The sequence below is a fragment of the Pezoporus occidentalis genome, unplaced genomic scaffold (assembly GCF_034315485.1).
Source record: "Pezoporus occidentalis ecotype Australia unplaced genomic scaffold, CSIRO_AGI_Poc_V1 ctg257, whole genome shotgun sequence".
Taxonomy (NCBI): Eukaryota; Metazoa; Chordata; class Aves; order Psittaciformes; family Psittacidae; genus Pezoporus; species Pezoporus occidentalis.
The window spans coordinates 406817-466995 of record NW_026914469.1 but is presented as its reverse complement, the minus strand read 5'-3'; the positions used below and the strand labels follow the sequence as shown (position 1 = coordinate 466995).

Below are 60179 nucleotides of genomic sequence, written 5' to 3'. Positions count from 1 at the left end.
TATTCCCTCTAACCACATGCCTTGTATTTTGTATTAATAAATTTGTATTTGTATTTGTATTAATAAATCATGAAACATGGTATTTTTTCACCTTAATTCATTACAAGGGTATCACGAACTTGGTTGTTGGTCCCAAGGGGAAGGAGGACATCCTAAATGACCCCTTTCAGGTCACAACACCACTGAAGCATTGGTAATTGGCAAATAGCAGTGACTGCTGTTTCATATTCTGCATTGCAAATGGCAAGTTTTTAAAATGTTGCTCCAAAGTTTTTAGTTGTAGTTATGGGAATTGCTATGATGTTATCCAAGTTGGGCCCTAGCAAAAAATTTTCCATCCACATATTTTAGATAACACACATTCTGATACACTGCTCAGCATGTAGAGATGGAAATAGGAAGGGTTTTATTTTTAGTCATTTTTCACAATCTACTTGCACAGGAGCACATCTAGCATAGGTGCTGTGAAATCAAAGCAGATAAACTGCTCATCTGCTGAATTGCTCCCTAATCCTCATTTTCTGCCATTTGCAAAGATTATTATCTAACTGTACATTTTTAGAGCAGGAAGATGAAGGCCAGAAGGTGGCATAATAGGGATCACTTCGTCTCCTTTTCTTCACTTTCTTTTGGCATCAATTTTAAAATATTTTCTGTGACATAACCTGCCATGCTCAGAACATAATGTCCGCATTGCTATACTGCATTGTCACTAGCAGCTTATGTGAACAGGGCTTTGTTCCTTGACCTCTTTTCCTCATTCCATCTGCAGCAGTGGCACCTTCTGATGGCTTCCCTCTTGCTCCATCTCTTTGCTGCCAAAATGGCTTCTCATTACCTGCCTCACTATTTCTCCTTCCCTGGGCCACTTTGTTCAGTCACCTTTTGGTATGTGCTGTTATATGTAAAGCAGTTACTTTGTGGTTAATATACACAAAAGATAGCCAGAATTAATGACCTACTAAATTAGTATGTTAACCACCTATAGAGCCTTTGATTGTAGATGGAAAGGGGTCAGCTTTCACTGCTCCCTGTGGCACATGCTTGATGTTGCAGTCTGCCACTTCATTTTTTCCCGTGAGATGTTATTATCTTTCCACATTTATATCTATCCTCTTGATCCTTGAGCTGCTGCCTGGCCCTATCTCAGCAGTCTTCACCTTTACCTCCACCTCCAATTTTACCAGTTTTACATTTCACGGCTCAACTCTATGGACTTCCTCATAGCTCCTTCTCTCACTTTAACAATTTCCTCAAAAATCTGAGCAAAGGTTATGCAGAACTAAGCTGACAGCAGAAAGAGACGGAAGAAGGGGAGATTGTGTTGCTCCTTTTCATGTTCCCCTTTGAAGCATCCACATGGTCTTTATATTTGCAGTTTCAACACCAGAATGTCCAGGTAATAAAACTGGGAATGAGTGCTGTGTAACTTTAATATTTATTTCAGTAATTTTGCATTAGTGATGCTGTGAGCACATCAGCTGCAAGCTGTCCACAAACAAGTTTCTCCATGATTTCCCAGATTTTTTTTTAAGTCTAAGTAAAGGGATGGGTAACGCAGCTTTCTGGAGAATAGAGTATCAGTTGATAAAGACAGATATAGATATCTTTCAGCATCAACTTTTAGATGTTAGCAATGGCACTAACCTATTTGGAGTGTAATCTGCTAAAAATGCAGGCGTGAGTGAGATGTTGCTGGGAGAAATATGACCAATGGAGAAAAAAGCTGAGTATAACTCCATACTTTTCTCCATTACTTTATAATGTCTAATGACAAAAGATTGTCTTAGGCTTTCTTTTTCAAGAAGCAAAGACCAGGAGTTTCATGGACTCAAGAGCTACTGAGACATGGTTTCCTACAGGGTTTATCCCTGTGCTTTATTCACCTCCTAAATGCAAGATCACACCATTGCTTTTCCCTGAATTAGGAAAACTTTTAGGGATTAAAAAACACTGTAGTGAGTATTACAGTGTATGTTACAGGTGTGCTTTCTCTCTAACAGGACACCTCTTTTCACAACCCTATTATTTTCCAAAAAGCCTAAGTACCTACCCTGGAAAATAAGTATATTTTACTTTTATTAATGATGATGTGAATAATGAATGTGAACAAGCATGTGTGTGATGCAGTAACATGTAAGGTACTGATACAACTGCAGAAATAAATTCCAACTAGATCACAATGTTTAGGACTCTGAGACATTCTGGTATCCATAGGCTGTTCCACATTTCTGTTGTAAAGGTAAAACCAATAGAGAATGACATTGACTAACTGTCCTCCAGCCTGCCAGCTGTGTTATTACAAGTTTGCAGATGCCAAGTTGTTAATGCCCTGATTTGTTAAAGCTTCCATGTTCTCAGCCATATGTTTCAGATGCCTGTCTGGGTGTCAGCAGTCCAGCAGCCTGAATAGCAGACTCCATATGTACCACTGAAGAGGACGGTTTGACTCCAAGGCTCCCTCATCCACTTTGTGCTTACTGGGAGGCTGGTGAATTGACTTACCTTAGATCTAAATTCTGTGAGTAGATAGCCATCTGGGGATAGGATTGCTTTTTGCCTTGCTTACAGAACCTACAGGCAAGCAGTTAACCCCTGTATGCTTGAATGAAATGTGTTTAGCATGTAAGATTTACAAGTGCCTAGATAGCTGAGAATGCTCTCCTGTCCTGGACTGCCCAACTGGCAAATACCACAGTCCTGCAGCTCACAAAGACTCATTCCATAGATTTCTAGACTGTGCACCATAGAATATCTTTTCACTCAAGAAATATCAAAACAGGCCTGTGCTGTGAGCACTCAGTGTTTCTTTACCTTTGCCTTTATGTTTTCTGTAGGGTGGGGCTGTTGGGTCTATTTCTATGTTTGTTCTGGAGGCTGGTCAGTGCAAGAGCAGTTTTGTTGTTGCTTGGGGTTTAATTGTACTGTTCAATTAATATTTGCCCACCTACTAAGGTAATGCCATGATAATGAATAAAGCAAATGTAAAAGCTCATCATGCCCTGAAAGCCTATCTCTCAAAAGCACAACTGAACAATAATCCAAAATTTCTTTAGTATACCACATCGGTGTCCAGTTTGGGTGCCACTGCTCTAGAAGGATGTCAAAATACTGAAGCGAGTGTGGCAGGGGCCCCTGTGATTGTGGCTGGAGTGGGTGGTGTATAGGAGGCTGAGAGGTTTTGTCTTGAGAGTGCTAAATGAGGATTTTATTAATATCTTCACCTACCTAATGGAAGGGTATGAAGAGGACAGACAGAGCCAGGCTTTTCTTGGATATAGTCAGTTAAAAGACAAAAGACTTGCAGATACAAGGTGCAACAAGGGGTTAGTTAGGAAGAAAAATACCTTCACCATGAGCACAGTTGAACACTACAATAAGGTTACCTAGGGAGGCTGTGGAGTCTCCATCCTTGGAAATATTCAAAACTCAATGAAGCAGGGCTTGGACTATATGATCTATAGAGGCCCCTTTCTACCAAAATTATTCTGTGATTTATCTGACTGCTGTTGTAATCTTTTATATCTTTGTCCTGGGTTCAGCGGTAGCAGTCATTTTTCTCCATCTTAGTAGTTGGTGCAGTGCTGTGGTTTTCACTTTCAGCCTGGGAACAGTGCTGATAACACTGATGTTTTCAGTTGCTGCTCAGTAATGTTTACTCTGACCAAGGACTTTCTGAGTCTCATGTTCTGCCAGGGAAGAGGGGAAGCCGGGAGGAAGCAAAGACAGGACACCTGACCCTAAGCAGCTAAAGGCGTATTCCATACCACAGCATGTCATACCCACTATATAAACTGGGGCAGTTATCTGGAAGGGCTAGATCACTGCTCAGTCGGGCTAGGTATCGGTCAGCTGGTGGTGAGCGGTTGTGTTCTCTTCCCTTGTTATTTCCCTTATCATTATTATTGGTGGTAGCAGCAGTGGTTTGTGTTATACCTTAGTTACTGGACTGTTCTTATCTCAACCCGTGGGAGTTACATTCTTTCTATTCTCCTCCACATCCCTCCAGGAGTGGGGGGAGGAAGCAGGGGGGAGTTGAGCGAGTGGCTGCGTGGTTGTGGGTTGCTGGCTGGGCTTAAACCACAACAATCTTTATATCTTTATAGAACTAAAATTTTATTTTCAGCTTATTATAAATGTGAATAAAAGGATATGCACTCCCCCCAGAAATATTTTCTTTAAATTCAGTAGGTTTTTTCTCACACTGAGCAATTTCTTTGCCAATAGTGCAACAAAGAAGCATTCTTTTTGACTATGAACATTCTAAAGCAGCTTTTGTCTGCCACTAATTCACCAGATCACATATCTAACTTCATAGGTAATAAAATAAAAACTTGTTTCTGTTGAAAACCTTACAATCCAGGAAAATCGTGATTATTCTTATGTATCCTTTCTTCTTTGTAATAGGATCTAGGTCAGATCTTAGGCATAAGGCCAACAGATGAAAGCAGTGGAAAGATAAAGACAATTTTGAAATAATCTATTATTTTTAACTGCTGTCTTGTAAAAAAAGAATGAGACAAAAAAAACCACAAACAAAACAAAACCCCAAAACAACCGAGACATTTCCCTATCCAGATATGTTTAGATTTGCAATAAATCCAGATTCAGCTGCAAGCATGCCACAGATTGATTATTCATGCAAGAATTCTGTCTTGTGTGTGGTTTAGATGTTTATTTTTCTAAATGAAAATTACATCAGCTAAATGTGTCTTTCAAACCAGTAAGGCAGACTCTGCGGGATTTTTGTTTCAGTAAAAGCTGTAAAATAACTAAGGGCAAATTACTCCATTAGGTTTCCACAGATGTGTCTTTTACATCCAAACCCTGGGGCTGTATATGTAATCTCAGCATGCACCTTTCCAGCTTATTTAAGGGGCTAAAGATTGCAAAAAGGTCACGAGAGGCAACCTGCCTTAAAAACAGGAGGATGGCGAGACTGTACGGGATCAGCTGACTGGCACAGGTGAAGTTTTCAGCTTGATAAACGGTGTGCTCTTACTACATAGCCATGTAGTTGCTAGTGTTGGCAGAAAGACTGAGGTAGACATTTATGCCCCAAGAACGTGGGAAGGGCAGGATTCTCTCTTTCATCATCAGCAAGACCAGACAAAGTTGATGACAAACCTGCAGCTCGGTTACAGCTTTGTCTTAGGTTACTCTCTGAGCCATGCAGTTTCCCTGCTCCCCATACTTGCCTTCCCCACAGATTTTGCAACAGAATTAGATTTGATTTGTAACCACCATTGCAGCAACAGCTGCCTTACTAGTACTAGCTTTGGACTTCATAAGCATCCTAAGCACTGTGATTGCCAGCTGGAAGTCCCTCTGGACACTGTGCGATGAACCTTGATACCCTCTCCAGTTCCTTTTTCTGTAGAAAACCTCCTTATCTGACATGTGCCTTAGCATAGTTTCCAGGAGGATCTGCTCCCTGATTTCACCGGGCACTGCAGTGAGACTGACCAGCCTGTAGTTCCCTGGGTCTTTCTTTTCTCCCTTTTTAAAAATGGGTGTTATGTTTCCCCTTTTTCAGTCACAGGGAACTTCACCAGCCTGCCATGACTTCTCAAATATGATGGATAATGGCTTGGCAACTATATCTGCCAGTTCCCTCAGGACCCACATCTCATCAGGTCCATCAGTGAATTCATGCTTACAGCATGGGCCGTTCATTAACTTGTGTGAAGATGTTACCAAATCCTCCTCTGGTCCCATAGCTTTGCTCTGGGAGTATGAGAGGGGGAAGACAGGTGGGAAGATGACGCCTATCTGTGATGCCAGTGTATCTGTAGGTGGTGTCATGAAGTAATAATTACTAGCAGCCACTGGCAGTGATGGCAACACCTGAATGACCTCAACCCATTTACAAAGAGAAAGATATCAAATAGTAAAGAAAAATATCCACAGGTCTTAGCATAAAGCTTCTCAGCGTATTTGCTGACATGTGATCTAGTCATGGGTGACAGCCAACACAATTTCTTCATGATTAAATCCTTTCAAGGAAAAGCCTCTATGTTAAGGATCCTGGTATTAAACTACATCCACGCTGAATTATTTCCCTGGTACATTGGCAAGAGTATTTCTTGCATTTCTTTTCATTTTGCAAAATGACTCTTCTAGAGAAGAAACAACTTCGTTCCTCATTTCATCAATACACCTATCAAAATGTCAGTGCTGTGACCTGATTGTCCAATATGTAATAAAGGTCAGTGTATGATCAGTTAATACCCATTTAGCTATTTGCAGAATTGCCTGTGCCTTGCTCTATCAGTGACTTAGTAGAGGTGAGACACTTCTGCTTCCTGATAACAGCAGGGTCTGAAGGTTCACGCATCCTCACTAACATCGACTATAGAAGAAAAATATTTTGTCTTCAAATATTCTATATACATATGCATATTACCTAATATGCTACAGATTTAAACTCTTGCTGGTGAAGTAAATCAGCATCTACAGTTACAGGCTCTTCCTATTCTACTTTTCTTGGATTCCTGCTATTTCCACACATAAGCACCCACACTTCTTTGGTCCCACATCTCACTTCCATTTTGTTTTGGTGAGCCCTTGTCACTGCCTAGTCTGCTGTTCCTTCCTTGAGCTCTCCCTTTGATTACCTACCACCCTGTGCCCTCGGTTGTCCGTAAACATTCCTAGCTTTCTGAGGTTTTCTTCATGCTTTTTAGGATCTATTTCTGTCTTTTCTGTGATTCAGTCTCTGGCAACATTTTACTTGGCTCACCTCAAGTACTGATGATTCCCAAAGGATTAAACAGCAGAGCTGTTAATGCAGGTCTTTTTCAGCAATTTCTGATCAATGTAATTTGTTTCAACTGGTGCATAGAAATCACGTGCTTTTCAGCCAACAGTGCTAAGAGTTTTTCCCTAGAAGGTCTGGCAATTGTCCATAGGGTGTGATGTGTGATGATGGCATAAAATATTCTGGGATACCTGCATAATTACTTGGGAAACACTGTCATCAAATCCCGTGGTATGGGTTTATTCAGAAGAGCGATTCCTACTCCATAATAACACTCATTGCTTCCCTTCCAGAGAGTATGCACAGTTTTGTATCCAGGCAACAAAAAAAATCATTGCAGTTTTTCAGTGTATCACTTGTTAATTTCCTATCCTAGTGATAGGATACGTGAAAATGGTTCGAAGCTATACCAGGGAGGTTGACACTGGGCATTAGGAAGCATTTCTTTACTGAGAAGGTGGTCAAACACTGGAACAGGCTCCCTAGAGAGGTGGTCAATGCCCCAGGCCTGTCAGTGTTTGAGAGCCATTTGTACAATCCCTTAACAACACGCTTTAACTTGGTCAGCCCTGAACTGGTCAAGGAGTTGGACTAGATGATCACTGTAGATCCCTTTCAACCAAAAAAGCCTGTCCTATTCCATACTAGTACTGGATTAGCAAAGTTACTTCTGCAAAGCCTTCTTTTACCTTCAGCCCTGGAAATTGCAAACGTAATTTTGGTTGAGCTGGCTTTTATAACATTAACAACTGTTAATGTTACAAACAGGGCTATAACAAGGTGTCAGATTTTACAGTTGGCACAATTTGAGGTAGGAATAAATAAAGCATATTAGGTGCTTCATTACAAATTTCACCTTATGATCAAACACCTCTGATAATAGCAGTTACCTCATGTGGAGAAGTAGTCCGGTGCACAACAGCACAGGTCAGGACTAGCCAATGTAACCTGCTTTAAATTGTGCGCTTCTCAAACATAAGTGTGCCCCATCTTACTTCATAATAATTGTCACACCAAAGCACTAGCCTTAGCAACAGATTCCACATTTGTGATTTGGAAATGGCAGCTGCAAGCCCTGGGGCCAGCCCTCACTGTGGAGCCTGGGCCTTCCCATGGAAACTGCTGCAGTCGGAAGGGTTGATTTAGGGTTTCCCAGGAAAGCAGAAATCAGGAGTGAGTAAAAAAATGCAGACCTTGTGTGAGAAAGGAGCAGTGCTTACTGACTGGGTAGGCCTACAGGCAGGCTTTCCTTTTAACATCACAGATTTGTCAGTTTCCTGGAAATGATGAAGACAAATGTGGAAGAATGAAGAATGATGTGAAAACCACAAAGCAGTCCAGCTTATGTGTCTCAAGTTAAGCATCAGAACCCATTTTGGCGCTCAGGTTCCTTAGTTTTTGTCACTGCTTTTGAATATTTTTACTTTATTATTCTTGTTACAGCTAACTAAAAATGAAAAAAAAAAAAAAATAAAGCCAGTCTTTCTAGTACTACAAATGTGGTTACAAATACACTGGTGTTTCTAGGTTGTCTGATAGCATCGCATAATATGGTAGCTAGTATAAAATCATCAAATATAACCAGTGTGTTGTTCATACACCACTATGTCTTCCAGCTTGTAGAAATTACAATTGGCCTACCAACCAAACACAGCGTTTTATTCAAATCAGGCGATAGTCTACATCAGCATTTTCAGGCCCCTACAAAACTGTCCAGCAGAGGTGTGAGTGCTGCACTCTTTAGAAAAGCCAGGCTTTTCTTGGATACTTTATAAGGCCTTTTCTTCAGTAAAGCTGTGGGTCACCATGTACTGAAATTGCTACAACTTCTGTACTGCCATGGGCATGTTAACCTGTGCTTTTTAAATCAGTGGGATTGATGCAGTGCACCTTCCTCATTTTGCTGACAAATGCTGTATGTATCACACCTAACACATGATGTTCCTGTTTCCCTTTTAGGATGCTGTGTACCTTAGTCCCTGCCTTTTTTTCTGGGGTGACACACACAGCTCCTCCCCTTAAGCCCACAAAAGACATAAAAGCAGGCAGCTGTGCCACCTGAGTGCACATCTGCTCTTCTCCTGTGGAGTTGGCTTTGCTCTTTCTTGCTGTGCAGTGCTGAGGAGTAGGTCCACCCTCAGGCTGTTGCTTCTTAACACTGCTGGTCTTCCCGGCTACTCAGGTATTTGCAGCTAAAGTAAACTGAATGGGGATGGAATAAATGTGTATGAGTAGAAAATGTGGAAAATTCTCAGTGACTGGTAGTGTATCTCTGAATAGTTGAAGGGCTTTGACTAAATGTGCTTATTTATCAGGCTTTACATTTTTGTATCACCTTTGGAATCAGTTTGACTTTTCTTATTTGACTGTCAAAACATTGGCTTCAGAAATGTTTGAGGGTTTGTGTCTTTTTGTGGGAAAACTGTGTAAATGGAACTAATGGTACTGGAACTAAATGAACCTACCAGAGGGATTATGTCTTCTGCAGCACTGGTTCCACTATCCTTTAGCTATTTTTAATTGTTTGCCCAGTGATTGTTGATACACTTTTTTTGACTTGTTCTTCTTAAGAGTTTCTCTGAAGTGATTCTTAACAAAGTAAACAAACTTTCTAGTTTAGACATATGTTTACGTGAAAATCAAGAAATTGCCACAGCATCATTAGGGTAGATTTGCTCCTGTCTTGCTTACATTACATAGTTTTAAAATAGGCATGAATTGCTGCATATTCTGATCTGGTTGTATTTCTAAAACTTTCTGTGCAGGTAAAAAAGACTGCATGTAGGCATATAGGTGTATTTTATGATGAATCAGCCCTTGCATATAGTGAGCATATGCTACCAATTGTAGGATATCATCTCAATGCTTATATCCACAAATCTAATCAGCAAGAATGGAGGACAAGAAAATCTGGAAAGAAGATTCAGATAGTAAAGACAGTATCTGGTGCTAGAGACAATGCAGTTGGCATATTCAATGCTATTTTTCCTTCTCAGCAAGAAGGAAGGGGTTATAAATCTTGCTTCTGCTGTTACTTCTGTCAGTCAATGAAAATACTAAAGCTGCTGTGGTAAAGCTGAATGCGGCTCTTGTTACTCCACCATCTCAAAAAGAATGTAACTGATAGTTGATGTACCACAAGTAGTTTTGATGACAGAAAATATTGCAGCCCATTGTATCAAATTAGACTTCATTTGTTCTACATGAAAAGTCTTGTTCTAGAATGATGTGTTGTTTTCTTTGGCTTTTTTTAAGGAATGGAGAAGGTGGTTGCTTGTCCATACAAAAGGCCAGATGCTCTCTATAGGTTGATATGCTTTCCATGGGCTGGAAGTGGAGCTTCTCAGTTTGCTCAATGGGGCAGCCTCTTCAGCAGTTCAATTGAAGGTTAGTCATTTGTGTGGGTAAAGCAGAAGTTAAGCATGTCTGAAATACATGGTAGCAAATTTTTTTGAATGGACTATGATGTTCTTGATAGCACTGCAATGTTTATCCAGCGGATCTAATCCAGAAAGGAATTCCATTAGGAGCTAGCATTTCCATCAGGGTGCTGTTAAATTTCTGTGCCACCTTGGATCAAATTATACATTAAAAAGTTGTGAAATTTAGCTGTGAGGATACAAGACTACAGTATGCTTGACTGCTTCAGTAACTATTGGTGTGATTCAGAAACAGCAGTACACTGTCATATTGTTAATATGTTAAAAAAAGGCATCAGCAAAGTCAACAATGAAGATATGAGAACCTAGTTTTAATGTTGAGAGACTGACAGAAGTTCTTTTATCCAGAGTGTTTGCATGGTTTTACACTTCTTGTATCAAAACTGAAGTTTAAACTGTGGATTTATGACAGTCAATATGACATTAATAGAGACCATTGCCAAGGCAATTGTACCGGTCCTCTAAATGCTTGTATGCTGTGTGCTTTCTGTAAGCAGTTGCACAAGTCACATCAGATTTGCATGGATTTTTTTTTTCTTCTTAATAAAAAGGGAAGAAAAAGATTTTTTTCACTGGAACTACTTCCAAACAAGTTACTAAGGAGATGGCCTAGAAACAAATGCAGACACGGATGAATAAAATCAGGGTGCAGCATGCTCTTTCAGAGATGTCTTGTGCAGAAAGGAAGTAAGATGTAGACATTTCTGTCTATGGTATTAGATAGTGGTTTATTCTTTCTCTGCTAAAATACTTTGCATCTGACCCATTACTTCCATGTGAGTTTGGAAGTATGTGTGATGTCAAGAAGATTTTAGAAAACCAACTTTCTTTCCCTCATCTATTAATTCCTCACACTGCAGATTTCTGACCCAAGGCATTTATCAATCAGAACAGTTAGAGAGGCAACATTTGGGAGTAAAGGAAGGGGTGTAAACCTAATCTCTTCACAAGATTAAAAAACAGTAATAGAATAGCAAATACACTGTATCAGCTTTAAGAACGCTTAATTTAAATAATATATATATTCTGTAAAATAGATTTAAAAGCTTAATTAAAATGATTGTACTATTTCTATCTGAAATAACTATAATTCTTTTCCCTCCCTTCCTCCACCTCTTCTGCAGTGTCCTCTGTAAACCTTCCTGGAAGAGATTCTCGTCAGGGGGAGCCTTTTGCAAAAGACATGGCACATGTAGTTAATGAAATTTCAAGTGTTTTGTTAAAAGAACTGCAAGAAAAACCATTTGCATTTTTTGGTCACAGGTAAAAATACATACATTTGTAGATACTCCGGTGAAGGAGCTTTATCTTTGAACTCTAGGAATAGATAGTTACTTGCCTTTATTTGCAAAAACTTGAGGAAAATACCCTTCTGCAAAAGCTTTTTGTCAAGTCATCCTAAAACATGCTGTTGATGTCAAAGACTCTTATTACTTCAGGCACAACATCTTCTAAAAACAGCAGTGTTGTGTTTCTTTTTCTTTCTACACTGACAAATTATAATTGTTCTTACTGTTAATATTTGTGTCAGTGCTTGTTCTAAAATGTAGGGGGGTAAACCACACATGAAACACATAGATTTTGAAGATCACTGTCACAAGAATTCAAAATAACTGTTCTTACTGCAAATTAAGGAGAATACTAAAAGAGAGACTAAAAAAAGGTCTGATTTGTAAAAGCAGACTGCACAAGAATACACTTCATGTCAATTAGCTAATATGACTATAACTTACATGTCATATAGTTTGAGTAACTGTTCAAGATAGCCCGTTAACACTGAAAGTCAAATGATATTTAAATTTTATGGGGTTTACATATGTTTTTGCTTACTTTGCTTTAATTTATCTTTTTGCTGCAGCTTTGGATCATATGTTAGTCTTGCAGTTGCACTACACTTGAAAGAAAAGTATGGACTAGAACCAATCCATCTTTTTTTATCAGGGGCACCCACCCTAAACGTAAGTTTCCGAATTGTTACCAGTATGAAACAAAACAGTAAGTTAGCTACCAAGAGTAAAAATAACATTTTAGAGTATGGAATGTAGAGTGGCTTTAACAGAAAACAATGTTTGCTTCTGAATCTACGCAGAAAAATTTCTTGTTTTTTTAAAGGAAATTAATTCTGAGGCAGAGAATTTCACATTACAGAGTATTCACTGCTGCTAACCTTAGCCTGGGGAGAACAGTCTCCTTAAACTAATGCCACATTTCTGAATACGGTATTATTTACTAATGGCCTCTTGCTTAATACCGAAATGTAATCAAAACAAAACATGAAGTGGCACTCCCTACTCTGTAACATGTGAAATAGCCGTCTTAACCTAATCTTTTGTAATCCTCCAGCACCAACCCTCCCTCAGTGTATTTGTCTGTTTCTTTCTCTTCACCTGCTTTGTTGGCTTTTTAATCTGTCCTCAGTTTCTGCTGAGGTTCCGGTGGTCTGCTTGTCTTTTCAGGAAAACAACAGTAAAGTGGCTTTTTCCTAGTCTTCCTGTCCTCAGATGGCATTTGCTATTTCCATTCTTCTGTTTCTGGGGCTTCTGAGCAATCCTGAGTACGAGCTAGTACTTGATGGAAGCAACTGTTATTCCTACGAATTTCCATAATCAGTTGGACTCTCTAGTTCTACATCAGTCAGATTTGTGTCCACTGCTAGGCTTTTCTTTCTCTTAAATAGATTATCAGTTATAGTTCAATTGTGAGAATCAAACTTCAAACAAAATTAATTTAATGGTTACTTGTCTGTGTGAAAGTTTCAGACCTTGAGGGTACTTGGCTCGCTCATAATCCGTATTTTCAGCAAACACAGCCTACTAAGCTTTTCCAATAAGTGTTTTCTGTGGATGTTAAACTAATCAGCCGTTCATTGTATTTTGGAGACACAGAATCATTGTACTTTTTACTAAAACAACTCTTAATTAAGTTATTATTTAAAGTATGTTATATACAACACTTGATCTGTTTTGTCTGGCTGACAGTCTGAAGCATTTACTTACCTCAAAACCGCACATGGTGTAAAAGATGAAGACCTTCTTGCAAATCTAGAAATTTTAGGAGGAACTCCTTTTGAGTTTCCGCAAAATAAAGACAGTAAGAAACATCTGATAAATACTCTCAAAGAAGACTCTAGAGTACTTCACACATGGTCGTAAGTTTTACAATTTTGTATTACATTTATACTTGTATTTTACAGTTTTATTTCTGTCTGATTCAGGTTTTCATTTTTCTCTGTAATTTGTTCTTGTTTCTGTTACAAAAAAAAGAGTATGAAACACTAAACAGTTTTCTCCTTTGTGTGCTTCCAGTAGTTAAGCCCTAGATGAAAACACTGCTTATTGTAGCAATCACTACTGTTATTACAGAAGTGAACATGTCATGGTAGAATTACAGTTCTACATAGGATCTAAAGGAATATTCTCACATCTTTTCTGAGGCTAAAAATCTCAACTGATGGTGCCTCAGGATCACTGAATTTAGTATCCTGATCCATGCCTAAGCAGAAGCAAAGAATCCCTGTCTTCTAGGCATCCAGAGCACAACCAGCTGCTTCTGCCCTAACTGCTGTTCCAAGTGGATGTTACACAACAGCTCATGTAGCTGAGTGGTTAAAGTTTCTTACCTTGGCGAAGACAAGGACACTCTTGGATGTGGGACCCATTTTAGCCATAGGAACCTGATGCTTAATAACGCCCTGAAACATTAGAACTTGAATACAAGCAGAGAACATACTTGTTTATTGTAGGTGATAATTTTCATTGCAGATTGAAGCTCCTTTTTTTCCTATTGGGTCATTCTTTCATTAAAGTTTTTAGTAATTGCAGTAGGGTAAGGACCTAAGAATCTTACAGACACAGTAATTCCTTCCGTCGATCTTCTGCACAGTCTAATTCCTGAAGTTTGTTATGTTTTGGAGGAGAAAGTGCTAATTTGTATATGGAAGAAACCTATATTTGGGGTTATTTCGTGGAAAGTTTCATACTGCTTTATGTTCACAGTTTTGAGATGGCAGATGGGAATAGCCCCTTCTCTTGTGATATTACCTGCTTTAATGGGTCTGAAGATCAGCAAGCACGTGATTTAGAAGGTACTTTGCTTATACTTACACATCTGCCTGTTGTATCAAATCAGTTAATGAAGAGCTTTTCTAGAGTCTTTAAATCAACAAAGCAGTCTCAATGTATGAACCAAACCAGTTGATACGGGATTTAAAATAATTATTAAATAGTAATTTTGAAATTGTTACATAGAATGACTCCAATCGTTAACATTTCTCTGATGTTTCTCATTTAAATATCTTTTTCAGCCTGGCATGATCTAACAAGTGGAGATACTTCCTTCTACAAACTTCCTGGAGGTCACTTTTATCTGCTGGAGCCCTCTAATGAAATTTTCTTGGTAAAACTTATAACAAGATATATAGAACATGCTGGCCTATGAGTATTTCCCTCTATTTTAATGGCAGACAGTGTAAGATTAGTCCACAGCAGTTCAAAATAAGTCATTCTTTCTGTACAATTGCATGCAGTTATGCCTAAGAGTTGTTTTGTTCCTCCTGTGTAATCTTTTAGAAGAGGGAGGTTTTTTTATTTTTTTGAAAATAAACATTGGCTTTGGGTCTTAAAAATAAAACAGTTTCCATCTTTCTTTTTCCCTCTTCTCATCTTGCATGTGCACAATCCTTTATTTCATTCCATAACCTCATTTCCAAGAAATGACAGCTATGTTATTTTACTTTTAGAGCTTCTCTGTAAATATACTTAATGTAATTTAATACCCACAAAAATCCACAATTCTTACAGGAAGCTTAGTTTATTAGGTTTATTTAGAATAAGATACAATCTAAAATATAGAGTGGGTATGCAAATACCCTTTACAGTCAACCAGCTTATGATTAAAAGATTTTACTGTTAGACAACACAATAAGGAATTAAGGAGTTAGTGTTGCATTTTTCTCATCAGCGTTAGTTCATTAGCTACTAAAGGGTTAGTTGTTAGTGGGAATTATTTTGATTATTCTAGATCCCATATTTTTCTACCATTTCTTTTACTTTGGAAATATAGGCTTTCATGGCATCCTCCTTTGATAAACCTGCAAAGGAAAGCAGAGTCATTTTCCTTCCATATTTGTCATCCTATAAACATGACTAGATGATGTAAATTTAATTGATGTAACACCTTTTTTCAGGTTCCATGTTTCCCACTTGGCTTTGGCTTTCAAATCTAGCATTCCTGGATATTCTGCCAAAATAAATGTATACCTTTAATTATCATGTAGATTTACATAACATTTGCTTGATTTCATCAAGATATGGGAGTAAATGTGAAGTATATATAGGAATAGGAGTACCAATATTAATATCTCCAACAGTAGCCTGTTTGTATAATCCATATAGTTCCTTCAGTTCTTCATCAGTTGGCCTTGTTTTTAATTTTTTTACATCTTCTGCAGCAGCATTAAAGTCAGCCTGATGGAAAAAAGAAAGTTTTCCTCTCAAGGAGTGTGCTTAAAACATTAAGGATAAGATGCACAGTAGTATCATTAGACACTCGCCAATTACTCACTTGGGTTTAGTGGTAAATCTAGGCATTTTCCCATGAAAGATTAATAAAACCATAAGTTATTAGAAAGGGAACCAAGGCTACTTATCTGATGGGGTCAGCACCACTATTTGTGAACCTATTTTTTTCCAACAGCTTTACGTCTAAACGCTTGGACCCATTATTGCCTGTCTAGTGTCAAGGTATCTACAAACACACTCATGCAAGCAGTCTATACAATCAACACAGTGTAAATGTCTTTCACAGTCACACTGGGGGTATGAAGACGTTCACTGAACTTTACACCCCAGCAGTGATCTCTAAATCCTTCTGGCCCTGACTGCATAGTGCTGACTTAAGCAGCAGAGCTCAAATACCCTCTGGGGGTTACTTCCTACTTCGTTTCCACTTCTCTGCTGACAGTGAAGTAGGGAACCAACAGCTGGCACAGACGTGCTGCTATTGCCAGGACCACCTTCAACACCCAACTCAAAACACAGGGGAAAACATTAAATTTGCCCCATTCATCATCATGCAGCCCTCACTCATATCAACCCAAAGCTATAGCCATTATTCTCTCTACATACTAGAATCATAGGATGGTTTGAGTTGGAAGGGACCTTAAAGATCATCTAGTTCCAACCTCCCTGACATGGGCAGGGACACCTTCCACTAGACCAGGTTGCTCAAAGCCCCATCCAACCTGGCCTTGAACACTGCCAGGGATGGGGCAGCCATAACTTCTCTGGGCAACCAGACTGGATGCCAGTGTGTCACCACCCTCATAGTGAAGATTTGCCTAGTATCTAATTTAAAAATGATGAAAACTGTTTTAATTGAAGTAACTGGATTTAGTCAGCTTGTATCAGAATTGAAAATGGATTATATGGATAACAAAAGGTCTTTCTCTTCTTTGCTCTGGATAAAGAAAATGTAAATATTTTCTTCTACAAAGTTTAATGTCAGAAATACAAAACCTCATTATTTGTTTTCCTAAAGGCTAGAAACAGGAGTGCAAGCTTCCTCACCTCAGTTGAAAGAGAAATTGTAAAACATTTCATAAAGTGTCTTCTGCCTCAATTCATCCAAGAGTTTAAATAACATTTGTGGGGCTTGTTTGTCTCCATTTTAAACACAAACTAAAATCTTCATTCCTGAGTTGCAGCTATGTGAGCAGAACCTGTTCTTTGCACTGAAGTAAAATTCAGCATTTCTGACAGCTGCAGGCTCCAAAGCCAGTCCTACCTTTCTGCTCTTGTTTGTAGAACTCAAGCACTCTTGGCTAGGTCTCCCAAATACTTTAACGATACAAACAGTAATAGTTGCCTGATGTCCCCCTTAGAAACCTGACAAAGTACAAAATTCCATAGATGGTACCATACAAATAGTCATACTCGTATAAGTATATAAATCTTGGAAAAATCTATGGAGGGTCCCATTTAAAAAGTAGCCGTATTAGCAGCTTAGTTATTAAAATTAAATAATAATAAAAGCAAGCATTTTCCCCAAACACTTCAAGTATCATTAAAGCATCTAGTTGTTTCCAGCTAACTAAGCTCAAGGATTTCCTCAAAAGACGACAGTATTTTGAATAGATGTAAAGCATTTATTACGCAGAAGCGCTCAACAAGGAGAAACAAAATTAGCGATGCAACTACCATCATTGAATTAACAATGTCTGAAGGAAACTGGAACTGTACATCTCTGACAGTCCTAAAAGCAAAGCATTTATACTCACTCTGTTGGTATAGATGTATAAAAAGGATGTACGTTTGCTTACCAAAAGAAATGTGATGGCCCACCACTCTTGAGGTTTCTTTTATAGGTAGAATTTATTAAAATAAGTATTTAATTCTAAATCCAAACACCAGGATTGTGACATTTTTGACTATACCTATCACAGACTCCTACATCACAGACATCTCTTAATACTATCCATACACGTACAAACAAAAGCAGCATTCATGCTCTGTTAACAGCAAGATTAAGACGTGCTATCAATAATAAAACATAACTGAGTTGCCACAATTGATTAAAGTTTAAATAAGTTCTATCTACCTTCACCTTTACACTGTAGCCACTGCTGCATGTGGGCCTCTGCCAGCACTGAAGTACAAGGACCATTCAAGTCAGTGGAAAGCTTCCACATGCTTTGAATTGTTTTCTGGTCTAAACTTCACAGTAAGAATGAACTAGAAGCCTTGCTGGACTTCTACAAGACAAAAATTAACTCAGAAAAAAAGGAAACCAATAATTTTATAAGCTTCTTATCTTCATACACTTATATCCTATCTGGATTTATTGGCAAGTATCACAAGATACTGTTTTAAAAAGATGCAAATGCATATCTTACACAGCAAGAAATACACAGAAATAAAATGTAAACACTTGTTTCTTCATCTCCCTCTAGCTAATCATTGTGCACACACTTGCTCAGGATTTGCTTGTTTACACAATATATTTAGGAGCAGCCTATCAAAATATAATTTCCTTTTAATCACATGGCAATAAAATTCCCTTTTAACTCCTCAAATCAAAAGCAAAAGCATATATACAGACGTAACATACACACAGGCATTAACGGTAAATGCACAAATCATCAGATTATTATCACAGACTCCATTTGTGCAAAGAAAAAAACTTGAATGAATTAATTTACAGCAGAGTATTTTACCAGTTTGCAAAACTTACAAATCTTTTAGAGCCTCCCTGATGGAAACATTGTTCTACTAAATTTGTCTTCACTCCCATACAGTTTGATTCAATGAATTTTTATGGATATGGATGGTAGCTGTCAACCAAAGCCACAGTGGATAGAAAACCTCTATAATGTCTAATGCAGAATGTGTAACATGTCGTAGCATTCAAGCACTGATTTTTATGTGAAAGTGTAACTGTACACAGCAATGGAATGGCAATATCATACTGCACTCAGCTCTTTCCAATGTGATTTATGGCTCATTGCATAATTGTCAAGCTAGTAAATTTATGCTCTAGAGTGAATCCAAGGCAGAATAAAACAAACTAATCTCAATGATCACTAATTAAACAAAGTGTTTAATTTGGTGTTATGTTTGGGATTTGATAATTCTGACCCATTGAAGATGTAAGATTCTTCTCCTTTGCTGTAAAACACCACAATGAAACCTCTGTGCCATTCAGTGTAACTGGAGCTCAGAAAAAAATTGCTGAGCTACTGGCAATACTCTCCCTGCATCTAGGTCAGAGCATTATGCTGCTCTTTGCAAAACATGCACGCTAACCAAGCTGAGAGGGACATTAAAATGAGACTGGGATAAAGGCACTTGCAAATCTTGAAGTGAAAGGAATAATAGAAAGCCTAATGAAGAAAAACAGTCTAATCCATCAGGGCATGAGCAGGACAAGGGAAGTATTCATCGTCTGCTACAAAGGTAGGAGGCTAAAAGCCAGCAATGGAGATAATTTTCTCAAGAACTATTTAACTCTATAGTCAGAGGCAAGGTAGAAGGAAGTTGTCTCTAGCCAAGAAGGAAGAAAGTAGCAACTTTCCTAACAAAACACAAGCCCATCAAAATGCACCACTCCAAACATGCACACACTCTAAAAATATATGCACAACTCCCTTAAAAATTACGCTTTCCAAATGCACACATACTGCTGCTTCAGTGTTAGAAGCCTCCCTCCTCCTTTTATAGCTACATCCTAAAAAAATAAATATGTAACTACCTTTCAGTGCATAATGCAGTCCTAGCAAACTCAGCTGCACACACAAAGAAAAACAATTCATGCACTCTAAACAGGTAAAGCTCCAAAAATTACATGACTTCTGCGAGTTCAAAATAAGCAGTATGTCTTTCATCCTTCACTTGCAAGAAGTAATGCAGTATTTAACTTCCAAAGGCTTAGGTAAATTTCTTGCGCTGCAAGGTAACCTTGAGTTTGCAGTAATAATCCTTATGCTGGAGAAACACCTCTCTGATCTCCGACACGGCACTGCACAGATGGACAGCACATCCCCCTCCCTCTCCTCTCCTTGTGCCTCTTCCCCAGCAAATGCGAAACTGCTTACCTCGAGAGTCATGATGCTGCGAGGATGCCCGGGGAACAGCCTCCCTCCTTCTCCAGTGGGGATGTAGCGCTTCTGCCTCTTGAGTCCCGTGGTGTGAGCACGGTGGTGGGGACAAGCTCCAAGGAGGGTGTTGGGCTGGGTACCAGTGACCTCAGCTTGCCAGCCACGGCACAGCCACGCTGGCGCAGGACACGGGGGCTTGCTCACACTGCAGGGACAGCTGAGTGGCGACAAGTGCCAGGGAAGGCTTGGTGGGAGCATTAAGCACACACTAGCTTCTTCAGAGAGCTTGAGCTCGCTTCCATACCGCTGAGGATTAGGCTGCCCTCCTAAGAGCAGAGATACAGCAAGGCTTCCAAGCCCTCTCTCTGAAAAAGGAATTTCTTGAGTGATTTAAACCAAAACCAGCCCAGCTATTGCCACTGTTCCTCTGCCACAGCCCCTGCCTGGGACCTTGCATCCTCCAGCTGCAACTCTGAAAAATACGGGGGTCATCTGGGGGACACCACATGCCAGCAGTCACACACACAAAATACCTTGAGAATGCTGGTTTTTTTTCTTTGCTCTGCTAAATGCAGGATTAAAAAAAATGAATATTAACTGATAAACTAACCTACACGGTAACCACTAATGGAAAAAAATCCATTCCCCCTTACCTGCCAACTCATAAATTACTCATATTCATGCCTCTGTACACTTACAATTCCTTAAACAGGTTTAATCTACATGTATCTGTATAGTATTAAGCTATACTACTACATGCTTCAGCGTTTTAACCCCTATAAACCCAGATAAAAACACAGAAACGGAGTGTGCTCGTACAGATTTGTCACTGGCTCTCGGCAGGTTGTGGGAAACCCTGAGCATAGCTGCCTCTTACCTGTCGCCTTACTGTGACAGAATACGATGTATACATGCAGTAGGGCACACATTGAACAGCAGCGACAGACCTCCCTATCGCTCTGAAGTCCCTGTGAAGGGCGTTTTGACTTGGCCATTATTTCATTAGACGATGTACGACAGACCAGATCTATTACCCCCTGTAAAGCAATTTATGGTAGCACTCAGAACGAGGAAATGCCGAGAGCAGGTTTCCACCATCGGCGCTCCGAGGCCAATGCGCTGTTTGTCTACCCGGTACTGGCTACTGCCCGCCTGCAGCCGGGCTCCGGCGGCTTCGCTCTCCGTCCGTCCGTCCGTCCGTCCGATCTGCGCGCTCTCCTTCTTCCCGCCCTGCGCAGCCCCTTCTCCACCCGCTCCCACTCCAGGCCCCGTAGCTGGAGGCGGGGAGCAGCGGCGGCGGATCCCGCCATGCCAGCGCAGAGGCGGGCCGAGGGGCGGAGCTGGGCCGCTCTGGGCGCCGACGCGCTGCAAGCGACGCCGTGTGCGCGGGGAGCGTTGGAGGAGGTAGGGTTGCTTCGCTGCTGCAGGCTGGAGAGGGACGGCTGAGGCCCGGGCTCTGGAACGGGCGCGGGAGGACGCCCCGCTCCTGCGGTGGCGACGCTTTGGTCCTGGTCCGGCGTGCAGCTGATCCGCGGGCAGGCTCGGCCCGGCGGCTCCGGGGAGGCGGGTGGAGGCCGTGGCTCGAGCCGGCCGGTGCGTTTGCAGCGCGATCTGCTGGTGCCGCGTGGTACCCGCGTTCCCGGAGCGGGCGCGCAGGAGGCCGGCGGAGAGGGGCTGGCTGCTGGCGGACGCGGCCGAGCGCGGGAAGCAGGGGGCCGGGACGGTGGTGCGAGGTGCAGGAGTTCAGCGCGTCTTTATTTCATCGTTGCTTTGTTTCCTGTTCTTGCACGCTTATTTTCCTCAGTAGTGCCCATTTTGAAAAGTTAAACTGAAAAATCTCTCGGCTCTTGCTCCTTTCTCAGGTATAAGTGGCTGTCTTGGCTTGATAACCCTTGCAAAAGGCCATCAGAGCATCCCCAATTGAAAGCTGTTAAAAACGATAATCCTCAGCTCTTTTTTTTTTTTTAACCTATCATAAGCTTCCATTTCCGGTTCAGTTCCATACAAGATTTCTAGTGGTCATTTCCAGTCTACAGCTGCTACCGTGTTTTGGTTGTTGCAACTGTAATGGTAAAGCAAAGGGGATCAGATAACTGCATGGATGATAGCTCCATTAAGGACTAATGAAATAAATTGGCAGATCTTCCATCCCTGATGGAGCCATTCTGGGTGGCTGGGAGCAGAGGGGAATGGCAGCCCCTCCCTCCCCAGACAGTTTCTCCAGTTCCCAGTGTCGGAGGCAAACAGCTGGGATGAATAGAGCATCGCCTGGATGCCCTGCAGGGCACTGCACACGTTCTGAGAGTACTGAGAGGGCACAGTGCTTTGCTGCATTTTGAAATACCTATTCAGTTTCACTGTTCTCTGAAAACCACTCCTGTGTTTCTGACTCATGGATGACACCATCACAGTTTGCACTGCATTGATAAAAACTCCTGTTTGTAAGCTTGGCTATGCAACACTGAAGATATCACTGACTCAGCAAGGAGATGGTGAATGGTAATCCAAGGAGGAGTGTGGGGCCTTGGTGAGTTATCAGGGACTGTAGTCAGGCCTGCGTTCCTGCTCTGTTACTCAGGACTAGATTAGTCAGATCTGTAACAGTTTTGCTTTCCCTACACCCATTTCATTGAACCTAAAGGCATGGTCTAGGTCACACAAGAGTAAAAGACACGTGAATTTTCTGGAAGCCCACAAAGGATTCCCTTCCTCCATGGAAAGCATAAGTTTATTAATAAGAGTCTGCAGGTTTCTATCATACCTTCTAAATGCAGACAATAGACATGGATAGACAATGCAAACACAAGACATTGATTATGGAATGAAAAGGCAGAGTTTTAAAAATCCTCAATAAATTCAGGAAGTTGGAGCTTGTTTCATGTTGTGATTCTGCTTTTTTTTGGTTTGGCTGTTTTTCATGTCATTATCCTGCTACAGCGTAGCTGGCTCAACAGTGAAAACTGAGTGGTCATTCAGCTTGTGTGGTTCTGGGATTTTTTGTTTTGTCTTTTAGAACTATGGCATCTCCATCTGGTCTTGAGCTTCAGAAGGTCTCTTGTACTGGTGGTGCCTTGCTGTCCACTCTGCTGTTTTAATTACTTTTCATTAAAAAGAGGCATCTGCCGTGTGAAATACGTGTTAAAGATCAGCACTGAGCTTATATGAAGGTGGCAGTAATTGCCAGTGTTGCTTTGAGATGTGACATTTCTCTTCTGTGTTCCCAAAAGAAGCTTCTGGTACTGATGTCCGCAGCAACCAGCACAGTATTTGAACTAACACTTACGTCTTTCTTCCCTTCACAGCTAGGGTGGCAAAACACAAAAGAGGCTCAGGATGTCTGTAATTCAGCAAGGGACAGCACCACTTCGCAAAGCAAAGAAAGCCACTGTAAAAACATGTCTAGATAACCCCTTTGTTTTAGAGTGGAAAACCATTGATGGTGAAGATATGCATTTTATATTACAGACCTTAGAAGAAAGGATTAAACATACTGGGCTTAAAAAGATTGAGACTCCAAGAGTGAAAAAACGTTCCCTTACAAAAAAACAAATGGAAAGAAAGTGTAATGCTGGCACCAGTGAACTCCCTAAGGAAGAGAATGCAGAAGGCCATCGACAAAAAATGGGGTGGACTGACACAAGTATCAGAAGACAGCTTGCTATTGGAGTTAATGAAGTTACAAAAGCATTGGAAAAAGATGAACTTCTTCTCTTGCTGGTGTGCAAGTCTGCAAAGCCTGCTATGATCACATCGCACCTCATTCAGCTGAGTGCAAGTCGAGCCACGCCAGCAGGGCAGGTTCCCCGCCTCAGCGAAACTATTGCACCACTTCTCGGCTTAACATCCATTTTAGCACTAGGCTTTAAGAAGCAGTCTGATAAATTTACAGAAGCAATAGCAGCAATAATTCCCAAGATACCAGCTTTGGAAGTGCCATGGTTTCAGTACAGAACTGAAGAATCTGTGGATTTTGCTCATGAAGGTTCTTCAGAAAACGAAGAACCTGAGCAGCTTGCAGAGGTGCTGGGGGATGAGTTTGTGAGCCTGAAGCGGAAGCGTATGGAAAGCAATCTTTCAAATGTAATTTTGCAGCCTATGAAAATCAAGAAACTTTTCCCAAATCCAAATAAGATTAAAAAACCACCTCGCAAAAAGAAGAAAGCCTTTTCAGCATAACTGATTTTTTAAATGCAATATGGAGTACAGCTGTAACTGAACTATCTTGTTAGGCTTTAGGGTGTAAAGCACTTGAATACAAGGTGGACTTGATGTTGCATTCAGTCGAGGTACTTTCTGCTTTAATAAAGAATATTGCTCAAACTTGGGTGCAAGTCTTTACCTGAGAGCAAATATTTCATTTGCAGAGTTAAAATTGATAATGAATATTCTGATGTGATTTAAGAAGTCATAATAAGTACATCTTTGGAATTAATGCAAAGCACTAAACAAATTTTGTGTTTTTATACAGATGAACATGCTTCAAGCAAAACAGATTTAAATATAATTATTCAAACAAGTCAATACCAAAAGTGAAAGTTTATTTAAACAAAGGTCCATGCCAGTATAACTTTTAAAGCTGGTTCAATGCTTGTTTCAAGTAAACAGCACAGTTGGCCTTCCCTTTGGAACTGTCATAGTTTGCTGAACAATAACCTTGTTCTGGTGAAGAACATAGGCAGACTTGACTTCCATAATACCTGGTGTCTCGTATGCTGAAGGAACAATATTTTCAAATACAGAACAAACCCCAATTACTGATGCTGCATTTTGAAAGATGAATTCCTTATGCAAGCTATTAACACACACCCTGTGAGAAAATGTAAGCTAACCTAAACTCCATTTGATTTCTAAATGGAGTCTATTAATTTCCCAGGAAATTAGATAAGTCATACACTGTTGGGTATAAAGTAGGTGACAGCTGTAACTGCTACAAGACTGAAAACATTCCACATATCTTTTGAGTTTTCTTTAGTTTTACTAGAGACGACAGATAGTTTCCTAATGAGATATTTGTGTTGTAGGAAGGACGGGGAATAGTGCTGCAATTCAGACAATCAAAATAAACAGCCAAGGAACTTACTTGGCACTCTGCAGTTTAAGCAAACATCAGTATGGTATTGTAGAAGAAACACAAAATACCTTGAGTTACTTTGTATTCTTAAAAATGGAATTTACATGTCATATGTTTCAGAAATTTGCTAATCCAAATATCCCGTACCATCAGATACCTAATCTGTATTTTGGTTTTTTTTTAGGCGTGACTTTAGTTCATGATACCAACTACAAATGGAGGCAGTAGCAGTGATTCCGTAATCGTGATGCTCTCTTAAGTTTAAACAGAAGTAAGATATTTAATGCCAAAGTTTCTGTCCTCCCTGGCTGAGGGTGGTGAGAAGAGATGAGGGGTTTTTGCCTGGCTTTGTAGTCCTTCATACATAGCCTTTGTTCTGGCTTTTTGTATGCAAAAAACGGCATGCTAGCACTAGTGTACTTAGCCATGCTAGTTAACTGTAATGTTTGCAAGACAGGGAAGTTTACCGTTCAGATTCAGAAGCAAATGGCACCGTTCTCCCAGAATACAGCATAAGGGTGGCCACACACCTTCCTTCATGTGCAATTACCCCAAGACTAGGGCAGAAAGCCAGGTTCAAGTCTGTCTTTTACCTGGACATATTTGGGCCCATCATGGCCTCAATGCTTTTCCAAACAATAGTGCTGGGGAGGATTTCCCTTCTGATTTCAGAGAAGAGGTCTGGCTATCCCTTCTTCCACTTGCATTTCCATGAAGGGAAGGGAAGGCAGACAACAGTGAGCATATCTTTCACCTGGCATTCAAGATCACCCCTCCAGGTAAGGGAATGTCTGGCCACAACCATTTCTTAGCAACTCAGTACCCTAGCCATGAAGACAGAGCTATGCCCTGCTATCCCACCTCATGCTGAACAGCACCCAGATGAGCTCTGCCTTTTAAAGCTGAAGCAGAACGCACTGAGACTCTTGGTGCACCTTCCTCCTCATCCCAGCAGGCTCCAACGCCAATGTCCAGCCAGGAAGGCACCTTCCTGCCTTTTGGGAATTAAGAACTAAGTCTTTGATGGAGTTGAGATTAAATCCTTGATACCTCAGATATCATTACCATCAGTTACAGTTTCAGGCACTTAATTCTGCTCAGGCCTCACACAGGGAGTCAAAGCTCCCTCTGCACCATCTGTTAGGAATGCTACTAGCAGACAGCTATCAGAGGGCCAAAGCTGTAGAGCCCAGCTGCACCAGTAGATGTCTGAAAGATCTCCTCTGAAGCCCTTTTGAATTAATGAGGTCCCGAGCTGATGCACACCCAGGGGTCAGACAAACCATGTTCCACCCCTTCCTTTGTTTGAAGGAAGTCAAATGCTTTAATCATAGAGCATAAGGGAAAGTATTTATCGCTGTCTCTAGGCAATTCCACAAGAAAAAGAAACCAAACCACAAACCATTCACACATTGGAGAAAGAGTGGGAAGAAAGAAAAACCCCACTGGTGTAAGGAGGTGGGTAGGGCTAGCAGTTACAAAGAACAGACAAAATTTATCTTCATCTAAGTTGATGTTTTCAGGTACAGAATTCAACTTTCAGCAAAATCTGCTTTCAGAATTACAGGCATGTTTAAAAGGAAAGTTTAGATATTTGCATTTCATGAGATATTCATGTCACATTCAAAAGATGCTTACAGCATGGAGGCTTCACTACCACAGTTTGGCACTTTCAGCTAGAACAGTTTCTCACTGCAGACTTCCTCAGTGCTCACGTTACTGCAGCATGCGTGAGCTGAAAGAACTGCTACCATATCTAGCTATGACACTATGCTGGAATGCATATAAAGTGCTTCAGAAGCCACTCTGGTTACTAAGCATTCATGAGGGAATTAACAGCCCCCCCAACAACAAAGATCAGCCCTTCTACATTTCAGGTAGCACAGTATAAAGACTTCCAAGGATTGAGGGTAGAGCGTTTCTCTTCTGCTTACCAGCCACATATATAGCAAAACTTCTTGTTCCAAAGTCGGGATAAAAACACTACCCGGAACAATTTCTGAATACATATTTACAAGATAATTTTCATTAGAATTACAGACTTCATAGGAAATCAAAGTCGACAAAGGAATATGTGCAATTTCGCAGAAGCGTTGAAAACATTCAAACTACAAATATCCTGATAGCACTACTAAAATTCTCAGTTTTACACACAGGCTGATGTTATTCTACTGAGGGAAAACTAAGGTTTTGTGCCACAACTGTAAATTAAGTACAGTAATGTATTATCATTCCGGCAACATAGATAACACCTGCACTGAACAGTGCGATACTGTTAAATCAATCCACTGATCTATCGAAGATCAAAGTACAAATCTATTTTTATTGATTTGGCAGCGTTGCGTATGGAGAAACAAATGCACTAGTTAAACCAGTACATTGTCATACTGCTCTAGTTACAAAAACATCCAGGACTTCCACTTCCATAGAACTACAAACGTATTGTACTTCATTGTTTTTCCCCCAAATGATGATATCCATGTGAAGTAAATAAGCAAAGATACTCAAGTTTGTATCCTTCATTCTGTTACACTGACAAACATACACCACCACTTAATAAATAGAAATGCAGCAGTTCATCCACATAATAGCAAATATTTTTGTACCCTAATCCACCACTGAAGTTCAGTTTGTACAAAACAGTCTTTTCTAAAGAGTGGAAAAAAAATACCTTCTTCTCATCAAGGTGCAAGCTAAGCTTTGAAACTTAAATGAATGTGCTTTTATTCTTTTATGGACAATAAAAGAGTTTCATGGGCCTTCTGATCTATCTGAAAATGCATACATTTGGTCACATATGGATGTCTTCATTGTTTGGGTTTAATGGACTACCTCAGTTATCACTGACGTTGTGCTTTTACTCCTCTTGAACAACACCGTTCCAAGAGTTATGGAGATCAAATTAACTCAAACGATGACTGCAAAGTTCTAGAAACATAAATGTCCTCATTGTAATACAAGACCAACCTAAAGGAAGATGAAAAAGACAGCATTTTAGTACAATTACAGCAATAAATCTAAATAGCATTACTTTTCTGCATGTCAATTACAGATCTTAAATATGACTGATTAAAAAAAGTTATTTTAAAACATTTTGGCCAGTGTAGATTAATGTACCATTTCACCAAAGAGAATTCAGGAGCTGTTTTTTTCTCCCTTACCTTTTCAGATTCCATGCCAGGACACCTCCAGTTATATAAATAATACTGCAAATTTCCATCTCCAATCCCAAACTTGAGCTTTTCCAGGAATGTTTTGTTTTCCATTAAGTCTAGTGCATTGAATACATCAAATCCTTTCTGGCAAGAGCAAAACATTTTTTAAATTTTACCTTTTAAAGTTTCAAATGATACATACAATGTGGCATACAATATCCAAGAGACTAGGCTAATTAAGTGGAAAAAAAGACAAGGGAATAAATCTTGCCTTTTAATTAGGTACACACATAAAGAAATCTTCCCAATAAAAAGTGAAGTATAAGGCACAACTTTTCTCAAAGATTACCTCCAAAAAAGGCAGGAATTTTAAAGCCACTTTCAGGGGTAAAGGTCTGAAGAGTCCCTAAAGCATTATCCATTATCTTATTCCTATAGATAGGTATTTTTTACAGTCACATACAGTGTTTTGGCACACATGGGCTACTCCAGCTAAAGCTGCATTAATATAGCTTATGGTGTTTTCAGCCAGTTATCATTCTGCTAATGATAAATACTTTATTTCTGTGATTTGGTCCTTTCTGAAATGACGTTCTATTTAGGAGTCAAATCTTCCACATTATTCTCCCTCATGCAGCCTCTACCAAGTCCTCTCTTCTTCAGCCTCCCAAATTCACCACTCAAAGAGCCATTCTGCTCCCAGAAGAGCCACAGAGCCGAGCTACTCACAGCGTTCTGTGCAGCAACACAAACATACTCATATTCCAGCTTACTGTGAACTCTTAACAAGCAACATAGAAATAGAGTCAGTTAAGCCATCACAGTGACAGTCACCATGTACAAATAGCTGAATTTGCTTGGGGTTCTGGATATAAAACTCCATTTGCTTGCAATTAACTGTGAGGGAGTCTGACCTAAGAACCTGAACTCTTAACAGCACAAAGGCATTGTGCCAGCAGGACATTAGGCATGCATGTGACTGCTTTCATGTAGCTTGAAGTCTGAACAGATACAGCCTTTGCAGACCATCCCTGGCATCATACAGGATCAACACAGAAATCCTGTGCCACATGCAGCACAGACGGCTCTGAATGTGGTCTGCTGGACCACAGCTAGAATTCCTTGCGTTAAGCACTCAATCTGCTAGGTGTAATATCACAAGTAGTGCAGCAGCAACACTTCAGATGGGAGGGGCAAGCTTCAAGCATGAGGAGCCGAAAACATGCCTATGCTCTGCAGCATGTTGGGAATGGTTGCTAGAATGAATACCATGGACTGGATGAAGCCTGTGCAGTGCTGTGAACTGACAGGGCTAAACAGGTCCCTGAGAATTCAGAGTGCTGGGATGTGCATTACTTGCACAGCTCTGTACTATATTGCCACTGGTGTTTGCACTGCAGTCCCATGAAACGCTGATGATTAAGGGCTGAGTATTAAGTTTTCCATCAGACAGCAAGAAACTCTTAAAATTCCTATGTTCAAAAACTTCCATTTATAGTTTCTTCCCTTCCATTCAACTAAACCATCTGTCAGCGTAATTCCATCCATGAAGGTGTGTTTAAAAGCTACAACATAACAGACCTTTACAGGCAGCAATATAAAATGATAAAGCTTGCACAAAAGAACTTTCAGATTTTGTAGAAATAAAAAATAGTTTAAAAAACCCAAAATGTATTTAATAGAACTAATGAAACCATTTTAGTAACACTTTCCATTCTTCTGGTACTTACTGAATATGGTCATGAGTGTGCTCTTGGATTATTTACAGAGCTTACACTATTGAAAACACTCGACCTTCATTCACTTGTCATTCCCTAGCATCGCTCAAAGGAAAAACAAGCATGGCATTTTATACTTTAATATATATATTGTATATGTCTCATCAACTGCACTTTGTGCTGTGAACAGTAGAAGAAATCAGAATGCAATGATATGGAAAAATTCCTGCCGGTTCTTACCTTCCCAGCTCTCCTAAGAATACTTTTGTGAAAGAAGCAGAAAAAAACCACCCAGCACAACTTACCAATTTAGCTATAATGAGTGCATCATTCATTAAGTCCAAGAGAGGGGTCTCTGTATGAATATTGTAAAAGGAATAGGCAGCTTTGAGGCTTTTATGAACAGGATGGTGCATCACTGTTGACGGTAACGTGTAGAAACTCAGGAAGTCTGTTAAAATACCATTTGAGCCCTACAAAAAAAAAAAAGTCAATAAGAAGTAACCACTTGGTTATCGGTTAGGCTAACACAACTGTTCTAAGCAAAGTAATAAATACGGCACAGTTCTGTGGTCTGTATTATGGTGTAACAGGTAATCCTGGCTAAGGTTTGAATACACTGAATTCTTGCCAAGGATGTATCTATACATCAGAGTGAGACTGAAGCCTGAAATATTCACTTCAGAAAAGGAAATAATTCAGATTTTTCTAGTCTGTTACACCAATAACATTTTGACAAGCAGTTGCCAAAGCATTACAGTTTGTTTTCCAAGCTTAGCCTAATATCAAAAGAGCACACTTTCAAAGTACACAAATTTGTTTGCAATTGAAATAATTTTTAAAAGAACGTTTTTTAAAACTGATGTTGTTCACAGTGAGGAGTAATTTTCTCAACTTTCTAATACCAGGGAAAAAATGTACAGTGCTGGTATACAAAGCATAGTTAAATCAGTTCTAGTGACTATTAACCAATTATTAATCCATTTGCTAGACAACTGCTAAAGCACACTGACATTCTATTAAGAACAGCAGCGATCAAAAAAGGTACTTATACAGAAATCTAAAGTATCCTACACAAACTCTCTTCATCTGTCATGCACAGAACACAGTTTAACTACCTGCTGGAGTGTAGATTAGTAGGAAATGGGAAATAATTATTTTTTGTGTTACGACTGACACGCTGAGCACAAGAAAACCTACCCAGATTTTCACTGCTGCTATTCCAATTGGGTCTCCTGATATCTCCAAGAAGATAAGGCAAAGGAGACACACAAATGTTTGTTCTTGCTTGTCTGCTTTGTTTTGAATGATTGGTGTTCACTATTTTGAACTTAATGAAGGACCTCACATGGATCCTTAAATTGATAGTACTTCTACAGTAAAAAGTAAGAGAGTTGAACCCACCACATGCAAAAAAGCTATTGTCTCAGAGCAGGTACAGATTCTGTAGTAGAGATAAACTAAAAACAACAGAAAAGTTACTAAGTCCCTCACTAAATTCGGTAAGGACAATAAAAATATTAATTCAGGAATTATATAGTCTATTTTAAGGTTTTAGCTCTGCACACTACAAATATGACTTAAAAATCTGATGCCAACTTCTCCAGGTCACACATGTCTTTTAAGCACTAACCAATCTACGTTTTGTATAGTGAGAAACTAGTTCAAGACAGAGCACAAAACAAACAAGTGAAGATTGCACTGTTCAGTTAAAACAGCACTGCCAGTGATACACTCATGGTGATCTAACAGATCACCAGATTTTTCTGCAGTCTTCAACTCACCAACAAAGCCAAAAACCAACCCGGGGAGTGGGGAGTGAAGAAGAGGAAGTGGAGAACGAAGGAGGGACAAGAAATTAAATTATACCATGGAAGACTCCAATGAGCACTAGACCCACTGTAAAGAAAGTAGAAAGCTAAGCTTGGGACAATGACAACTGACAAAGCAGGACCTCTCATCTCCATCAGCAGTAAGTTTCTACATTCAGCTGAGACTCCTGCACAGATTCAGGCTGCAATGTGTGAACACTGAGCTTCACAACCTGCAGCTTCTGTGAGGAGCTGGTAGGCTGAGGAATGTTAGTGCTGATTATTGTCAAATAACCTTGTCTCTAACCAATATACTATCTAAGTACAATGCCTACAACTGATTTAGTATGGACTCAAAGGGAAGAGTGCCTCTTTCTCCACTAGCTTTACTGCAGCTATTCCAACCATGCCTTGGAGATTTCCAATCCAAATGCTGATCTATTCCTGCACTGCTTATTTTGCAAGAAGTGTTGTGACCAACAGGCTGGAGGGTGGGAGTAGTAGGTTGGGGAGAGAAGAGTAAGTGTTAGGAACAGATGATGCTCTCCATCTTTTTAGTGGACAAAGACTGTAATTTTCAAGATAATTTAACTGCTAGCTGACAACACTCACAACAGCACCAAGGGATGGTTAACTTTTATTTCCCTATTTTACATTTACATGTATATATGTGCAGACACACAGACACACTTTTTTACTGGGGAAAAAAAAAACATTTTACTGAAGCAGACCATCAAAAAACCTAATTACCCCAGCAGGTGCCCCTAAAATGGGGTTTTAAAATAAAGAATTTTGAACTAGTGTATGGCAAAACCAAACACCTGAGAGAATGATACTGAACTCAAACCAAATCCTTATCTCAGTCATTGTGTCACTTTTCCTGTTTTCTAGAAAACAAGATTTGAAGACTGCTGCTTATTATCATGTCATATCTCTATGGAAAAAAAGGACAAATGGAGGTGGAAGGGTTGTTTTTAAAAAGATGTAAAGTCCTTTTCTACAATATTTCCAAGATAGTGTATTTTGAATTTTTAAAATTCTTAGAAATATCCTGTTATAAGAGCTACAGTTTATCACAACTGAACAGTCTCACATTAACAGGATGCAATGCAAAGAACAAAGCTTGGAATCATTGTATCAAGTTCTACCTATAGCACACATCTTTCATACTGTCCGCATTTCAAAAACTTGATGCTGACATGAACTTTTGTAAGCACCATTCACATACACATTCATCAAGTAGTTAGGGTATGTTTTACCTCTACTACGTAAGTATCAATAATATGATCCCGAGGCAGGAACCAGTGGGCTACCTCTTCTTCATCCATCACAGGAGCAAGATTAAACTGTTTCAAGTAAGTGTTGATTAATTCTTGTACTGCTTTAGTATCCTTTTGTTCCATTGGTCTCAAACCTGAAGTCTTTGTGGCCTTATTGTAACAAAAGAAAAATAGATGTTAAGATGTTGAAAGGAAAACTGCATACACAGCAAAGGCTGAAAGTAGGTTGCAGACTCAATCCATTTGCTATAATGCATTCCTTATTAGCCTACTTTACCCCAGCCACCTAATTCATTATGCTATTTTGCAAACAGCTTTCAATCAGAATTCCCTCTCTTCTAATTATTGAGACAGTTTGGGGCAATTCAATCTTTATATTTCATTACTGAAACAGCTTCTTTTCTCCAGAGAAATAGACGCCATTGCCAACAGCCTAGACTTCACTCATTTTGTATTGTTTAAGGTTTTTTAGGGCAGTCTTTATTTCTTATCTTCTTCTGAACTACCTAGGGCCCAGACACAGAAATAAAATATAAAGCAACCTGTGTATCAGAAATTAATCTGAAGACAAGAACACTTGTGATTCAACCAAAGTCAGATGATAAAGTATAATTAGAAATCACTTTTTTTTTTTTTAAAGTCCACCTATTATTAATGCTTGCAAACTCCCTCGCTAATTCAACTTTCTATACAGGCACAACTGCTGTTGTGTTAACAAGAAAGCTCCTCATAACTTCCAAGTGCCCCAAATTAAAAACCTACAGTATTTTAACAAATAAAATTATTTCTATGGCTTTAAACATCAGCAAAGGAAACACTGCTTTCCAGTACTACTACAAGCAAAGGTGATTAAAGCTTTCTCCACAACTCTTATTAGCTTTCCTGAATGTTTTCTTTTAGAGATGCTAAAGCTTGTTCTCTTCAGAGCTCATTTATCCTGCTTCATCTGTCTGAACTACATACACATAATACATTAATCACAGCAAAGTCAATTGCAAGAGCAGCCAGGTAGAGACTTGATTACTGGAATGCTGAAATTAGTGTATCTGATTATGGTCTGCTCAAAAGGCATTATTCAGGGGGAGGTATTTATTCACATACTCTGGAGTCAGCAGCAAGATGAAAAAAAAATCAAGGCATATTTTTCCACAGCTCTTGCCTGTGTATTATATTTTAGTCTTCCTGCTTTCCTCAGCAGCCTGGGACTATGGTTTGTCTCCATAACAGCACTTCATCTAGATTTTTAAATGCCCTAAATCCATAAGGGTATTCACCTCACTCATCAACATGACATTTCCTATGCTGTATTTCATTCATAACCTATAAAAGGTTAATTTTGGCATCCTCCAAGCCTTTGTCCTTCTACAGCCATACACTGGAACAGGATGGGAGGAAAAACAGATGGGCTGGAACATCCTTATCCCGCAGAAACACTCAGAATGGCCACCAGTAAACAATTATCCACAGCCCCACAAGTGAGGGAAAGTATACAGAACTGGGCTAAAATTTGTTTCTCTGATCCACATATCAAGCTGCACCGGGCACATATTCATGCCAGTATCCTGGCTCAGGATCACAGTCAGGAAAAGACATACAGAGACAAAGATGCTCCTGTCTTTAATCTAAACACACAGCCAAAACCTACCTCTTTCAGAAAACTCCTTGCTCAAGAGATTAAACACTTAGGAAAAAAAAACCACTTTATTATATCTATAGGTACATGTGCAAATGCAACCTTGAGTGAGGGTGGTATTAAGTAATAATATTTAACCTTTTTAATTCAGAGTGTTCAAGTGATTAGGAATGATGAATTTCTCTTAAAGGGAGACTAGTTTCCAGCAGCAATGATATGTCAAGGACACTATGAGAAGAGGTTAAAATGCAAGAAACAGTGTTTGGTGCTGAGGGACAGGACAGTGTGGACTGAATGAACAAATTTATGTGATAGTACTCTTTATGGCAACAGCCTGAAGCTGAGGATTAAGATCCTCAAGAGCACTTAAACCCTTTCTCAAGGAAAAAAAAAAAAACAAACCAAAACCACCCCCAAAGCACAAGACCTAAAGAGAAAACATTAACATGAAGATTAAATCTTTATTTTCCATGGGAGAAGCTCCCAAATCCAATCTAAAAATAGACAGCTGGGGCATATGGACTCCTATACCACTTGGTTTTAAAAGTTGCTTTTCAAAGCACCTGTTTTTTATTTGCACATCTCTGTATGTACAGTATGTTTGCCTTAGCTGCACGTTCTGAACGAGGTACGATGTATTCTTTGTTTTCCATTATTTATTTTTCTGTTGAAATCTGGGTTTTTATGATTAGGACAGGAAGATGATCAGGGTACAAATGCTGTTTCTAATGATTCACTGTAGGTACACTTTTTGTACTGTAAGAAATCCTTATTCTTTATTCTTTACCTGTACTGCTTCCGTGAGAAACAGTACCAGAGTTGCCATCAAAACCTGTATTTGAAATGGTCTACTGCACTTTTTCAGACTATTAAAAAAGTCGTCTCGATTTGATGTAAGCTATATTTAGCTCTCCATGATTAAAACCTAATTAATTTGGTTATTAATTCTTAAGCTCTGAAAACTGCTGCCCTGCAACAGGGGAGAACCTGCATGTGCAGACACAGGTATAAGCAGGCAGCACAGAAAACCAGTCTCTCTGACAGCAGCAGGAGTCCAGATCAAGCCATGGCATGTGCTTTATACCAAGAAGTACTTAGTGTACTACTAACATATGCAAGTAGTAAGAGAACCTGCTGCATCAAGGTAAATATAAACAGATGCAATTTTCCAAGTCAGATAAATCACTACAAAGTACTACAAGTGAGGAAAAATGTATTTCTTTTTAACCAAAAGGGAGGGTTTGTTTAAATAAAGGCTTACTGTTATGGTACAGGTAAAGGGCATTCTGCAATCCCTCCAAATAGAAAAGTAGCTTTTACAAGCAAAGAAATTGTTTTCAAATCATAAAGCTCAAGCTATCTTCTATAAGCTATTAAGTACGGCAATGAGATTTTTTAATAGTACATCTCAGACTACTTACAGTGACTTGCCCTGTCTTGGAAATACATTCTAAGGCTTTTTGCCAGCCTAACTACTAGCTGCAAACATAAGGAAAAATATTTGTAACCAACCTAGCTATGCCAGAACACTTGGGTTTTTTTCGCTAGACCATCCAAATAAACAGTACACAACATACTGAGGTGGCTTTTACTGAACCTGCTTACTGCAGAACAACGTTATCCGACAGTAAAAGCTGTGAATTAGACTCAAATCAACAACCCCACTGTATTCGATCAGCTTTCTGATGGACTTCTCTGAGATTTTTAAGACATAAACTGATGATTTGCTGTTCCAGTAATCTCTTATTAGATTAATCATACACAGAATAGTTTTACACATCTTTAGCTCAACCCCACGTGTATAAGTCAAAGTTTCTGTTTTTTTTCTTTGTTTGTTTATGGCTTTTAGATCAAAGTTCTATTTTCTCCATATACAGATCTACATTTCTAACAACAGTCTCTTCTGTTTAGTATATCCCTTAAAGTCTTTTTTACCAACCAGAGATTTTTTATTTTTTTAACCCAATGTCCTGCACACACTGCTTTTCCACAGAAAAGCCTGTGCTGTCAGAGACAGATGGAAGGTTATTTTGGGCCTCACAGTAACTGTGGGGTTCTCTGTAAGTCATACTGCTTACATCAGGAAGTCTGTAGAGCTTCATTGTTCTCTGTAGAGTCATGTTTCTACTCAAGTGTGAAAATTTCACCTCCACCAGTTTTCTGGGATTCAGTGATCGATGCCAATACCTGGAAATAAAATTAATAATGAGATTAAATAGCACCCATTTCCCTACTTTCTTGCATTGTGCCTCATGTACAGATTTGTTTCTAAGCAAACCTGTACTATGCCTGTAAGAAGCTTCAGCAAAAAACATGTAAAGAAAAGTTATATCCAAGCAGTAGCTTTCAACAAGGCCTGCTACCACCGTATCTTTAAACTAAGCAAATGGTTTTTATTACAGAATGAGTAATCACATTTTAGTACATTGCCCCGAATATCTCACCATAACATTTATTTTGTTGTATAGACAGGACCCTCTCCTCATGTCTAAGTAGTCTACTGAAGGAGATCTCCCCTTCCTAGCAGATCATTGTCCAACAGAACATCCCTAGTTACTCTAACACAGCATGGCTTTTGTCTATCCTTCCTTACAAAAGCTTACAGGATCTTCGGTGTTGATAAGTACAAACACTATTTCAAATGAAGAAGTACCCTGTGCTCCAGGACAGACAGCTGAACTAATACTGCTGGAACTAAACTTTTCCAAATAGAAACAAAATCTATCCCAAGCAAACAAAAATTATCCTTGATTACATACAAGTTTTCTCTTGCGGGAGTCTTCCCACCTTTATCAAATGCTCATCAAGTCCTCCTTTCTCCAGGAAAAATGAAAGGATTTCAAAAAAGCAAATCATACAATTCCCAGAAATGCCCTGCCATCTTTGGCAAGCAACCATGTCAACAGGGAAGTGCCCCAGCACGGAAACCAACCCCTTGAAAAACACAGGTATACAATGTTGGCATTGCTAGCATGGCTCCCACCAGAAGGTCAACAGAAACATCTCTTAGTTAAGGTATAAACAAACCGAAAGTTAGATTATAGTTCAAGAAACTGTTTTATCAAAAACAGTGGAATGAAGGAAGGAAAGAAGGAAGGGGGAAAAAAATAAATAAAAGGCGACAAGGAAGGAAGGAGACATGGAAACCCCACCCTGACAAACGCTGAGGCCTTCAGGTTAGTCAGGGCCACAACAGGTAATTTCTTTAAATGTTATGCTTGTAATGTTTCTAGCCAATTACATAACATGTTCTTTAAAATGACTCCTACAGAAACTGATATTATGAACATCACCTAGGTTACCTGCAAGTGGCTACAGGTTTGGGGAGTACCACTCCAGCAGTGTAAACAGCCTGAAAAATTCCTTCCAGGTTTACTCTTCTGGTTATTTCCCGAATCAGGACAGGTGCTACCCGTTTAGATCTCAGTTTCTTATGGACACATAGAAAATTGATTTCTACCATTTTCTTCACACTAAAAGGACATTAAATAGTGGAAAAGTTAAAGAGAGTTGCACATTGCATATTTTCATTTGCATAATTGTAGCTTTCCATGTTGTGACAGAAGAATTCAAGGTAAAAATAAATCAGCCTGTGAAAAAGTACATCTGCAATAACTGCTAATCCATGACACTGCAACTGCAATGGCAAATTGTGCAACATGCAAACTGTGTCTAACATATTTGCAACACTCCTTTTTCAGAGCTCTATTAAGACTTGCCTCACTTTAAGATGCACTGTGGCATCCAAGCACATGCTATATGGTATAGTACTTGTCAGTGTATGAAAACCTGGCCAACGAAGTCCATCTGATGGACTATCCTTTAAATACCTTCCTGGAGGGTCAGGAAATTCTGTGTCATTATCTGTATCATCTATCAATAAGAAAATTCCTTAACTATGTATTCCTGGTCTTCACTGTAAGCAGTTCATGAGCTCAAGAGCTTGCAGGGGTGGGGTGGGGGAAGAAGAGTAGAAAAAAAAGTCACTGCTGTACACACAGGATTCATCTGACTTTATGGTCAGTAAGCATCCTTCTCTCTTTTTAAAGTTTCCTGTGGCAATGGATACCAGTTTAAGACTTGTTTCATGGTGTTATTCTTTTACAAAAAACAAAAGTAATTATGCATTTTACCTGTCATAAATACGAATATTTGCAGGGATGGCACTTATGAATCCTACCAGTTTTTTGTTTGAAGACACTCTAACCCCACAGTGCCACTGGGGTAACCAGCCCGGAGGACGTAGTGCCCTAGAATTGATGACAGAAATAATTACAAATTACTGCCTAAGAAGATGTAATAAAAACACCCTTCTTCGCACTTCAGCCAGACCAGAATGTGGAACTTGCTACTCACCACAGAAGAAATTCAGGTGAATAATCAAACCTAAACATATTATCATCATCTTCTACATAATTCTCATTTAACAGTGTGTATAACTCCTTCAGCTGAAAACACACACAAAAAAAATCCAAAGATTTATCCACACACATCAACCAGGATAAACTTGAATGACTTTAGATACATATGAAAATTGGTTTACTTACAACTTCAGCATTGCTAAGATCCAATGTGTCCCACATAAAACCTTGTGGCAAAGAATATGGCTCTAGGCGGACATTGTCCTTATCTGGTTCAATCGCACCATGTGAAGTTATAACTTCATCTTTTGAGAGAGGAGAAGGAAGGGGGAGAAAAAAAAGAATGGTTACACTGCTTGCTTTCCTGGTAGTTTTCAAAACTGCATTTAAATCACATCATGTATTTTCTCACCATTATTTCATAGGAACATGAAGCTTTTAAAAAATGCTGAAAAAAAAATTAGCATTGTTAGCTTGTACTACTTCTTTCTCACAGACTGCATAAGATGGACTAATGACTATCTCATTAGAATATCTACAGACATGCACAGAACTACTCTACCTCAACTGATACCCAGTATTTCATAACACAGGACAGCAATCCATCAGCACATGCACGCCATTTAGCCAGCCATGAGATCCATGGTCTCATCATGAGATACACATTGTACTCACAGTTAACAAGCTGTGGCTCAGATCCTGTTTACCACTGACTTGAACAGACCTGAGCTCAACAGGATTACTCAGGAGCAGTGACATGGCAAAGACAGGGCATTTAAGGGACGCTGATGAAATGTGAAACTTGTTCCTAAAATCTTACATGAAAACGTGCTTCCTTCTTCCCGACTTTACAACTCCAATCCCTCAATATATAGCTACAAACAGAAACTACTCCTCTTTGATGGAGCTGCACCTACCAAATCATAGAATCATTTAGGTTGGAAAACACCTTTAAGATCATCAAGTCAAACCGTTAACCCAGTACTGCCAAGTCCACCACTAAACCAGGTCTCTAAGCACCCAGATCTACACATCTTTTAAATATCTTCAGGGATGGTGACTTAACCACTTCCCCGGGCAGTCAGTTCCAACAACTGACAACCCCTTCCATAAAGAAATTTCCCCTAATATCCAATCTAAACCTCCCCTGGTGCAATTTGATTCCATTTCCTCTTGTCCCATTACTTGTTGCTTGGGAGAAGAGACTGACATCTTTCAGGTAGTTGTAGAAAACGATAAGGTCCCCCTGGAGCTTTCTCATCTGCAGACTAAACAACCCCAGTTACCTCAGCAGTTCCTTAAAAGGAGACTTGTGCTCCAGACCCTTCACCAGTTTCGTTGCCCCTCTCTGGACCTGCTCCAGCACCTCAATGTCTTTATTGTAGTGAGGGGGCCGGAACTGAGCACAGTGAAGCATGGCCTCACCAGCACCGAGCACAGGTGGATGATTACAGTAATTTCTGATTACTGATTCTATTTCTGATACAGCCCAGGATGCTCTTGGCCACTTGGGCACACTGCTGGCTCATATTCAGCTGTCAACCAACACTCCCAGGACCTTTTCTGCTGAGCAGCTTTCCTGCCACTCTTCCCAAAGCCTGTAGTATGGCATGGGGATGTTGTGCCCCAAGTGTAGGACCCAGCACTGAGCCTTGTTGAACCTCATACAACTGGCCGTGGCCCATCAATCTAGCCTGTCCAGATCCCACTGCAGAGCCTTACTTTACTGAAGTCTAGGGAGACAACATCCACAGCCCTTCCCTTATCCACTAAGTGTGTTACCTTGTCATAGAAGGAGATCAGGTTAGGCAAGCAGGACCTGCTTTTCATAAAGCTATGCTGACTGGGCCTGATCACCTGATAGTCCTGTATGTGCTCTGGGATGGCACTCAAGCTGATCTGCTCCATAACCTTCTCGGGCACCAAGGTCAGGCTGACAGGCCTGTAGCTCTCCGGATCTTCCATCCCACCCTTCTTGTAGACGGATGTCACATTTCCTAACATCAAGTCAACTGGGACCTCACCAGTTAGCCAGGACTGTTGATAAATGATGGAAAGTGGCTTGGTGAGTACTTTCACCAGCTCCCTCAGTATCCTTGGGTGGATCCCATCTGGCCCCATAGACTTATGAGCGGTGTAGCAGGTCACTAACAATCCCCCTTTGGGTTATGGGGGCTTCATTATGCTTCCCAGTCTTCCAGCTCAGGGTGCTGGGTGCTCAGGGTGCTGGGTACTCAGCGAACAACTGGTCTTACTATTAAAGACTGAGATAAAGAAGGCATTAAGTACCTCAGACTTTTTGTCACCCTTTGTCACTACATATACCCCCCGTATCCAGTAAAGGATGGTGTTTCTCCTTAGCCGTCCTTTTGTTGTTAATGTATTTATAGAAACATTTGTTATTGGCTATGTCATGGTTTAAACTCTGTCAGCCACGCAGTCTTGCTCGCTCACTCCCCCACCTTCTTCCCTCCCCCCTGCTCCCAGAGGGATGGGGAGGAGAACCGAAAGAATGTAACTCCCACGGGTTGAGATAAGAACAGTCCAGTAACTAAGGTATAACACAAACCACTGCTGCTACCACCAATAATAATAACGATAGGGAAAATAACAAGGGAAGAGAATACGATACCACCTGCCGACTGAGCCCGACCGAGCAGTGAGTGCCCTTCCGGGTAACTCCCAGTTACATCCCGGGCATGCCGTGCTGTGGTATGGAATACCTCTTTGGCTAGTTTGGGTCAGGCGTCCTGTCTCTGCTTCCTCCCGGCTTCTCCTCCTCCCTGGCAGAGCATGAGGCTCACAAAGTCCTTGGTAAGACTAAACATTTGAGCAGTAACTAAAAACATTGGTATTACCAGTGCTGTTCCCAGGCCAAAAGTCAAAACCATAGCACTGCACCAGCTGCTAAGAAGAAGAAAAAAATGACTGCTACTGCTGAACCCAGGACAGGCTATTACAGCAGCAGGCAGATTAAGTTCTTCTAAATCTTTCCCTGCAAAACATCACAACATCCTTGTGATCTTCCTGAGCTGGCTGCCCCTTCTTCCAGAGGCTGCAAACACTCCTTTTTTTTCCCCCGAGTTCCAGCTAAAGCTCTCTGTTCAGCCAGGCCGGTCTTCACTCTCACGAGCTTGTCTTTCAGCACATGGGGATGGCCTGCTCTTGCATGTTTAAAATTTCCTGCTTGGAGAATGTCCACCCTTCCTAGACCACTGACATTCAGGATTGACTCCTAAGGGACTCTCTAAACCAGTCTCCTAAATCGGCCAAAGTCTGTCCTCCAAAAGTCCAAGGCGGCAGTACTGCCAACCCCCTAATGACTTCTCCAATAATCAAAAACTCTCATGACTGCTGTGCTGAAGACAGCTTCCAACCATCCCATCACCCACAGGTCCTTCTGTGCTCACAAACAACAGGTCCAGCAAGGCACCTTCCCTAGCTGGCTCACTCACCAGCTGTGTCTGGAAGCTGTCTTCCACACACTCCAGGAACCTCCTAGACTGATTCCTCTCCACTGTACTGTATTTCCAGCAGACACCTGTTATGTTGAAGTTCCCCATCAGAACAAGGGCTAACAATTGTGAGACTTCTCCCAGGTGCTTACTGAATATTTTGTCTGCCTCTTCATCCTGGTTGGGCGGTCTGTAACAGACTTAGACCATGAAATCTGCCTTTTGGCCTTGCCCCTGAGTCTCACCCATAAACTGTCAACCCTACTGTCACCATCATCAAGCTCTAGACACTCAAATGTTCTCAAAGTACTCAAAAGTATGACCTTTTCTCAAATGACACACAGTCCTGACTAGTAGTTATAGCCTGCAATCCAGTTTGGAAGGTCAACATTACCAGCATCTTTACACAAACTTCAGAAAATAACAGCCTAAATGTTACTGCCATTATATGTCTTCACTAAAGGACTTATTGCTAACAACCTTAACTAGAAGGCAGAAGGAGTCTGAAGTTAATTTAATACACAGAACGCTGTAGCTATTTCATGAATCAACAGGTTGTTTTTTTTTCTACACCTAGATGTATCCAGCATATCGAATAGTGAAGACTTCCCAATACGTTCATTCAACAGATAAAGGAAAAGCTTAAAAAAAAAACGTGATCAAGAAGCAATTCATAAACACTGTTGAACAAAACCTCTGCTGGCCAAATTCAACAAAGCTACTTCTACTGCACAACACTACCAAATTGGTGTGTTAGTCCTCTTAGGCTGACAAGTGACAGACTCTCATCTCTAAAGAAGTACTGTAAGATGTATTGACTAACTTGAACTGAACTCCTGGCACTTCTGCGAAGACACCTAAACTAGTTCTGAAAAATCTTTGTAACGGCCAAAGTATTTTTTGACTTATACATCAACTTATTTTGCCTAAGCTCTTCCTCTACCTAGGCAAGATTACTGTGACAATTACTACCATTAGTTTACAGATGTATCTGAATAAAGCTTGTATGGAAAAGAGTCAGTTCAATCCGCTGAAAAATATTGCCTCCAGGGCTCTGCTTTGGACTTCTCTATGCAAGAAGTTAAGTAGAAATGAGATCTCCATGGATTAAGCTATAAAAATGGATTAATGTGAAATGCTGCCCTGTGGAGAGAGCTCTTGTGCTTTAGACTACCTTCTTTCTGCTTAAGCTATACCAATCTCCAATGCCATGGAGAGGACAGAGCAATAGCTATTTTGCCAAGACTCCTTTACTTGGGGGGTCCTGAAGTTTCGCAGGCACTGAAGAGTTACAACTGCTTACCTTGAAGATAATGAGAGGGAAAGAAGATCAGAAAGCGATTCAAAAAAAGGAAGAGAGAGTTAGCAACTACCTTCTACAAAGAGTAAGATTTACCAACTGTGTTATCCGGGATAACAGTATAAAAAGTAATCTACCAAATTCCTTACAAAATTAAAGGCAAGGAGAGGTCACCTCATCATCTCACTTGGTACCAAGAACACAAAAAAGACCAAGAAAGCCCATCTTCAAGGTAGAATACATTGTGGACAAAGCCCATAAACACACAGCAGTAAAAGTGTTCATACATGACAGAAGTGCCATTATTCACTTAAAGCTGCATGAAAACAGTGTAACCTACAGCAGGAGAGGCATTATCTCTGTGACAGCAAATCTATCTACTGGGAAAAAAAAAAAAAGGAAAATAAATTAAAACAAAGCTTAGTCTTTGTTACTACTTAAAAGTTCTTATTTTCCCCTAAAATGCAAGACTTCTGTGTTCTGTTGTTCAAGAGCTCAGACCTAAAATAAACATAGGAATGCTATTTCTATAGCATTTCCCATTCTTATAGAGAACATCAGAATGAGATTTATTAACACCATATTTTGTTGTGTATCACTGAGTGGAGTGGGGGGTGCAAGCACTTTCCAAGAAAACATCAAGAGTTCCACATAAACTCCATAAAAGATTAAGGATCTCCACACACAGTCCAACTTCATACCCATTTTACAGAACATGCCCCACAGCTGGAACATATTCTTTTGGTGGTCTGTAAGACAGATCTTATGCCCAGGTCCAGTTAAACTTACTAAGTTTAGGTACAGGTTGAGTATCCCAAAACTGGTATTTACGTTTGGTAGCCTCATCAATATTCTTTGCTGGGCCTTGGCATGCAGAGAGCAGCTCCATTGCTCTCTGAATGTCTTGAAGCTTCTGCATCGGAATGGCTGGATTCTGCATACAAAGACAAATGGAAGAGGAAGCTTACTGAGTATGCTTACTTTGAACCTTTGTACAAACATGTTTATTTCTTTTACTGCTACATATTCTTTCATGTACTCTTCTCATCATGGTTAGTTTCAGTATAGCCTTTGGAGGCAGGAGGGTGAAAAGTAAGGTGGGCAACAGAGAAGCAACTTCCCAAAATACTTAACAGTTTTGAGTAGTGCTTGCATTTAACCATGGAACTCCAGTGGTTTTAACAGAAATACTACACTGCTAAGGCAGAATACCAATACCACAAGAAAAAGCTTCTCACATTCCCTGTCCCACCTCACTTATTTTATTGTAAAAGACAATAATACAGCAAAAAGCAAACCAGCTTAGATATCTAATAATCTAAAGATAACTGGTACACACAGAGATGTTTGAAGTTGGACTTTACACACACAGTATAAAATAGTTTTTAAATTCACTACAGTTCAGTATTTCAGGTACACTGTATTGCTATGAATATCAACTTTTTAACATGAGTAACCTTCTACCTGCCTTGTATTAGCTCACAATTACTACAGTGGGTGCCTTTTTGCACTGTATCGTATGTAGGGGTTAACCATATGCCACTAATGCTGTGACAAAAACTCACAGCTAAAGGTAATTTTAACTGATAGAAGCAGACAGACATAAAGTAACTTTTCACTTAAAAGATGAAAAATCTTTACAGAAAAATTGACTGAAAAAGCGTAAGTCTAAGGCTAAGCATTTCTAAACTGAGCTCTTGAACCCTCACTTTTGATCAGTCTGAGTAAACGTTAACTGGAATGAGAATTTTATTTGCATAGGTAAGTACAGAGGACTAATGGTAATAGACTTCTAAATCTAAAGGGATTTTTTTCTCTCTCTTTTTTTAATCTATTTATTTGTTCTGTTACATCCCAAGTGGTAAGTCCTGTTCTGAGGCATACAAACAGCATGCTTGTGCTTAGGTTTTCCCAGACTGCAGTGCAATAATTACATTTGAAAGAAGAGTCTCAAACGCATTGCAAAATTTTAAGCAATTCTGCATAAAGATATCAAGCCAGATTTTTCATTTTTACTGAATATTGTTGGATCATTATTTCCATAATTCACTTTATTTCTAGGATTCATGTATTGAAAAATTATAAATTACATGTAATAATGATGGAAATCTGCATTTGGATGTGCATCTGCCTCTAGCATCCTCAGTCACTCCCTCCCTGTATAGCTCAAGTAGGCCATAATTTTCTATATATAATAAAAAACTTGTACTCTCTAACCACTATGCAAGTTATTTCATTAAATATTGCAAAATTATACCTGATAGGGTGCTTTAAACACCTGTCATCTGACTAGCTGTGAAGTAACAGATCTACATGCTTTAGAGCAACACTACTACTAGAGGATAAAATCTCCCTACCCTATTTCTAGATCCAGATTACTATGATGTACGATAATTTTCTCAAATAAAAAATTTGTTTGTTTCACAGTGGTCTTATAATTCTAATGCCACTAGATAAGCGCTAAAATCTTATCAGTACATTATGAAGTCATATTGAAACACTGACATACTTTATCTGTAATTTATTTTGTATGTTCGAGTCTCTAATTTCTTTTCTACATTAAGAAAACAGAAAAATCTAAAACCAAAAAAGATCCTCGGCTCCAGAAAGATCTTACTAGCATATTGAAAAAGTTAATGTTCTGGTACTAAACGCAACATGGCTCGGGACATGAGAAGCAATCTCCTTTCAGAACATTCAGAGATCAGCCTAGCTAAGAAATTTACTTCCAAATTTTGCTTCCCTTCAATAGAAAGCAAGAGAAACCTACACAGAACTTCACATAAATCAGAAAAAAAGAGTCATTTTTTTAATTGCAGTTTAGGGAAGTATCTCCTCACAGCACAAGACAGCACTGTTGTACAACAAAGCTAAGGTATGTAATGCTTTTTTTGCCTTGGTTTTGTTGTTAAGATCTGACCTCAGACCTTTGATGTCCCTGATCCTTGTAGCACAATCTATGAGAACCCCATTAATGACAGCAGTAGAGAAGGTGAGGGACCACTTAGCAAACTAATCATGCACGGGTCCCTAAGAACAGCTCAGATGCATCTGAGGGTGCTGAAGGAGCTGGCTGATGTTACTACAACTAGGATCTATCTAGCCAAGTTTAAAAGGTTATAGCAATTGGTTGAAGTTTCTTCTGACTAGAATAAGGTAAATGTCACACCCATCTTCAAGAAGGCCAGGGGGAGGATGTTGAGAACTCAGGAATCAATACTGTTTTATGAGCTGGACGTGACAATGAGCGCTTTCTCTGTAAGTCTATAGACAACTAGCTGGCAAGAATGGCTGATACACTGGACTGCAGAGCTGCTATTCGAAGCTACTTTGACAGGCTGGAAACAGGAAATGAAGTTTGACAAAGGCAAGTGCAAAGACCTGCATCTGGGACAGAAAAAGCCCATTCAATGGCAGAGGCCAATATGGACTGGCTATGAAGCAGCTTTGCAGAAAATAACTTGGAGGTGCAGGTGGACAAAGAGCTGAACAGGAGTGAACAGTTTGCTGGCCAGCAAAAGGCTGCTGCCTACTGGATTGTATCAGTGAGACTGGCCGGCAATTCTTTACCTTCATCTGGCTCCCCTAAAATCACCTCTCACATTTTTGGTTTCCCCATTACAAGGAAAGCATTGACATTGCAGAAGGAGTCCAATGGAGGGCTATCAAAATTACTGGGGGGGGTGATGGTGGGGGTGGGGTGGGTGAATCACATGACATACAAGGAGAAGATGAAAGACCTTGGTTTGTTCAGCCTTAAGAAGAGACACTTAAGGGAGCAGGAGAAACCTTATTGCTGCCTCATGGGAAGAGATAAAAAAAACTAACCCAAGTCTTTTCAGAGGAGCACAATGATAGGACAAGAAACAATGGACACAAGTTGCAAACCAGCAAAATCCATTTAGATAGAGGGAATTACTATTTCTTTACTATTTCTTTAACCAAAACTGTATTCCAACACTGGAATAGGCTACCCACAGAGGTTGTGGAGTCTCCATCCTTGCAGACCAACCAACCTGATCTAGGCCCAAGCAACCTGATCTGTTTGGATCTGCTTTTAGCAAGAGTTTGGTCAAAAGACCTCCAAAGGCCCCTAGTCTAAGTTAATTCTGTTACTATCACTGGTGACTACAATAATGAATGATAATTTTCTAGATCTGATAAGCTTCATCTGCACTAATGTGGACAGTCTACATCACTGGGACTTGTAATGGAGAGAGAGATCAAAGTCTTATGAGATGGGTAGTGAAATGTCCTCAAGGACACTACTCTAACAAGTATTTATTGCTGTGGTTACAAACATGCCAGTGTTCAAAAAGTCCAGTATCACAAGAGAGTGAGAAGCCAGGAGACTCACGTCTGTCCTTCTCATCTCCAGAGGGGTACACCTGTTTACAAACTCATCTGACCTCAAAATCTTCCTTCAAAACCATTTTCAGTGAGTTCAGAAGCCCTGCCAAGTACTACTTGATTCTGCACATATTCTCTAAGACCTAAGGTATATAATGTCACTTTCCTCTGAAATATTTTGTAAAGCTCTTTTAAACCAAGAGTAAGTAGATGGTAAAAGCCTTTTTTCCATAAAACATTTCACATAGCACAAAGAGACCAAGATCTAAATATCACTTGAGTAGCAGAGAAAATAAATATACTTCTCCACACCGATCCAGATCAGCAGTCTAAGATGCTTTAAAAAAACCTCGAAAACCTAAACTAGAGAAGTTGTTCATCTACTTATTCATGTGTACACCTGGAACACAGCAGAGAATGTGAAAAAAACCCAAAACAAAGGACAGCCAACAGGGATGCATTTGCAACTAAAGAGGAAGCCATTTAAGAATAATAAAGTGGTTTAGCTGCCTAGAGCTTGAGTGAAAGACTTAAATAAATAAAGGCTTTTAGTTTATGCCAATAAAAGAGAAAAATCTTATAACACCGCTAACAAACTGGCTAAACTTCTTGTGACAGTAAAATAATCACGAAGGGTGCCACTCTAAGTACACAACTTAGAACAAGGACAGGCTTACATGCTTGCAAAACACATCACACCAGAGAAACATTATGCAAGACTGCAAGGTGCTGAGGATTAAAATCTTGGACACAAAAACAAAAAAAGAAAACAACCCTGAAGCAGCTTTGTTTGCTTCCTTTTAATGCAATTAAGACTCAACACACAGAACAATGGGTTTGGTCAGCAGGGAACTAAGGAACTCCCAGGGTATTGCAGCAATGAACTTCAAGTTAACATTAGAACTGACCTCCCTCCAATCCTAAGAGTTTGACATTACTTGGTTATTGCTTGCAAACAGTTTTCCTGTATTAGTATTCATACCACATGACTTACTCGTGCCATGTGCTTTACAGAAACACAGTATCAAAACATGTGGTGAGATCAGAAATTACTTAAGATCTCCCTGTATATTTTCAAGTGTTCCTTGTGCTGTGCCCATTCAAAGCAATGGGGGTGGCACAGAGAAGCCTAAAGAGACATCACAAAGTCTACCAGTATGTTAATGAGCCAGAGCACAATTTTTTCCCCCTAAAATTATGTGGTAGCCCCAATGTGCTTGACAAATCTTACAGGATGAATACTACTACTGGTAGAACAATGTAACTTTCTTCACATTAATCTGATAAAGCAAATATAATAATTACTTCAACATGCTCAATGGTCTATACATTTTCTTATCATCCTGTTACAAACTTCAGTTTCCAGGCTCAGATTTCTCTCAAGATAAAAGCTGCATGTTAAAAAGCCAGCATGTCATATTATTCACTGTTTGTTCAGAATGTGGTAGTCAAAAGCCCACAGACAATGCTATTTTATCACAAAGTTCACAAAGGTTGTATATCCCCCTCACATAATTTTGCATTCTTATTTACAGTGGAGGCCTTTCAGATAGCGAGAAGTGTCTGTATCTCCATGTTAGAGATTACCTCATTTCATGCAAGATGACATGCCAGTGCTTTGGCCAAATGAGACTCTGGTTAGCACAGCAGGTTACAACTTCCCTCCTACTGCTGATGCTCACCATCAGATAGCACGATGCTGTACAAGTCACTGAAATTGAGCTACACCAAGTGAGATGGTGGCTAAACTAAAGGCAATTCAGTAAACAAAATCTATTTAAAAGCATTACCACTGAAGATTAAGATTTCCTGATACAAAGTTGTCACTAGCCTGAGTTCTAACTGCTGGAAAAGAAAGACAAAACACCTCCTCCTCTGCTTTTCTCACAGTGTACTACGGTGGTAACAACGACTCTCCAACTAACTTTGTGCCGTTTGCAAACATCAGGTCTTACCTTGCTTCTGTCTATTCAGGACAATAACTATCTGCTTAATTCTCACGTGTTAAGGCAGAACTACCAACTAGCTTTTACAAAAAAAGCAATGCACAAATTAAAATTAAATTAGAAAGCAAGCACAAATTAAAACAGAACCAGGCTCTCACTTTTGAAGGCTGTTGAATTTTAATCTCCTGGGAGTCAGACGCAGAATCTGATTTGGTGCCTCCAGAATTTGGTTTCTCCTTTTTTCTCTTCTGCTTCTTTTTCTTCTTCTTCGCTCCCAAATCCCCTCCAGGACTTCTGCCAAAGATTCAGAGAATGAGCAATGAGAAGAATCAATACCACTGAGCTTAAAATTCAAAGAAGCTAAATATGGGAAAACTAGCATTTTAATATGAAAAATCTAACAGCAGTCTGAATGTGGAAAAAAGGCAGTAGAAAGGGAGGAAAGGGGGAACTGACAGCATTGCCGAAAAACCTCCTGCAAGTACTTTCTAATCTGTTTTATATTCAGGCCCCAGCACAACAAGGCATTTTGACACACTAGTGTCAAATTGTGACACTATATAACAGCCAGTGCTATTCTCCAGGCTATTACCCAGCAGAAAAGTGAAACAACCAAATACAACAGAGTTTGGAGCACTCAGGAAAGTGCAGGAATTGAAGAAAATGGCCTCCAGTAACTATTAGTGGCCCGATATTTTTCCCCCTTCATACTCACCAGGCATATCTGAATTTGAGAACAATCCAAACAAAACCATCCTGTTTTCAGGGAATATTGTTTGGAACTGTTTGTATGTAGTGATGAAAGTCTTACTTTAATTAAAGAAAAAAGAACAAACACCAAAAACAACCAAAACCCAACAAAACAGCAAAACCAACCAAAACAAAACACTGAAGTATACACCGCACATGCATTTTCTGCCATATTTTCACTGTTGATAATACAACTCCTTTCTTCTTTAAGAATATTCTAATTTGACAAATAATCAGGATATGGAATCAAGATTAGATTTAGAATTTGCAAGTGTGGGATGTGTTGGCAACTCTAAGACGGAAGGCAAATAAGGAGGCAATGAGTCAGTTAACACTGAATCTTCTTCAAGAGGTTAATCTCCCAGCAAAACCATGTACACACAATGGAGCTCAAGACAGATATTGGGGCTTGGATGTTTTTTACTGGGACAGAAAAAAAACAATTGTTTATTTTAATCTGGGGGCAGAGGAATCAGATATGAAACTGGCAAACCAAAAGAAAGAGAAATTAGAAGAACATAACTAAATAATTAGTTATTAAGACAAACATGTTTAAGGGTCATGTTATTCACTGTAACATGCTCACTTTCAAGATTTGCCTCTCTTTAACATCTATACCTTGTCAGAGCCCAACCAGTCAAGAAACACTCTGTGTCTAATTGGGAGGCCAAAAGCCTGCAATTAATCAAACATGCAACTAAACAAAGACTCATTTTGCGAGATCATTACTGTTGTCTAGAACAGCCTCTAGTGAAAGATCAACCCTTAACATTAATGGTGACACTGGGTGAAGGTAGGCTCCCAGAAAGAAGGAAGAGGGTTGTAAGTGCAGACCCCTTTGGGATTGCACCAACGGTTATTCGATGGACAAAAGGGTAGCAGACCAAACACACAGAGGAGAAAGAAGAGAGTAAGTCTGCAGAAACAAAAGATTAAGTTGTGTGAGGCAGGGAGGAAATTTTCTGTTGCAGGGTGAAGACACTGCCTGATCACCTAGCCGATTCTGTTAACAATTTCTATACTCTCAGTTTAAAATAATCAAATTTAAATCTATTTGAAGGGTGTTACACCAAGCTGTCATTTTGTACAGAATTTAAACACAGAACAGACCCAAAGGCCTGACAAGAGGTTATAAACATAAGAGAGTAAAAAACCAAACATATACAAGACCTAGGGCTTTACCACCTCTAGCAAAACTGAGCTAAAACTACTGGGGAAAGTGATTTCACCTTTGCTAAAACTCACTTAATGAGGTACTCTTCTACTTTCTTGAACTTTCACAAACTTTCACCTTTTCCTCCAAAATTTCACATACAGCAAACAAATGATGCCACTGTGCCTGTGAGCTGACTCCCAAGGACTTCCATGTATGAACGTAAGACTACTATGAGTTTCAGCAAACACCATTCTTGAACGGACACACTCAGCAGGTGCAGAGTCCCGAGTAGCACTGGTACAGCTCACTTGTCTTCTTGCTTTTCAGCAGGAGCCAGTCCCACTTAACACTGCAGTGGAATTCTATTCACTGGGACTACCTGAGGGTTGATGTTTTATTTAGTTTGGTGAAATAATGAACAACGGTACTCAAAAACGTTTGGCAGCTATGAAGAAGCATCAGCTTTGCCAAGCTTAACTAATGTTATCCCCAGTTAAACTGTACTTTTACCAGGATAATCTTAGTTTGTTCTTTGACCATCTCTTTTTCATATAGAAATGAGTATTTTTTAGCTGGGAAAGAGGGAAGACGGGACTAAATTGCTATAAAATATACATGGTTTTTAAAACTACCAATTTCTTTTAAAACCTTCTTGAATTCCCAGTCCTTGGCTTATGACTTTCAGGTTTAGAGTTTTCACATGGCCTCTTGCAAAATAAGTACCAGTATCTTTGTGTAACAGGTTATCCAGTGATGTTCAGAGCACTGATTTATGCACACTGTCCTGCTTGGGTCAGTCTTTTTTACTGTTGCAGTCCACAGAATATAAAAAGAGGATTTAAAAGAGAGATCCACCCGTCCTTCAACTATTTAGGCACGCCTGCAACTCAGAGATTTGGCAGCAGGCCGCACGCAGAAACTTCCACTGAGTAAACAGGTTTGTCCAACACAAGTTACAACCAGAGACACCAAGCAAACTAGGGCAAAAGCAAAACCAAAACATTGCATGATTTTTTGTCCTCTCACACTGCCTTGAAAAAACACAAAACTGGGAGTGGGAATGGCTGGGAAGGGAGGAACTTTGTTGCTCAACTTGTAGTAACTACACTGAACATGAAGACACAAAGGATATGAAAAGGTAACAAGATTAAAAGCAAAAGCTCCTATTAAAAGCTTTTCTCTTAATTAAAATACTTGTGTACTGACTAAGGGCTGAGTTCTCCTTTGTCTGGTCTGATGCACCTGTGAATCTCATTCTTAGAACTTTGGGGGGGGGGGGGGGGGGGGAGAGGGGGAGTTTCCCACTTCTATCAAAGCTGACCCTTAAGCGTGAATCTCTTTTGCTGACCTACCCTCCTACTGTTAAGGTGACACAACTCGGAATGCAGGTTCCATGTGGGAAGCGGGAAAAGGATATGGAACTCAGGGTGACGCCATGTCTAGCTGTCGGGACAGGAAACATAACCTTTCGATGCATCAGATCAACACATCTGCCCCAGCCTACCACGTAGAGCAGAGCTGGTCATATTAAGAAAAATATTCAACATTAGACTTGGCCAAGATTTTGACTATGTCAGTCTAGTAGAGACACGCTTTTACACCAGGAGCACTTTACTGACAGGAGGGCAAGCCTACGCACTGAGGCTGAGGTTTACCTAAGTGTGGACTAAAGTATTTTTAACTGCATCCACAATGACAGTTTTGTCAGGCTGATGAGTAAGAAAGAAGCAAGGACAGGACAAAAGTGGCATGTAAATAAAAATTCAGCTGAGGCAAAAGAAGAGTCAAAAGACCTCGTTCTGCCCCAGAAAGATTTACCCTTGCCACAGAAACAGGCTGTGGATATGACTCTGAGACAGTCACTTAGGCCCACACTTTCAAGATTTCGTCTGCAAGTTAACAAATGCAAGCCCATGATCCCACCCACATACCTTTCCACTTATGTACACACATCTGGTGTTTTGCATGAATGTGAAAAAAAGACTCTTGCTTCTCCCTGCATGTGTTGGGTTTTGGGGGGTTTGTCCATGTGGTTTTTTTGTTAACTGAAAAATGGGAATACTTAACTGCATTTGGGGAGAGGTGTGGCAAAGGCAGAGAAACTTACTTTGTGCAGCTCTGACCAAAACCATGAAAAGCTGAGACAGAAGAATCAGGGGGAGCATGACAGCTACTCAGGTGGTCAAACTGTTTTGGCTCCCTTTGTTTTGATTTGAGATTATCTTTTCCCACTGAGTATTTGTCAGGGTTATTTTAACTGCCTTTTGGGGTGCTAAGTTCTTCTTTAACAGAAACAGTTTTTGTAGTACCAATACTTGTTTTAAATTACATTGAATGGGAATTTTAAGGTAGCAATTTCTTAAATTTAAAACCAAACACGTACTTCAGATGTTTATTTTTAAGCTGCAAAGGCCTAGGCCTCTGTGTGGTTTTTACCTTCATAGTGTTTTGGTTCTCTCTGTGAGGTTGTAAAACTACATTTCTGAAGATCTATAGATATTTCTGACCACAGAAATCAGGTCTCATGTATATGGGCAAGATTCCAAAAAATTTCCACATAGTATTACTTACACTAGGGCTGTCCTTGGTTCATAAATAAAATGGAGGCTTAGATGTAAAGGGCTTGCCTGTTGCTGTATTAGACTAATACCACTTCAAGAAAGAAGGTCCTGACCAGAAGGGCTTATGTCCTTCAAATTCCACTTACAAACAAATTACCCTTAGTAAAAAACTCTCTGGACAAAGATTTCATTTGCATACATTTCTGTACTTGGAAATGCAAGTTTTTTGAGCATGAAAATGTAGCAGCAATGCCTTAAAACCTAACCAAACATACTCCTCAAAGCTCTGCATGTTTCCTCTGCCTCCTCCTTCAAGTCTGCACTCTAAGATGCAAATCTCACCTGCTAAAACCGAGCACTGTCTCCAGTACCTTAAAATATATATATATATATTTATCTAAAAGTAGTGCTGGTTATAAAGTTTCCTTTTAACAGTAATCAAAGGGCTATACTACTGAGAAATTAAAAGTAAATAATTTGTGAGGTTTAGGGGAGTTGTTTAAAGGTCATACTTTTTTTCCTCATCTGTTTACTAAATGTTCTGTGCCCAAAGCCTTTCTACCATAGAGCATAAGGAGTTATTGAGAATGTACTACAAGATCTTAAAAAGCTAGGCTCAGCAGGGTAGATTCAGGTGCAATAAATACATTTTTCTACATACAAACTAACAAAGCTATTTTGTAAACAACACTTTATTATGAAACTGAACAAGTACAGCATAATGCATCTAGAAGGAGCAAGCTGCAGACACAGAATAGGAGAACAGCAATGACTCACACAACATACATAATCCTGCATCTAAAAAACAGGAGCAGAATCAGAGGACAAAGACATTTGCACAGTTGAGAGCTGTAAAATGGTATTTTCTGCTGCAGACATTCAATGCTCAAGCACATTAAAAAAAACAGCAATTTTTTTTAACAGTAAAACATATATATAAGAAACCACGTTTTTTCAATCAGAATTATAAGGACTTATTTTCAAATGTCAAGAAACAGCTTGAAAGTAATTTCATTTACAAAAGCAATACTATTAGAGACTGACATAAAACACACTCTACCTCCTTCTAAAAAAGCGAGGATTAAAATGGCATGAGACTAAGTATTGACAGGCAGCAATAGAGACCATTCAGAATTTAGCAAGCCCGTTCACACACTCATCATCTCAAGTAGTGAGACTGCTCATAGATTGTTTAGGTACATACAAACTAATCTAAAAGCTCAAAGTACACTTTAAAGTTACCTGAAAAAATAATATACTATAATAGAGAGAAAACAGGGAATAATTAGGCTCCTACTACCATGGGTTAATCTCCCAGATCAAAAGTAGATCTTTGTGTTTGCTGTAGTGTTTTTCTTTTCATTTGATGGAATCTGTTTGAAAGCTTCAGCCTGCAGACAGATAGTGGCAAATGAGACTCTCAAAGATTACAGGAAAATAAAGTAATTCAAAATGCAATATTAGACTTTATTAGAAGTCTACAATACTGTACAGAAGACAGAAGACACAGTATCAGAATGCATCAGAAGCATAATAGAAAACTGATAATAACAGAGGTTTTTTTTCTACTGGAATGGTCTACCACTAATTTAATTAAACTTCATATAACTTGGAAGCATTCACTTTCTTATTCTAAGATGAATAAAGCAGCTTCTTTGAAATACTTCTGGGATATTCACTGAAACACACTGGGGATATTCAACAAGGCCAAGTTTTGGGGAGAACAGCATACAGCCCACAGCTGCAGCAGCTGCCACTCACAGACCCAGGCTGGAGTAGAGCAGCAAGCCGTGATTCAGAACACACCAAAGTGCAATTCTTTGTTCTCTGGCTGCTTCTTAGACACTGCTCTCCTGCGCTGGCTGCCACAGCAGCCTGAGTGCATAGCTGCAAGCCTAGCTACACTGCAGAGGGCAACTACAGCTCAGTCACACGCACAAACAGAAGAGGAAACTGAAGTAGTAATAAGGTACGAATGAATTCTAGGCAGGCGTCAGCCAGCTATCAAGTAATCTCTTCTGGCATGTCAGGTTGGCTCTTACGAAGAGCAGTAATCGTTCTCTGCTGTTAGTGGCATTATTTTTGCATATTTGGGAATCATCAACTGTGGCATATTTACACACAAATGTAACAAAGGCTCCAAGATAATTAAACACTACTTTGTCCCTTTTCAATATGCCAGACTTATATTACTATAATTGACACAACTGTCTCAGTGTGCATGCCATGAATTTACTGACAGCAGCAAGCATCAGAGTTTTCCCCTTTCCTGCCTTTTAGACAAGTCAGTCCTCCCAAACGGCCTCCTAGATTTCTCTGGCCACATTTAAGATGCAGAGCTGCCTGTTGCCAAGCAAATCACAGGGCAGGAGATGACAAACACACATCCTCAAACACCAATCACCTACAGAAATGCTCTCAACTTGATCAATCAGAAATTCATGAGGAAGGTATCTGTGCAGTTGCGTATAGATTAACCTAGTTCTATTTTAGGTTACTCCAGCCACTCCTGGTTGCAACAACAAAGCATTTTCTCTGCAATCACATCTGATAACCCTGCAAAAAAGTACATTTTACTGAAGTCAGTTTTTAAAACATGTTCCTCCCAGACGTGCCGAGCAAGCCAGACCCTTGGCACCTTGCGGCTGGACAGAACCACACTGCGCACAGCCCAACAGTGCCCGGCTGCAGGGAGCCGCATTTATACTGGCTGCCTCTCCTGTCAGCTCCCCAAGCAACTGGAGACAGCACCTGATCCGCAGCGTGGGAAGATTTAAGACACAAGATTAGCGGAGAAGGAACTACAAACAGAACAACAGCACTTGCTCCGCTAATGCCCTCGTAAAACATGAGCTCTGCTCTCTACAGCATGTGGATTTACAGGTAATATTTCCTTTTTGGACAATAGGTGATGTTGAAGAGGAGCGTCTGCAGGACAGTGTCAGAGATGATGCCTGGACAGATCCTCAGGGCGGGACGGGAGCATGCGGGTGGGTGTCAGGGGGCACATGGGGGTATGAGGCCTAACGCGAGGGGGCCGCTCAGCTGGAACCGACCGAAACAAGGAAGGGACCATAGGGGCATTTCCCAGGGCGCCGTGGCCCATCACGGGGCCCTCTCCAACGGCCAGAATTCCCAAGAAACGCCCCCAAATCCTGAGAAAGCACAGATAACAGAACAGAATTTACCCTCCCTTTTAAGGCTCGCTTTTAAGGCCGGTGTCCAGAGAAAAAGCGCTAGCCCCGCCGCCCTCCTCACTTCAGGCCGGGGGCCCATGCCGCCGCCTCTCCCTTCGGTCCCGGCGGGGAGCGGAGCCGTGCAGCACAGCGAGGCAACAGGGCCCTCCCTCCCTCGCCCGCACTCTGCCAGTCGCAGCGGAGAGCGGCCCGGGAGGGGGACGCGGGGCGCCGCCGCCGGGGCCCCTCGGCCGCGGGCCGTACACGCGCAAGCGCCGCGGAGGAGCGCCAGGCCGGGCCGGGCCGGGCCGCGCCGTGCAGGCCTCCCGCCGGTTGACAGCAGCGCGCTTCGCATGCCCTGCACTCCCCTGCCCGCCCTCGCCGGGTGGCAACGGAAGCCCGGCCCGGCCCGGCCCGGCCCGCCGCGCACAGTATCCGCGGCGGCACGTCCAGCCCTACTGCTGCCGCAGCAGCAGCAGACACAAGGGCTGCCTCCCCGGGCTGCGCCCGACCGGCCGTCCCGCAGCACGCCCCTACCCCTTGGCGTGTTCGGTCTCCTCCTCATTGTCGCCGTCTATGCCGCAGGTGTCCTGGTCATCCAGCTCCAGGCTCTGCTGGCTGGCCGCAGACTCGCTGTCCTCCGCCATCACGGGGGAAGGAGGGAGGGGACGGGGCGGGAGAGCCTATGAAAGGAACCGGGGCGCACGGGCAGATGCAGTCCGGAGGAGCTCCCTCTAGCTGCTGTCCTTCCCCGCGCTGCCAGAGGAGGCGGAGGCCGCTGGGGCTGCCCAGCCGCTCCCCACCGCCCCGCGGGGGACTGGGGCGGGGCTGGGACGGGCCGTGCCTTACTGTGAGGGGTTCGCTGGCCTGACCTGCCCTGCCCCTCTCATCCGAGCAGTGCCGCCCCTCTGCCCGGCACCTGCCTGAGCCCCTGGTAGCCGACATCTGATCCGCTCTTCCCGCCTCCAGGGGTCCCAGATGTCCGCGCAGAGTCCCTGCGGCCCCCGCTGCCCGGCGAGGCCCGAGCGCAAGCCCGGTGGTGGCCGTGAAAATGCGGCCGGGGCCTGCAGCGGACGAGGGCCCGCTCGGTGGGGCTTCAGCTGCCGAGCCTCGCAGCGCCGGAGTTCGTCCAGCTGGCTCCCGGCGTTTCCCTCTCAAACCATAGCAACTTCGATGCCAAAGTTGCCGCTGGTAGACGCTGCTGAGGCGGCCGTGGCCACCGGCTTCGCAAGACTTGTTTTCCCGAAGCTTTGTGTTTTTGCAAGGCTCCATGCTAGAAAAAAACCTGGAGTTGAATGGTAGTGATTTGAACCCAGGAAAACAAATAAAGGGAAACTTCTTTAATTATGTGAACTTTAGTGATTTCCAGGGTCATACCAAGAGTTCTGGATGAGATTCATTGAGTGTGTGGTTTAGCAGCGCTACCCAACATCACATTAATAAGAATAGTATGCATTAGTTGTAATGTCTCCTGTGCCTTGGATGTTTTATCATTGTCAGAAAACCCCAATTGTGAACAGCTGCACATTAGCCTGGAAAGAAGTTAATCCAGAGATTACTCATGTTTGGTGTTTTGTTTTTTTTTTTTTTGCTCCTCATAATAATGTGTAGGAGAAAGTGGAGAACAGGATGTCAGTGACAAAACATTAAATTGCTGTGTTGGAGAAACTGCGGGTTTAACCATCTTCTGTCCTCTGCCACAATTTTCCTCACTCCATTGAGGTGAATGAAGTATAGGAAACCTGGATCCTGATTCTTCTTGCAGTTCACAGTGATGATAAAAGAGGGAGTATGGATATCTCCCAGCAAGCTACCATTTGCTGCTACCTGCTGTCACTCCTGGAGGGAGGTTAGGAGAATAGCTGCAGAAAGGCAGTTTTAGACTTCATAGCATGCGTGAAGAATATCCTTATGGACATTACAGTTTATCTCCTGAGAGGCACAACTGTGATTATACTCCAGATTCGACTGTTAAAAGGCCAAATGAACAGTACTGAATTGTGCTTTGCATTTATGAATATGCAATTTTTGCTTATACCACAAGTCGAGAAGTTGACCAGAAGCGAGAGGTATGCATCTGTTCTGCACTAATGCATTTCTGAAGTTACCAGATGGATTCCCAGAGTGTTTAAATTCACTCTACAGACACTGCTCAGCACTTGCACTACTTCATAGATGTTGGCTGTCACCTTGTATAGGTGATTTGTCTTCCCAAAATAGAGCAGCAAGGTGAAAAAAATGTACCCCTGAATTTCAGGACCCCATGTGCTCAACCACAGTGAGTTACTGGGGTGTGTCCGAACAGGACAGTAAGCAGCATGGGTGGCACCTGATGTGCCTGAACAGGCTGTCTGTGCTTCCAGGACCTCTGTTGTTACAGGTGGAATGTCTGGGAACTCCCCATACTGCTGTGTGTCAATTTACCATTTTTAACTGATTACAAAGACCTCTTCCTAGATGTAAAAGCCTTTTATTTTATGAAGATTGAAAAGAAAACCCAGTCATTTTACACAAAAGCTAAAAAATTAATAACAAAGGAAAATAGACTTCCTAATCAGGAGATACACTTCACTTAATACTAAACAGCATAACTTGAAGTCAATTAAAATATTCCAGCACTGATGAATTATTCATTGGCTGGTTGGTTATTTTCATAGGTCTCCT

General features: G+C 40.6%; 4 protein-coding genes across 8 annotated transcripts; 2 read left to right on the top strand and 2 right to left on the bottom strand.

Annotated features, from left to right (window-relative positions):
* The first annotated feature begins 8783 nt into the window (after positions 1-8783).
* Positions 8784-14833, top strand: OLAH (oleoyl-ACP hydrolase). The gene is made up of 7 exons (XM_062623666.1): positions 8784-8942; positions 10016-10147; positions 11325-11463; positions 12059-12158; positions 13179-13348; positions 14196-14284; positions 14504-14833. Exons 2-7 carry the CDS (start codon positions 10018-10020, stop codon positions 14635-14637), a joined length of 762 nt encoding a protein of 253 aa, XP_062479650.1. The 5' UTR covers positions 8784-8942; positions 10016-10017; the 3' UTR covers positions 14638-14833.
* Positions 14781-20984, bottom strand: ACBD7 (acyl-CoA binding domain containing 7). 2 transcript variants are annotated; one of them, XM_062623664.1, is made up of 6 exons: positions 20924-20939; positions 20682-20829; positions 19790-20118; positions 15548-15665; positions 15376-15438; positions 14781-15289 (listed from the first exon to the last, which is right to left on the bottom strand). In XM_062623664.1, the coding sequence occupies exons 2-6, from the start codon at positions 20785-20787 to the stop codon at positions 15216-15218; spliced, it is 690 nt and encodes a 229-aa protein (XP_062479648.1). In that variant the 5' UTR covers positions 20788-20829; positions 20924-20939; the 3' UTR covers positions 14781-15215. The 2 variants fall into 2 exon arrangements, with proteins under 2 accessions (XP_062479648.1, XP_062479649.1); XM_062623665.1 differs by lacking the exon at positions 20682-20829 and having other exon boundaries at positions 14785-15289; positions 20924-20984.
* Positions 20985-21586: 602 nt separating this feature from the next.
* On the top strand, positions 21587-24112 carry RPP38 (ribonuclease P/MRP subunit p38). The gene is made up of 2 exons (XM_062623640.1): positions 21587-22319; positions 23095-24112. Exon 2 carries the CDS (start codon positions 23126-23128, stop codon positions 23966-23968), a length of 843 nt encoding a protein of 280 aa, XP_062479624.1. The 5' UTR covers positions 21587-22319; positions 23095-23125; the 3' UTR covers positions 23969-24112.
* Positions 24113-24309: 197 nt separating this feature from the next.
* Positions 24310-58319, bottom strand: NMT2 (N-myristoyltransferase 2). Of its 4 annotated transcripts, XM_062623639.1 has the most exons (13): positions 58053-58124; positions 55640-55730; positions 50031-50166; positions 44366-44510; positions 39008-39126; positions 38817-38908; positions 38594-38710; positions 37763-37933; positions 36539-36647; positions 32807-32977; positions 30042-30209; positions 28025-28162; positions 24310-27830 (listed from the first exon to the last, which is right to left on the bottom strand). In XM_062623639.1, exons 4-13 carry the CDS (start codon positions 44493-44495, stop codon positions 27810-27812), a joined length of 1236 nt encoding a protein of 411 aa, XP_062479623.1. In that variant the 5' UTR covers positions 44496-44510; positions 50031-50166; positions 55640-55730; positions 58053-58124; the 3' UTR covers positions 24310-27809. The 4 variants fall into 4 exon arrangements, with proteins under 4 accessions (XP_062479623.1, XP_062479621.1, XP_062479620.1 ...); XM_062623637.1 differs by lacking the exon at positions 55640-55730 and having other exon boundaries at positions 44408-44510; positions 58053-58319; XM_062623636.1 differs by lacking the exon at positions 55640-55730 and having other exon boundaries at positions 58053-58316.
* Positions 58320-60179: the final 1860 nt, after the last annotated feature.

Bases quoted from the DNA above. Each gene is read 5' to 3' on its own strand.
- ACBD7 (XM_062623664.1), bottom strand. From the start codon at position 20,787: ATGGCCAAGTCAAAACGCCCTTCACAGGGACTTCAGAGCGATAGGGAG. The intron at 20,119-20,681 runs GTAAGGCGACAG...CTCTGCTCTTAG, and splicing joins ATACATCGTATTCTGTCACA to GAGGGCAGCCTAATCCTCAG. The intron at 15,439-15,547 runs GTACTCCTATTC...TTATTTTGGCAG, and splicing joins TGTTGGAGATATTAATATTG to AATATCCAGGAATGCTAGAT.
- OLAH (XM_062623666.1), top strand. From the start codon at position 10,018: ATGGAGAAGGTGGTTGCTTGTCCATACAAAAGGCCAGATGCTCTCTAT. The intron at 11,464-12,058 runs GTAAAAATACAT...TTTTTGCTGCAG, and splicing joins TTTGCATTTTTTGGTCACAG to CTTTGGATCATATGTTAGTC. The intron at 12,159-13,178 runs GTAAGTTTCCGA...TCTGGCTGACAG, and splicing joins CAGGGGCACCCACCCTAAAC to TCTGAAGCATTTACTTACCT.
- NMT2 (XM_062623636.1), bottom strand. From the start codon at position 58,162: ATGGCGGAGGACAGCGAGTCTGCGGCCAGCCAGCAGAGCCTGGAGCTG. The intron at 44,511-50,030 runs GTGAGAGCCTGG...CTTTGTATGCAG, and splicing joins AAATTCAACAGCCTTCAAAA to AATCCAGCCATTCCGATGCA. The intron at 39,127-44,365 runs GTAAGTTTAACT...CTCTCTCAAAAG, and splicing joins TCAACCTGTACCTAAACTTA to ATGAAGTTATAACTTCACAT.
- RPP38 (XM_062623640.1), top strand. From the start codon at position 23,126: ATGTCTGTAATTCAGCAAGGGACAGCACCACTTCGCAAAGCAAAGAAA.